The sequence below is a fragment of the Xiphias gladius genome, chromosome 13, assembly GCF_016859285.1.
Source record: "Xiphias gladius isolate SHS-SW01 ecotype Sanya breed wild chromosome 13, ASM1685928v1, whole genome shotgun sequence".
Taxonomy (NCBI): domain Eukaryota; kingdom Metazoa; phylum Chordata; class Actinopteri; order Istiophoriformes; family Xiphiidae; genus Xiphias; species Xiphias gladius.
The window spans coordinates 2,808,723-2,880,611 of record NC_053412.1 but is presented as its reverse complement, the minus strand read 5'-3'; the positions used below and the strand labels follow the sequence as shown (position 1 = coordinate 2,880,611).

At 41.8% G+C, this 71,889-nt stretch overlaps 2 protein-coding genes across 4 annotated transcripts; one reads left to right on the top strand and one right to left on the bottom strand.

Moving 5' to 3' along the window:
- The first annotated feature begins 3,647 nt into the window (after positions 1 to 3,647).
- orc4 (origin recognition complex, subunit 4) lies at positions 3,648 to 8,852 on the top strand. Of its 3 annotated transcripts, none has more exons than XM_040142479.1 (14): positions 3,648 to 3,755; positions 4,649 to 4,718; positions 4,822 to 4,898; positions 5,729 to 5,819; positions 5,955 to 6,030; positions 6,251 to 6,336; positions 6,423 to 6,471; positions 6,579 to 6,730; positions 6,823 to 6,996; positions 7,201 to 7,287; positions 7,415 to 7,523; positions 7,610 to 7,705; positions 8,182 to 8,249; positions 8,401 to 8,852. In XM_040142479.1, exons 2-14 carry the CDS (start codon positions 4,662 to 4,664, stop codon positions 8,581 to 8,583), a joined length of 1,305 nt encoding a protein of 434 aa, XP_039998413.1. In that variant the 5' UTR covers positions 3,648 to 3,755; positions 4,649 to 4,661; the 3' UTR covers positions 8,584 to 8,852. The 3 variants fall into 3 exon arrangements, with proteins under 3 accessions (XP_039998413.1, XP_039998414.1, XP_039998412.1); XM_040142480.1 differs by having other exon boundaries at positions 3,666 to 3,729; XM_040142478.1 differs by having other exon boundaries at positions 3,689 to 3,958.
- Positions 8,853 to 17,986: 9,134 nt separating this feature from the next.
- Positions 17,987 to 59,227, bottom strand: LOC120798097 (activin receptor type-2A). Its single transcript, XM_040142129.1, has 11 exons — positions 58,276 to 59,227; positions 40,110 to 40,317; positions 38,319 to 38,452; positions 36,183 to 36,337; positions 23,333 to 23,476; positions 23,066 to 23,209; positions 20,127 to 20,272; positions 19,894 to 20,008; positions 18,974 to 19,112; positions 18,732 to 18,862; positions 17,987 to 18,264 (listed from the first exon to the last, which is right to left on the bottom strand). Exons 1-11 carry the CDS (start codon positions 58,328 to 58,330, stop codon positions 18,070 to 18,072), a joined length of 1,566 nt encoding a protein of 521 aa, XP_039998063.1. The 5' UTR covers positions 58,331 to 59,227; the 3' UTR covers positions 17,987 to 18,069.
- Positions 59,228 to 71,889: the final 12,662 nt, after the last annotated feature.

Genomic DNA, 71,889 nt, shown 5'->3' with positions numbered 1-71,889 from the left:
AAGTGTCATAAAGTGTAAATTTTCAAGTAAAGTACAGTTACCTTTAATTTGTACATAGTTACTTTCCACCACTGGATATGCGGGTGGGGTGACCCACACACAGCCGCAGTCTTCGGTTACGGTTGCTGGTGAACGGCGCTAAACATGGTGCAGAATTAAGGATGTTTTGTGGGCAGCATTATGTCTGACGAGCCGAAACAGCCTTGAGAAGCCACATTTAAATGAGGGAAATTTCAGACTAATACTGTAAGTCATGACGGGCTCAAGGGACCGTGGCAAATAAAAGCAGAGACACAAAAGAAAGGCCCCTAAATGAACTGATTTATTTACAGAAAATAAATTAAAATGTAAAGTGAGATGAGATGTGGATGTCGGTAAGGTCAGCGTGAACGTTGGTAGGAAAATAACAAAAGACCCAAACGAAACACATGGATGGAGTTTCTCCGCAAGGTGGAAGCTTTTATAGTGGCCGGGAGCACTGGAGCCCGTGTGGACGGCCCCGCCTGCCAATGACCTGTACCTGCCAGAGACAGGGAAATAAGGCACAACCAAGAGAGGCCGTCACATGTAGCACCGCATTCATGCTAGACCTTCTGAATAATTTAAAGTGTAAGTTAAAGGCTTCGCACAAAAATCCACTGAAGAAGTAATTCATTATGTAGTAAATATGCAGGCACATAAATTGCAGCATTGCTGTTGTATCAGTGGTTAGGGGACTGGGATTCGACGTTTTGGAATCAACAGACAATAGCCCAGACTATTTCGGTGTTGTCTTTGCTGGTTTTGCAACATCTGCCCTTTGTCTGAACGTTTACTTTTTCATTTAACATCTTTTCAACCTGTAAAGTGAGTCACACTTATATTTAAAATATAAATTTTTTTTTCTGGGGTCTGTATAACAGAAGGATACAGGCTGAACAAGATAGGGGATCATTAAACAAGGGGGAAAAAAAGGGGAATTGTTTGGAAAATGGTCAGTACAAACTGTATCTAAAACCTGCAGTACGTGTGGTTCTTCAAAACACAACACATACACCTCAGTACTAAATACAATAGAGAGCAGTGAACAGAAATTTTACCAGATAATACAACATTCAAAGTAAGAACACATTCATTGTCACCCCGTCATTAATGTAATAAAACTCACTAATAATAATCCCATTAACAGGAAAAGAGGTATTTCGCTAATAGCTCGGAGGTATTATGGAGGTATTATGTCACATTTAATGAGGCATATTGCGTTAACAAGATTATTACACTATTAGCTGCAAATTGTTGTAATGTTAATAATTAATTACATTAATTGGAAGGTTTCACGTGAAAACTTTGATCACCGGCTGTATCACCTCGAGTCATCATCAACCATCATGAAACAATGCTAAAATATTCAAAATGTATTAACAGGATAACCTGGAAAAACCACAGTTCTTCACAGGAGCATCCTAGTGATATTATTGGAGATTAAAAAACAAACAAAAACAAAAAAACCCAAACAAATACTCTATAATACCCAAAAGACAACCAACAAAAAACAGCAGTGACTAACAGTAAGGTGCTCTTGTGCAGCCCACTGTTGTATTGTGGTCATTTCCCGGTTGAGACTGTATTTAAGTGCATGAAAATCTGAAAATATAAAACGTAGCGGCACTGGAGTGAAAACAAACCCTCAGCAATATAATTTCCCTGTATAAATAAAGGTCATAAAAGCTAAAAAAAAAAAATTAAAAAAAAAGCAAGATGCTCAGTGATCTGAAGTGAAAGGGAGATGAGGCTCAGGGTGCAAATGCTTGAATTTTGTCTGAAGGTCAAACCTGAGGAGATGTTCAATTAATTCAGTGTATGGCTGCTGTAAAAGGGCCGCTTCATGTATTTTTAAGGGCAAACACAGAGCTGAATGGGTGAGCAGAGGGTCGTATTTTAGAATAATGTGACAGGCTAAACGTGAGCGGAGACTGGGAGACGATATGCGAGATATCTGGCGGTTTATTGCGTTTTGGTTTTTTTTTTTTAATCAGTCTACCAAAAGCCACAGGAAGCGTCTTAGTATCGCCAGGGCTTCGCCGTCACTGCGAATGAGTAGAAGATGTTGTTATGCAGGCAACCCTCAAGCCATTCGGATGAACCATGCCTCCTAATTTTATCAAAATCTGAGAGTTGGTGGAAATGATGGCCTTACAGATTTAAAAAAAAAATAATCAATTTGTAATTACATATAATTGGCACCATTAGGGCAATTAGTTTCATTTTCTGAAATTCTATGCATCACATCTCCAAATTTACTCAGAATTACACAGCTGTTTTCCAAAAAGTTATTATTTTTCTGCTCTCTTATGTAAACTTATTAGTAAAACAGAAGCATATATCTGCTAAAATCAAACAATAAAAGAAAATGTCTAATGTAGGTTTGTATGACGTTGAACATTTGAACCAGGAACCTTGGTGTTATTGAAATTATTTACATGGGGTATTTGCTAATCATTTGTAAAATACTACTTCTCCAGGCTTAGGCTTACTTGCTGGGACTCTTTGGACGGTCTACTGCCTGAAAATGCCTGAAGATGTGACCATTTCAGAGATGTTTTAAAGACAAATAAATTGTCCAAAAATTTCAAATCTCAACCACTGAAGAAGACGGTGAGGTCGGGCTGAAAGCTCCGTAAAAAGACAGTAAGTGTAAGATTTTAAGTTGACCTTGGGTTAAAATTTTTCTTAACAAAATGTTAAAATTCTAAACTTTGGCTCCATAAATCTCTCACGGATGAACAGTTGAACTATAAATGTATGTGCTGTTGAAATGATTTAATCCTGTATATGCTAATTATTTGTTAAACAGTTAACTCTTGAATGGTCACTATTTGTCCAAACAATTAGGTTTACTTGTAAAAGCCGAAAGATATGTCAAGTTTAAAGATGTTTTTAAAGGCAGATAGAAAAATAAAATAGATGTTTTGGGGTTTTTTTGGCGAAAATATTTCGCGAAACAGCAGGACGGTAGGACGGTGTATATGGGATTGCGTCAGAATAAACGCAGTGTAAAGTAAAAATATGTCACCCGGTGTAACGGTGTGTCTCACTGGTGTGTTTTCAACAGTTTTAAGGACAATGGCGGGGATCTACGGCACAGAGGAAAAAGATTTCTCAGACTTTGGGTGCACACACAAATACCTTTTAGCAGGATACTGTCATTCTTGGTTTTCATGGGACTTGCTGACAGTAAGCAAATGATAAAGCGGGCTTGTACGTTGAGGGGGAGGGACATAATGGTGTTCAGTGGCGTACCTTGAAACACTGCAAAAAAAACCAGCTGCAACATAAAACTAAGAAAAAAAACACTGCAGCAATATCCACTGCCTGTAGGTGGCGCAAGTGTTAAAAACACAGCAGCTACTACTTTTCATTGCCTGTGGGTGGCGACATTTACACTCCTACTTCTGCAAGTCTAATTTACAGCTAAAGCTTCCCCCTCCTGCTGTTATTATTATTATTATTGTTGTTGTTGTTGTTGTTGTTGTTGTTGTTGTTGTTGTTGTTGTTGTTGTTGTTGTTGTTGTTGTTGTTGTGCAGAGAGGAATCGAGTGACTAGCTGCCACATGCTACATGCGATGCCACCTCTCGACTCTATTGTAGTCTATTCCGAGCCCTCAGCCAATCGGGGCCGGAGATTTTAGTCGCTGCCGGAAGCCGTCATCGCTGGCCGAGCAGTATTCCCGCGAAGCTTGAGACCGTTCGGCAAGTGATCGACTGTTTTTCCCCGGGTGTGTGTACTCCGCGTGTGCACGCTGTCGGACCAGCCGACTTTCATTAGGCTACAGAATCTGAGCAGTCTTACCCCGCTAATCCGAAGCGTGTTGCCGGTTTGCCCCTGCGGCGCCCCGGTGACGTTCGCGTCGGCGTGGAGAGAAAGTGCCGCCGAACTCCGTTCTTAAATTAGGACGCATTAGTGCTTCCTTGCTCGCTGGCAAGTATTAATTCAATCTTGGATACAACTTTTGATCGCTTCTGAATAATTACGAATCGCTTTATAATTCGGCATATATACCATCCGCTGAGGCTTCGGGGGTTTTATTATTGTGGCGATTCCAACTGTATTGTAAGCAAACCTTCGGGGCCGATCGGGGACAGTCTTAGCCAGTCATTAAAGTGGGAATTGCCTTCACATAGATGTTTCTGGTTGCGTGAGGCGTTATGCCGAATTGAGTGGTCGTGTGTGCTAATCGACCAGAGACCTGAACTAATGTCACAGCAGGAGTGCACATCTGTAAAAAGCGAGGGTCGTGTATTGTTTTGACCAATACTGACCCGGGAGTCTGGCGGAAACGTGTCGACGCTCTGGACAGTGTCAGTTAGAGGAGCTGGGGCTGTCGCTGCCACCGTGTTAGTAGATTTACTTGGCACATGACTGCAGTTTTTCTGACGGTTTTCACATCCACTTGAGATGATGTACAGAATTGCAGCCATGTACTGCATGTGAGTAGCAGGGGGTCCAGCTGCTGCGGCTGTATAGACTAAAGTCCACTTGGAGTTAGCCCCAGTTTTCTTTTAACAGTACCGAAGGACCCCCTGGAGGACCCCGTAGCACGGTTTGGGAACCGCCAGGCTCACCGATGTCATGTGTTTTAACCGATGAACGTGTCTTCTCTGTTTTTAGGAGTCACGGCATCATGAGTAAAAGGAAGGTGAAAGACACCCACCTGCCAGTCGGGGAATGCGTCGCACAGGTTGGTATGGACCAGTGTTCATCCCACTCGTGGTGATGTACAGAGCCACGAGATGAGCTCTCGACGTGTGACCCTTATGTCTCCTACACACCTTCACTCACAGGTCCAGGGGATTTTGAGGGAGCGGCTCTGCCATCAGCAGCTGCCCGACAAGCCATGGGGCGTGGAGGCTCAGCACAAGTAGGTTCACGTCATCGCTGCTGGCGGGGGAGTCTGAAACCTTCAGTGTTGCTAATGCAGGACTCCAGCTTGTCATTCAGTGCTTCTTCAGCAGTAACACACGTTTGTCATTATCGATTAACCCTTTGATCATGTCTCAATCAATCCTCTGGTCTACAACGTGTCGGAAAGTAGTGAGAAATACCTGCCGTACACTCCTAAGCACGCAAGCTCCCCATCTTCCTATTGTTTTTTTTTGTTTTTTCTGTGCAACCGACTGTCCAATACCCCAAAGTATCCACTTTACTGTTACCGAAGACAACAGTAAAGTAGAAAAGCAGCAAATCCTCACAAGTAAGAAACCGGAACCGTAGAGGTTTTGGCATCTTTGCTAAAAAAAAAAAAGATTATTAGAATAGTTGCAGATAAAGATTGTTTATTTGCAGATCTTCATTGGTTTGGAAGTGACACACGGTGACAGAGGTTAGAAAACTGCAAATGTGAAGAAAGATCTTCTTTAGAAAAGGACGGCGTATAGTTAACAGAGGCAAGATGGAGGGAGGATTCACACAGTCGAAGAAAAACTCCCGAACTGTCAAACAGAAACCGTGGTAGATCTGTCGATGTGGAGCTGGGAGTGAGTTTCGGTGACCCACTTCGGTCGTACCTGGCTGACAGCTCTGCCCCAGTGCGGAGGTTAGAAAAGCTCCCAGCCGACCCAGACACAACAGGAGCTTCCCCGCTGGCAAAAGAGACCATTTTGACAAACGGAGCTTTCATAGTCATTTCTATTTGTGCGACTGCGGGAGCATTATGGGTCAAAAACCCAGTCAAAAACCGTGTCTTTTCAGACACCTCCTGGAGCTGCTGAGGCGGACGGCCGTCCACGGGGAGAGTAACTCGGTGCTAATCGTCGGTCCCAGAGGAGCGGGAAAAACAATGGTGAGCCCCGGCAGCCAGCGTGGACTGGGCTTCTGGGTAAAAGGGGGCTGAAAAGATGACGAGTTGTGTCGAGGTGTGTTTGAATCCTGGGAGGCCTGTAACATCTGATGGCGTTTTGTGCTCTTGTGCCTGCAGCTGCTCAAGTGTGTGTTGAGAGACCTGCTGGAGGAAAAAGAAGCGCATAAAAACCTGCTACAGGTTCATCTCAACGGTACAAGCTCCACTTCCTCACCATGCCTCTCCTTTTTATTCACTCAGAGTCTCAGCACCTAAATACTTTGAAATTTGGTAGGATCTCTCGTCGCTGGATTTGTTCTCTGGTTTCCACCAGGGCTCATGCAGGAACTTCCATCTTTCCATTTAAGCTACTGAAGTGATTTATTGACACAGGTACAGATTATCTGGTACATTTTCTTGCCCGTCCGCTGTAGGTCTCCTGCAGACCGACGACAGAATAGCGCTCAAAGAAATAACGCGGCAACTCCGCCTGGAAAACGTCGTCGGTGACAAAGTGTTTGTGAGTAAGACAGAGTTTTCTCAGCAGTTTTGTCCTGAATAACACAATAAGTCTGCCACAAAATCCTGTTTCTGTTTCATTCTCAGGGAAGTTTTGCAGAAAATCTGGCTTTCCTGTTGGAGGCGCTAAAGAAAGGTTAGAACGTGCTGATTTTTTTTGCGTTGTTTTAAGCTAAATTACCCAAATTCAGCAGGGTTTCATGTTTGAGTATGACATGCGGCTGCTTTTTCCGTCCCGTCCAGGTGACCGCAGCAGCAGTCGCTCGGTGCTCTTCGTCCTGGATGAGTTCGACCTGTTCGCCCACCATAAGAACCAGACTCTGCTCTACAACCTGTTCGACGTCTCCCAGTCTGCCCAGGCGCCCATCGCTGTGGTCGGCATGACCTGCAGACTGGTGGGCCTCAGAATTTGCTTTCATTTTCCATCCGCTCGGAAAAATCTCTCCATTTTTGACGTTTCTCTGTTTGGCGGCTCGCTTCCACTCAGGATGTTCTGGAGCTGCTGGAGAAGCGGGTAAAGTCGCGGTTTTCCCACCGTCAGATCCACCTGCTGAGCAGCCTGACATTCCCTCAGTACCTGGAGCGGGTCCAAACCCAGCTCGGCCTGCCGGAGGATTTCCCCGACACCAAGTTCGCGCAGGACTGGAACGACAGTATCAAGGTGAACCCGGGACTAACTGAAAATTCGGCTCTGTGGATGCATTTTGCATTAAAAAAACATTACACAATCCCAGTTTCTAATGGCGGCAGCTCCGTTGAACGTTAGACGTCTCTTCGTTGCGAGCTGCTACACCAGCAGCGGCTGGACTCGTCGCAGCAGTCGCTCGGCGTGTTCAACGCGTGTCTCCCCTCTTTGTTTCCCCAGACTTTGTGCGCAGACAAATCGGTGGAGGAGGTTTTACAGAGACACTTCAACTCCAGCAAAGACTTCCGCTCAATGCACATGCTGCTGGTGAGAGCTACACGCACCTTGTGAATGTCACCTGCCATTTGCGTTTCATTCTTACATATGTACATTGCAGGCGTATTCACTTTTATTTCCGGCGCCCATTTGCCTTTTCTCCCTCTCGTTCTCGCAGACGTTGTGCCTGAGTCGCGTCTCCGTGGCCAAACCTGCCATCAAACCTGCCGACCTGCTGGAGGCCAGCAGACTGTGCTTTGCCGACGCCAAGGCGAACATGCTCCATGGTAAAATCCAAAAGAGAAGAGAAATGTCTTGGGAGACAGACTTTACACCTGTCATTTTATTTTTTTCTTTTCTTTCCTCTCTTTAGGACTGTCCATCTTGGAGCTGTGCCTGATCATCGCCATGAAGCACCTCAACGACGTCTACGAAGGAGAGCCGTTCAATCTCCAAATGGTGACCAACGGTGCGGCGAGTTACTTGACCTTAGCTGTCGGTCCGTCACAAAACACGGCGGAGGAAACTGGAGATTAAAAAGGAAAAACATATAAAAATCCTGAGTGAGCTGTGAAAAGCGACAGAAAAAAAAGTGAGATTTCCGAGACGGGAAGGAAAAGATGTCAAAACCAACGGCACAGTGACACAGGAGAGCTGTTCAACCCTCGAACGGCTCAAGAAAATTCACTCTCGGCCTCTAGTACTCGCAAGTACAAGAAGAGCAGGGAAATAGGGGAGTTTATGTGCGTGTAATAAACAAAAAACAGCAGCATGTAAAGGAGGATACAGGAGACAAATGAATCAGCAAGGGAAATAATAGAGATTCAGCCGTGATGCTGAAAATTCTGAAATAGTCCGGTTGAGAGTTAAAACAATCAAATCTCAGCTCTTTCTCACTTGTATAAGATTATTTGACCTTTCTACTGTCTGTGTCCTGTTATTCAGAGTTTAAGAAGTTCCTGCAGAGGAAGTCAAACTCCATGTACAACTTCGACCAGCCTGTCGTCATGAAGGTCGGTATAAAGCCCTTATCCAAACACCAGAACGTTAGTCAATATTCAGATATTTTCGATGTGAAAATGGACAAATTCAAAGACATTTACCGACACCAACGCTTTCCCAAGCAGCCCCTCGCTCAGTCCTCCCGTTTCCTGTCATCCTCAGGCCTTCGAGCACCTGCAGCAGCTGGAGCTGGTCCGAGCCGTCGACGGTTCCTCGGCCAAAACTCAGAGGGAATACCAGCTGGTGAGACTCATGCTGGACCACAGTCAGATCATGGAGGCCCTGCAGAAGTATCCGCAGTGCCCCACCGATGTCAAGCAGTGGGCCATGTCGGCGTTCGGCTAGGACTCCACGGACGTTTGGACGTCGTGGGCACGTTTATTTTGCTGTGCGGGAGAAAATGCGAAATTAAGCCTGAGAAGTTTGGAGATGTAGTCGGGAAGAAGGAAGTCGGTGAGGTCCCTGTGGTTTGTCTTCCATGCGGATGCTGAAATGGACTGAAGACCAGGCGCCTGAGCGTCTTTATCAAATCAAATCAAAATCAATCAAGCCCCACAGCTTGGACCAGGGAACCGGGGACAGGTCTAAATGGTGGATCGGACATTTCAATCTACACCGTTAGTGCATATGTTACCTGTCAGGATGACTATTTTTTTTCATGTATTCAGGAGTCGTGACAACTCGTCACTGTAAACGGTCATTTACCAGCAAATAAAAAGGTGAATCAGAATATTCATGTGTTCACTTCTTAAGAGCTTTGAAAATTTTTTTAAAAATGTGTGGACTTGATAAAATACAGATTCAGGATGTGGACATTCTTTTAAAATGACCAGACTTATAATTTCGTCCCTCCTCTGGGACTTGACCTCCAAAAACCAGGGGAGAGAGTCTGGAGCTGCTGCCGAAGGCTGCCATCTAGCGGTGGACTTGTGCAGTCGATGCCAGCCGGGGCAGGGAGCGGGAAGACCCTCGTTTCCATTTCTGACACTAGAAGCTCGTCATCCTGCAAAAGTAGAACATTTCATCCTCGTGAATCTGCGTTCAGTCGTATGATGGGTAGTCCTCAAAAAAAAAAAACAAAGGAAAAAACTGACAACGGCAATAACTTTTTTTCCTTTCTTTCTTCCGCCCTAGAAAATGCTGAACATACTGTACATATATGCAATAAACAGGTCTATTAATAACGTACAGTTCATTGGGCCACTTATAGTATAGAGTTTGTAGAGTGGAAACGTGCTTCAGTTAGAAAAAGACTGCGCAGTTAGAAACTCCATTAACTTAGTGTCAGTCACAATAGTATCCGTCTCTCTTACTTGTCCTACCACGTGTCCTGGTAGATATTTAGAGATTTTAGCTTGAGGACATTTTACGCTCTTCTCCTGTGCAAACAAAGTCTCTGACCTCAGATGGACTTACCTTTGGTAATGAAGGATAAATTCAAGTAAAAACTGGAACGGCGCTCAGGAGAGCGCAGGCCTCCGCCAAGGCCAATGTCAAACAACAGGCGCCAGACTTCAGAGAGAAAGGGATTCAGATCGATAGTAAGTGATCCGGATCTGCCCCGGAACGTAAACGGCTCCCTCCCGGGCCCACGGCCCATCCCTCCACCAAGTGAACCAAACCAACAAGCAGTCGCGGGTGAAAACATAACCTCCTTGGCAGAGGTAAAAAAAAAAAAAAAAAAAAACCTCAATCGAAATGTCCTGTACTGGACCTTCCTGCATTTTTAGGAATGTTCACCCCTTTTTTAAAGTATTGATTATTGAGTACTTGAGTACTCAAACTCCAATGTCTGACATTTAACGAAGTCATTGTGTGTTTTTACGTAAAACCTTATTCTTCCTACTCCTAATTGTTAAGGTTTGTTTATTTGTTTTTTTTGTTAAATATCTCCGTAAATTTCAAACGATTTCCAAACAATTTAGTAGAAGTTTCCTGGAAAGGAAGGTGTAATTTGGTATTGATTATGGGGAAAATAGAGACACTTTGCGATTGGTATAGTTTGATTAATTAATAAAAATGAATACTGAAACAGTGTCTTTCAATCACTGCACGTGAGCTTGACATGAAAAAAATGTGAAATTTGTCTACAGATAAGCATACAACATACAGTATATATTTAATAGTTTAAATAACAGACGAGTAGCAAATGTTTACTTGGGCTTAAGCTGATTTCTTTTAAGGAAATTTCAATTTTGTTCCAAATTATGTAAGACTTTTTTTTTAGGAAAATCCCAAACAAATTATAACAAAATGACAAACCAGTCAAATTAAGGACTTCTAACTTTTAACTGCAGGGTTCAGATAAATAGGAATGAAGAAAATCTCAGTCACACTATGTGATTCTATCAGAGAAAAAAAGAAAAACACCAGCATTCACAATCTAAAAACACATTTATTTACATCACGTGGATCTCTTCAGCTGATAAAAACCATGGCCGGCTAACATTAGCCGTGAGTCACAGCGCTGATCAAGGATCAATTTAGTCTCCTCTGTGATAATGTATCCGGGGTTTCTGAAGGTTTTCTTCTGACACTTTGCAAAGGGAATTCTCTTTTCTCTAAACCTCCGTTGTCCCTTCACGGGGAGGTCAAAGGTCAGGGCGAGAACCCCGGAGCTGGTAAAAACTCACTCTTGCTCAAGAATGCCAAGTAGGATTCTTTTGTTGTACTTCCTACCCATTTTCCAGTTTCAAATTCCAGGCCTCAGTTTCTTGTCCTGTTTTCACATTTTGTCAGTAACATAAAACTTACAGTCACATATATCAGGAGTAAAGAAACAAGACATTTTCGTCATTTTAGAGACTTTTTTGTTTTTAAACACAACCCCCGGAAGTTTCATGACCAAAAAATGATCAGATTTATCAGTTTCTTCCAGTCTTGAAAACCAGAAACCCTTTGAGCATCATTACCATTAGAGGCTGCGTTGGCAGATCCTGGATCAGCGATGCAACTCGAGAGCCTCGAGAAATGTGGGGTCAAAAATGCTTGTAGTGTTTTTGTTTTTTTTGTAGAAATTTCAGGCCTGGCAACCAGACTTATCTTGCTGCCAAGACAGTCTTGTCGGCGAGGTCCTTGGAGTTCAATGTTTCCTCTAAAATTCTTACCAACATTGGGAAAAAGAAGGAGATTGAGGTGCGGGAATGAAATACCTGTAGCGGACGATTGTATTATCACAATTGACGTATTGCAACTGCTCTTCAAGAGCTTCAGGGGTTCTTCAAAATGCAGCCATTAGGGGACCCCAATGGGTTCCTTGAGGAACGCCCTCGGCTAAACGTTTGTCATTCATTACATTTTTTTTAATGCTGATGAACCCTTAAGTGCTTTCTTGCAATTCCTAAAGTACATCGATGAGCCTCTTGCTTTTAGCTTACACAAAGCTCAACTTTAAGTTATTTTTCGCATAGTGAAGGACAATTTTTATGCAGCCAGGCCAGACCCCGCTGCTGACTCAAAACACAAGATAAGTATAAATGAATGTAGAGGAAACACTGAAGTTCAACACACACTTATAAAGATTCAGCTCAGAGTATATAGTTGATACAGGTATTTATGTTCTCATGTCTGTACAGGTCCTAGACTGCTTAAAATAGTGGGGGCAACAAGACACAAATGTTTCACTGGTAGTTTATATGCACAGAAATGTGAGGTGCTGGGCTGGAGGAAGTCGAGATAGAGAAACGTAAAGCCTGCACGCTGAGAAACCCATTCATACACCTTTAAATGACAAAGCTCAGATCTAACATTTAGTTGAGTCAGAAAAGGTCTGTTAAGATAGTCCAGTCCTGAGAGGAACCAAAGAGATTAAGCTCTTCGACTGGTTTGACGAAAGGGCAGACAAGATCGTCCCGGATCGCCTCGACCAAGCGTTTGAGATGTTGAGATGTTCACATTTGGATGCAGGTAAAAGGTTTGATTCTTCTCGGGAGCTTTACAAAATTTGCCTAAATGGTTCTTTTCCTTTCTCTCTGGTTGGACTGGATGGTCGGCCTGCTAGTTCATTGGCCATAGAGCAGGTACTGGTTCACATCACGAGCAGGTAACCGTACAAAACGAGAGGTGTATGAACGGATCTCAGAGTGTGTCGGTTTTACTGGTTCCTACCGCGACAGGGCACAATCACACGAAACCAGCCAAACGCAAAGCCCTCTAAAGTTACACAGGGCCGGGCTCAATCCATCAAAGTACACACAATACTGGAATCCAGGAGTCTGAAGAACATTCATTCTCGGTCGTTTGTCCAAAGACTGAATAGAAAGAAGCACGTTACAGTTTATATCTTTTCTTTTTGAATTAATGAAAGTATTTCCTGAATTACAACCAAACGCCCACCCCCAACCCCCCAACAACAACCATAAATCGTGCCAACTCTTAAAACTTTATTCTGAGTTGCACCTGAGCTCTGATCCCCAAAACCTCAGGCCTGTAAATTAAAAAATAAATACAACATATCAATATGCAAGGTCACGGATTAAAAAAAAAAATTAAAATGCTACAAGTTATTTGTGTGTGTATATTGAAAGTCACTCCTGCAGCTGATCCTACAGAAGTGTAGGGTAGTTTGCGGCACTGGTTGCATATAACTCGCTAGAACTTAGAAAAGCATAGTACTGAATCCCTGAATGGTATTTGTCTGTTTGGGTCGGCTTCTCAGGCGCAGTTTAAACTCAAACGTTGGGCCGGCTGACCGCCAACCAAACGCTGGCACGGGTTTTTTCTTTTCTTTTTTTTTGTTTTTTTCTTTTTTTCTTTTTTTTGCTGTGGCTGATAGGTCTGTCAACTCTTATCAGCCACTTTGGCAGATAACTAACCAACATTTGGCGGCTGTTTTTAAAATCCACTTGGTTGCTAAAATACTGTTGAGTAAGTTTTGCATTTGAGGACACAAACCTTGGGGGTAATACTGGTGTTTTTCCTTTACAGTTGTGCCAGACATCGCATGTTAAGGTGTCAAGGATCTTTTTCCTTTTTCAATACGACGCCTTCTGCTGTTGGTCAGCCTTGTACAGTGATGTAAATCTTTCACAGAATGAGATAATACATCACAGTAAAAATGAGGAAACTTCTTTTTAGCCTTAATTTGCCTTTTGCCAGTCATCTCAAAGTTATGAGAGGAAACTGGAACTTTACCCCAATTCAAGAACTTGGGAATTTAAATCCCTTTTCAACTGGAGGAACCTGGTTATGATTTTGGTTTATTTGCCATACTTTCTACCCCAAAGAAATCCCTGTGAGTGAGGTAGTACTTATTGAAGGGCTGCTGGGGTTTGCAGTACTGATCGTCCCTGACTGTTCAAGCTTCATAAGGACCTTAGATATTGGCTGTTTTTTAATAGCAGATAATTGAAAAAACAGCAGCAGCAAAAGGAAGCGATATCGATGCAAATATCGTACTCGTGCTACAGTAAGTAAATAACAAGATGATGGCTTCAACTTCCTTCAGGTTTGCTGTGTTGTTGCAATAGTCTTATCATGTGCTGAAATAATATCTCACACCTGTCTTACTTCTGTCCAGTTCTCCTGATTTACAGAATATTCACTATTTTAGAGGTGTAGCAGGAATCAGATACACTCTCAAGGAAATTTTAAAGTTTCTGAACTCTGAAGATACTTTGCTTTTTATTTCTTCTAGTTCCTGGGTTGGTTTTTTTTTTTTTTTTTTGTTTTTTTGTTTTTTTCTTTTTTTTGCTGTGGCTGATAGGTCTGTCAACTCTTATCAGCCACTTTGGCAGATAACTAACCAACATTTGGCGGCTGTTTTTAAAATCCACTTGGTTGCTAAAATACTGTTGAGTAAGTTTTGCATTTGAGGACACAAACCTTGGGGGGGGGGGGGGGTAATACTGTTGTTTTTCCTTTACAGTTGTGCCAGACATCGCATGTTAAGGTGTCAAGGATCTTTTTCCTTTTTCAATACGACGCCTCCTGCTGTTGGTCAGCCTTGTACAGTGATGTAAATCTTTCACAGAATGAGATAATACATCACAGTAAAAATGAGGAAACTTCTTTTTAGCCTTAATTTGCCTTTTGCCAGTCATCTCAAAGTTATGAGAGGAAACTGGAACTTTACCCCAATTCAAGAACTTGGGAATTTAAATCCCTTTTCAACTGGAGGAACCTGGTTATGATTTTGGTTTATTTGCCATACTTTCTACCCCAAAGAAATCCCTGTGAGTGAGGTAGTACTTATTGAAGGGCTGCTGGGGTTTGCAGTACTGATCGTCCCTGACTGTTCAAGCTTCATAAGGACCTTAGATATTGGCTGTTTTTTAATAGCAGATAATTGAAAAAACAGCAGCAGCAAAAGGAAGCGATATCGATGCAAATATCGTACTCGTGCTACAGTAAGTAAATAACAAGATGATGGCTTCAACTTCCTTCAGGTTTGCTGTGTTGTTGCAATAGTCTTATCATGTGCTGAAATAATATCTCACACCTGTCTTACTTCTGTCCAGTTCTCCTGATTTACAGAATATTCACTATTTTAGAGGTGTAGCAGGAATCAAATACACTCTCAAGGAAATTTTAAAGTTTCTGAACTCTGAAGATACTTTGCTTTTTATTTCTTCTAGTTCCTGGGTTGGTTTTTTTTTTTTTTTTTTTTGGTGGAAAATGGTCTGTTGTTAGTCAGGACAACTGTTAATATTAAGCTAGTTTGGCCCTTTAAAGTCCGTATTTTAGAAAAATGACAATAAATCTGTTATTACAAAACTGACATGAATACAGCATGTATCACAGAATAGATGGGGTACAAGCAAGCACTCAAAACAAATATACCTCAATTATAGACTTGATTTTTTTGCTGTGCAGAATGGGAGGATTTACTTTGACTCGCGTATCCAGAATTTGTACAAATGATCATTAATAAATTTCAGTTTTTAGTGTTTTACTTGGCTCTTTATTTCCTCCAGCACTACAGTACAGTGTTTGCTTAAAATGCAAAATGCGTTATAAAGAAAGCACAACTACGTATTGTCCTGAATATGAAATGGTTTGGTAGAAAGAAGTTTCTTCATGTTTTAAGTATTTCCAACCGCACCACTTGATTTTAAAACGCTTGATTTTAAACCGCATGCTGTGAAACCGTCCCAAAGCTTGAGGAGAGACTGCAGGTCTGCCGGCACCAGTGTTCAATGTCCCTCAGAGGAAATAAAGACTCAAAAATGTCATTGCTACCTTCACAACAATGACAGATACATCCGTTTTGCCTGACATCTACAAGAGTAACTAATATGGATACGTAGAAATGGCACCAGGATGAGAGAGAGAAAGAGAGCTTCCTCGTGTAACTGTGGCAAGCCGTGCAATTGTTTGGTTAGTGTCAGCAGGATTTCAAAACCATTCATTTCAACCCTGTGTGAGGAACATAAAACTGCACCTTACTAGCAGTTTCTTTTTTCTTTTCTTTTTTTTCTCTTAAAAAAAAAAAAAAAAAAAAATCACATAAGTATTTTGTGAAAACTGTCTAATCCGTTAGAGCAGGTTGTGTCTAAATCCGAAGAAAGACATGAGACATGTTGTCTATCCAGCTATTTGTCCAGGGCTAAAAAGGTCTGATCAGTTTCTCAAGAACTTCAGGGAAACGAATAACCCCAGATGTCCACCACCCGTCTCAAAAGAAAACATCGGCACTGGCAAATTAATCTCAAAAAGGTTGGTGTTAACACTGAAAACAACAGAAAGACTGGTTATATACTTGACCAGTGTCAGAGTTAGACCTTGTTTGGTTTGCTTGTGGAGCTGGTGAACACATGGGGCAACATCTAGGCTGTGTGGGGTAATGTTTGGGTAACATCTGACCAAACAAAAGTGGAGACACTGGCAAACTAACTAGTTCTCAGGGTTAAGTCCAGACCAGATGTTTGAGCCACTGTTCTTCAGACTTAGGACGAACTAAACACCCAAATAGGGATGGGTGAGATTTACCTAGATTTTAGAGACAGATAAGAGGAAAGTTCACAATTTAACCGTCTGATTCGTGATTACATTTGGACTGGTCCTAATGAACGCACGGCTAAACCCTTACAAGTACGGACGAGGCAAGAAGGTGACAGAAGAAGCGTAAGATTCAGCGAGAGAGGAAGTACTCCAGTCCAAGACAGATGAGGATGAGGAGGAAGAGGTGGAGGATGTGTGGAGGCGGTGAGTAGCAAAGATTCCTGAGGTGTATCAAAAGAGAGCAGAAACTCTTGATAGTAATCCGAAAAAGATGTGTGCAATCAAATCAAAAGCAAGCTGGCTCAGCTAAATACAGGTACAATTCCAAAGTAGGGCTGGGTACCTCTGGAAACTTCCTCAAAACTGCACTTCAAATCGGATACCTTTCCAAAATTAAACATATTGGATGATTTCATTTGTTAATCGGCTTTTTCTAAGTAGAATCAGACCACACACAACTGATTTCACAAAATGTAAAGAACACGAAGAATAAGCTCCAAGAATCTGACAATCTTGAAGCGTTTTAAAACCTTCCGATTTGGTACTGATACCAAACATCAAAGGTATCAGTAGTTGGTACCCAGCACTAATCCAGAGATATATAAATACATATACTGTGTATCCAGATCTCATGGCCAAAATTAGGCTTGTCAGCGATAGATATCAGTACTCCGTTGACAGTTGACACGGCAAACCAAAACGGAAAAATCACTTTATACGACAACTTCATCATGGGTTTTTTTTCCCCCCATTATAAGAACAAAATCTCAAAGAGAAAAAAAAAAACAAACTAACAGAAGGAGAAAGTTATTATTCAGTCAAAAATCAAAGTGGAGCAAAACTAAACATGAGACTTAGAAAGGGGAAGAAAAAGGGAGCAACACTTGTGTTTACGGTGTGTATGGCCATGTGTATCGAGGCTTTGCTGACTACATTACCCATGAGTGTCATGGCTGACAGCAGATAGTTTGGATGTCACGAGGAGCCAAGGTTGTGGAAAGTGTGAGCTATGACTGTGAAAAGGGAGAGGGACTAATTTAAACTGTATCCATCTGAACTGAGGTATACCTGGTTGAAGGAGGTTTATGGTTTTTATCGTCGTAATGCTTGAAAATGGACCCCCCTCCCCCCTTCCCCCTCACCCCTTTAAAATAAGCTTGATTACCAAGTTGTCTGGGTCCATAATACACTATGTACAGCAGCATTACACTATAAACATTCAGAAGCCGTTGCTTATTGGCAGAACGATAGTCGTTTCATCAAAAAAACGCACACAAGAAAACAGCAAATGTATCGAGAGCCGGGTACGTGTCTTTTTTTCTTTTTCTTTTCTTTTCTTTTTTTTTTTTACACTAAAATGCACTGAGAGTTCTGTGAAATTCCTCCGCAAGATCTTCTCTCTCTGTAGAAAACCGAGCAGAACAGGTTGCCCTCCTATGTGTATGTATGTATATAAAAACAAGACATGATAAAAGTGTTGAGTGTCGTCGTCCCAGCATGTCAGCACTGTCACTCGGTGACGTCGTTTGTCGTAAGTATCCTGAATCGTTTGCTCGGGATGAGAGAGCTTCGACCGTTAAATCGTTAAAATCCTTAGGCACACATATCAAAATGAGGTGGATATAAACTGATGTGGTGAAGTGGGCGCAGGGTGTTTCCTGAACGTGAGTAGCGGCCCGCACTTAGAGGAACAAAAACCAAAAAAAAAAAAATCAAACAAACAAACAAAAAAAACAAAACAAAAAAAAAAACGAAAACGGAAAATGTAAAGAAAGAAAGAAAGAAAGAAAAAAAAAAAAACCACCACGCCAACCAACCAGGGTCGGCTGTTCATCCCCTCGTGTTGATCCGTGTTTCTGCAAGCTCATCCGGTGTCATCTGATTGGCCGATCATAAGCTGGACTCCTTGGGCGGGAGGTCCACATTGGTCACCATGGTGACAACAGTGACAATCTCCTCGGGGCCGATGATGGGGGCTTGGCGCTGCATTTGCCCGATGCGCTCCTCCACGCAGCCGGCGGACAGGCGAGCCTCGGCCTCGTGGTCCCAGCAGTCCTCGATGGTTTCGCAGAGCATGGCCAGACCCTGAGGGGGAGAAGCGGATCAGTGTTACGGCCTGATACAGCTTCTCTGACGAGTTTATGGTCCTATTTGTTCGGTTTGGGCTTTAATAAGGTACAGTTTTCCGGAGATCCTCAGAACCGAAAAGCAAAGTGACGCTCCTTCCATTTTTTGTTCTGTCATACTACATGACTCATCGCATATCTGACTACAATTGATTACTTTCCCCAAAATGAAATTGAAAGTCATAAACAACTTACCAAACCTACAAAAATGTAATAATCATTAAGGTTTTCTTCTATATTTTAGATGTTAGATGATATTAAGTCTTTTTTAGACTTGTTTTTGCAACCCTGGTGTCTTTATTGAGTATATTTTTGCACCAAATATGGCAAAGGTTCTTATGTTAAATAAAACCTATGACCATTCAGTTACAGGACAGACTCTTAACAACTAAACAGCGACAACCAAAGGGTCTTCTCACTGCTCACCGTGTGTTTCTGCCAGCAGTCTCGCAGGCAGGGCCGCAGTTTCTTATGCACGACGACCTCCTGCATGTCCTCCAGAGATGGATGCTGACCCACCTCCTCCTCAAACGGGAGCATGTACTCATCCACTGGGCCTGTCAACAGAAGCACATGTCCAAAATTGATATTAATCTGGAGTGACAGAACGCAGGACGAACAACCTGATTGCAGCATTTTCTCTCGGATGCATCGGTCTCAAGTCTCACCGTCAGCGGCTGTGCAGCGCGACGCGAGCTCCCAGAGGACGAGGCCAAAGGCGTACATGTCGATGCGCAGGAAGGAGTCGCGCTGGAAGTTGATGGCACCCTCCAGGACTTCAGGGGCCATGTAGCGCCGCGTTCCCACCTACAGGTTCAAAGGGAACAGATGAACAGAAAATCAAACATAAGCAGCGGGGAAGGACAAAGTCATGACACAGCTCACAGATGGGCCAAGACGGCAAAAGGTGTTGCTTTTAATCGAGGGGGGTTTTTCGCTTCGTTGGCAGATCGACATCAAACCGAAAGAGTACAACCAATCCGTTCAAATGACAAGATTTCAGCCTGGTTTTTTAAAACCAATTAAAAATCCTCAAACTAAAGCAAAGTCATTTGGAGTGACTTTCCGACTCTCTGACAAAAAAAAAAAAAATCAGCCAATTAACCAGTACAAAACTGATGAGTTGAAAAACTGAAGGAAACATTTCTGTGTCATACAGGGGTCTGATAATAAACTTGGAGGTAAATACTGTGAGCAGTTGTGTTTTAACTACATTATCATGGTTTTAACCAACTTCCAAACCAAAGAACAATTAACATCTAATCCCAAATCTAATCTTCTAAAGACGTTTTAAACAACCTTCCAATATTTTTCAGTCTTTCCGTGCTTGCGTGAGAACATAAAAAGTCCCCACCACTAGATTTTTGGCCCCCACTGCCACTCATAGACGCCATCAGATAATGGTGACACAGTACCATTACCTACGATACACAGGTCTCCAAGGGGTTCCAGTCAAAACCACTAGAACATTTGAACCACTTTCATTTACTCGCCGGTTTGAGAAACCAGTGCCAACCTAAAAAGGCAGGAAACGCGGTGAAGAGCTGGATGAGCGGTTAATATTTTAACCTTTAACTGTAAACTGTACCTGTCCATGTGTGTCTCCTGCTGACTTCCCAGCCTCAAACTTCAGGGCAAGGCCAAAGTCAGCTATGCAGGCTGTCAGGTTACTCTTCAACAGCACATTCTTACTCTTAATGTCCCTGAGATGCAAAACGAAACAAGGAAAGTACCTTCAGTCTAACAGATCACTCGGTGTAGGACTCCTGTGATCCCAATGTCAGATAAAAGCTGATAAATTCCTAGATATTTACAGCGTACCTGTGAGCAATGGAGGGTTTGTGTCCATCTTTGTGTCCCGGTATGTCTTCATGGAGGTAGGCCAGGCCGCGGGCCGCCGTCTGGGCGATGTGGCAGAGCTCGTTCCAGGATACCACGTTGGCCTTCAGGTAGTCTGTCAGCGACCCCTTGAGAGGGAAAGAGTGAGGAGAGGCACATTCAGTGTGTGGAAAAAGCAAAAGACGTCTAACGTGCAAGCTTTCTGTTCTTTTTCACGGCAGATGTTTTAGATAATCCTGGGGCGCTTTAAACCAACCCAACCAGATAATGACCAGTTCATAGCAGGTGCGCAAACAGAGAATCAAAAACATCACCTGTGCAAAAAAAAATAAAATTTGCTTTCTAAATTATATTTGTCAGTAACAAGCAAGACTATGTAGCTTTTGAGTAAACAAGTAACACATTCGTCCTTTTGCAAATTAAAGGCGTAATTCTTCACCAGTAAAACGCACCATTGCTCAGTTTAAAAACACTCAGGGGTTTTGCTGCTACAGCTTTATTTGGTAAAAGGATAAAACAAATTAATAAAGATGCCAAGGCAGAGGTCCCTAAATATATTTAAATACTCAATACATTTTCATGCTGAAATCACAGACTCAACACGTCTAGAAATGTGGGTGATGTCTAGAAAGTGATTCAATGGTAATACAAAGCATAAAATAGTACAAGAATTATTCAGTGCCAAATAATAATATAGTGATGGCTATGCTTGTAATGATTCCCACCTTTAACCTGTATTTATCAAGGAAAGGTTTGCTGTGCGCACAGGTTCTGTATGAGCAAATAGCTGCTTGAATTTATGGATAGTTCTGGTACCATTTTGCTTTGCAGAGATACATCTTTTACTGGTTCTTTGTATGTACAGTTGCTGAGCTTCTTCAGATAATGGTCACATCTGAAGACATACATTTATGTAAAAGTATTACAGTAGAGAAAAACAGAATTGGAGATTTGTTTCCAACTAAACCCCTCATACACCGTCTCTGTTCTTACATAATGTATGTCAATAGGATACAAGGTCACACAGATGTAGTTTAACTGTGTGACCACTAGAGGACAGGCAGCTCCAACAGATGTAGAAAATCAGTTCAGTTGTCCTGTTTTTGGATAAATATTCCAGTGCGTGTGTTTATACCTGTGTACATTCGGTATTTTCAGTGCTTTGTCGTGTGCTTTAATTTCCCTTGAAGTGTGAAAATGCAAGCCGCAAATGAGACCACATCCCTTTGAAAGACAACCACTGACGGCTATTAATATCTACGTATCGTCTGAAGTATGACAAGAGCCAAATACAGGTAGTGTTGGAGGGGCTGGAAGGGCTGGAGGGGATGGAGGGGCGAGCCACTGCATGCTACGGATACCTTGAATCCTAACACACCGAGCTGCTTAGATGTATCAAAAATTGAGGCATAAATTAGCTGTCAAGGAAACGCTGAACACTGCAATCACCGTTCCAGCTGTTTTACGCAGGCTAAGACTCGGTCCGCATTTTGACATCTGGAAGGTGAAGCTCTTTGCAGGTCAAAGATTACGTTATGACTCCTCTAAACACTTACAGAGTAATTACAGTCGACGGTTGACAGGGCACTTAGCATGTTTCCGATACATTCCCGGTCGTATAACCCTTTTGTAAAACTCCTTTACAACAAGTTTCTTCAATGTTATTTCCACTTGGAGTGCTCCTACGAATCTGTGCAGTACTTTTAGACCTGCTCCAGGGTTAAGTGGGTTAGTGTAAGAGTTGTATTGCTGGGTTAAAGCCTCCCGCCACGCCCACAACCTTTAATTTTTCAACCAGAGGGAAGGTTACTTAAGCACGCACTTTCAAATTCTTGGCCTGCCTGGGAAATTCTAGCAAGTGATGCGTACGAGAATCGCTCTCCACTTCTTCGGTAATGACCCTCAAAACACAGAGGCACTTAAAGCCCCAAATGCTACAAAGACTGTGGTTGACAGGGTGGGTGAAGCGCGACTGGGCTGACAAAGCTCAAGTCTACCTTCTCTGGGTAAACAAAAAACACCCAGCATGTTTTTTCATGCATGTTTCTGTTTTTTTTTTTTTTCAACTTTGTTAGCTGCCTGCCCTGGAAATTTTTTAAATCTGTGCACAAAAAGCACGAGACGATATACACTAAGACCACTGTATCTCACAAACATGTAAACAGAGTGATATGATCACAAACAACGTGGTTAGTGGAGGAAATCAGGCAGGAAATCAGAGGATTTGTTTACATGTGCTGTAGTAAACAGTTACAGGAAAACACGTGTTTACATGCCGCTGGTCAGTAATGAGATTTCTCTGCTAAGATGTTTTGGAATCAATGCAGGCATTTTTATTTTCTAGTTGGTTTTTTTGGGACCTGTGGCAGTTTCTTCTCACTATTTAAATTTGTGTGAATCTTACGAGTAACCCACTAATCAGTTGGGGAAACTTGTGTACTTGTCTGTCTTTCATTTTTGGTTTTGGTTAGACTTTGTTGTTAGATGCACCACTACCAGCTTTCCTTTCATCCTCTCACATCTCTGCGTTGCTGTTACAGCGGTATTTTCCCTGTCTAATGTCTCTGTCGGTTGCAGGAAGTGTTGACTTAAAGCTTGGCTTAGCTTAGCTTAAGTTTGTCGGGTTTAAAATGAAGCTCAGAACTTGATTTAAAAGAATATTTCGGAATTTTCCCCCTATTTAATTAGTTTCACTCGCATGTAGCGTTCAGGTGAAAAGGTTGGAAGCAAAACCTACAACACTCAAAGTCAATTGTGAGAAAAGCCTTTACCAGTGTTGATATTCCTCAATATTAGCTACTGCCTAAGTCTCATGCTGTGGCAGCTAAATCTATTAATGTAAAATGAAAAAAAAAAGAAAATTAAAAATTCAACAAAATAAGCGGTTTGCTGGTGGTACATCTCCATCCCTGACAACGTACCTTGTCATGGTAGGCGGTGATGAGCCACAGCTCCAGGTCCAGGTTGTTGTTCCTCTTCTCTACGCCGATAAAGTGGAGGATGTTTTCGTGCTTCATGCCGCTCACGCTGTAGATCTCATACTCGTTCTGCCAGGACAGCTTGTCCTACACAAGAGCAGCGAGACGGATACAGATGTTGTCTGTCTGTTATCGAGCAGCCTGATTAACAAAAGTAACTTGGCTCGTAGGAGTCAGAAGTAAACAAAGCTACAGAGTTGGGTTTCACACCTGAATCGGGAAGATCTTAACGGCCACATATTCGTTCAGCAGCTGGGCCTTCCACACGCAACCAAAGCGCCCCCTGGCTTTCACTTCGATCAGCTGCAGTGGTTTGTGTCCCAAAACGGGGGATGGGGGCGAGGGCCCGGGATCCTGCAGAGAGAAAGAAGGTGAACAAAATAAGAGAGAAAAAATTCAGAGGACCGCGTTACTCTTTATTCTTTTTTTGTAGGGCATTAAAATAGCAGTGGCTTACACCGAAGGTGACCGGGCTTTTGGCTCAGCGACAACGTGCCTGAGGAGCTCAGGCCAGCAGAATCAATATCTTCACATCTTAAATCACATCTTACAACTTACATTTATAGATTTGCTTTTATGTGATGATGCTCTCTTGTTATTTTTCGCCAACGTACTTTTTTTAGCCTCTTTTGTTATCTTTTATGCTGTGGTGCATTTTTTTTTTTTTTTTTTTTTAAACTTGCTTTATTTATTTTATGGGTCTGTTGTTTGATTTATTTGCGTGTTAAAGCACTTTGGAAAGACTGGTTTAGGAAGTGCTACATGTTTGGGTTTAGTATTGTTACTGTTGTGAAGTTTTTCTGCAGTGAGGAAACAGCATACCAAAAAGGGTTTGGATTCATTCATTTTACATTTTCTTAAACCCCTCAGGGCTACATTTGCTTGAGTTTACAAAAGCAGTATTCTTACTGCAAGGTTTCCAGTTTGAATCAAATGAGTCACTGAGGAAAAGTGGGTGGGGAAAGATTTGAAACCTTGACTACCTGTGAGCAAGGCACATGTAGAGCGGACAAGGCTTGATCATGAATGAATATGAAACAGGGCAGGCTTAGTTACAAATGGTTGAATAAAAACGTTTAGGAGCCATCGCGTGTAACCCTGGTAGGTCAAACCTCACGCGCGCGCTGCGTGTTCATCCTAATCCCGCATAAACGAAAGCAAGAGCAAGGAAGCCAAGTGTTCAAAATCTGAAGTATGTTAAACACAGCTGGTGATCGGGATAAGCTGATCACTTTCCCATGTGACTTCACAGAGAAGGACAGAGGGCGAGTGAGGACAGAGACACAGAGAGAGAGAGAGAGAGGGAGAGAGGGAGAGGGGAAGGTTAAAAAGAAGCATGCAGTGAGGGAGTCACATTACCAAAGGATAAAAGGTAGAGGAGAAAGACTAGCACATGACTAATGGCCTTGATGAAACCAGATATGCTGCTGTAAAATCTTGACGTTACTTCCGTAAAGTCAGCAGTGTTCAGGTTTTTACGGCAATGTTCATTGCAATGTTCATGTTTTTACTTGAACCGAAGGCTTACAAAGTGCCAGATAAGCTGGAGCAAGTTTCAAGACCCTGAGGCCCACAGGATCCACTCAAACACCGTGACAATAAATCAAAAGTGCACACTTGTCAATCCGAGCCTGTTTTTCTAACTTCCTGTAAACTGCCCCCTTTCTGGTTACAAGGTTTGCTACTGAGATGAGTGACAGATAAGATTTAACAGATGGACACACCACTCACGCCAATGAGATTTCTTTGGCTGTGTGAGGAATAAAAGGTACATTTCACCACGCAGAGGTTACCTCTGCTTTCATTCCCTATTTCGGCACCCAACTTTTACTAAAGACAGACTCTGGTGACATCCAAGTCTTCCCCCGTTGAAAAATTAGCTAAAGCGCTGCAAGGAAAAGCCAAAAACCATTTAACTGCATGAGTAGTAAAACAGGGAGAACTGGCTTCAGCTTTTACCACCTGTTCTGACAAGATTATCGTGGCTACAGAAGCATACTGTATATCATTCAGTAGTAATAATGGGTTTGTTTTTTATCTAGTGGAAATTTTATGCCTGGTCATAGAAGATTATACTTCTGAAAAGAGAAAAGTGTCTAATATGCGCAGAGATTTTGCCATTTTACATTTCTTTTAGTCTCATTTTCCTTATGATCATTTTATCATTATATTAAAAAAAAAAAAAATCAATATGTTCAACAAGTCCTTGAATTCTGAATTATGCCTAATGATACACTGTTGTCCAGGAAAGAAAAAAAAAAAAGAATAAGGATTCTGATATAAAAACATGGGAATATAAACAAATCGAACCTTGTTTGGGATTTATATCTGGAGAGGTGAAGTAAAAAAAGGTTTTAAAGGCCAGGCTTTTGCAGGCTTGATGGATTTTGCAGAAATAACGCCGTTCAAATGCTTCGGAAAAATAATTTATTGTAACTCTTGTGAAATAAAACAAATATATAACAGGAAAAATAAACAGACAAAAACATTAAGCACAGACAAATGAAACTGAACCTTTGTGGACTGCTCTCATGATACAAGCCATTTAAATAAATAAATTATGCAGTCTTTTACCAAAAACCTGCATATTATTAGTTCTATTCAAACCCAATAAGGACTTCTAATTTTGCTAAACTTTAAACTCTGTACCGCTGACTACAACATTGCCTTCTGTTGGATTATTATCAGTTTATTCTTTTATAACTGTTTATGACAATATATTCTTGTTCTTTAGTCTGAAATATTCATGCTTTTGTTTTTAATACCCAATTTATATATTATTGCTTTGTCCAGGATGGACCAAATAGCTCGTAAGAAATCATAATAATTTATAACTGAGGCTGTAGTAGTACACATTACTATAATAGCACTTGCAGATGTATTGCACGAGTATTTTTTGTTTTCCTGGTATAAATATGGAGTAGGCTATCCATCTGGGCAGTGGAGGGGGGAATGGAGGCTTTAAGTGGGAACTGGTGTGTTTACTTAAAGCCTTTTCCCTCTAACAGAGAGCTGTGAGGCAGACCTGCTGTCTCTACACTCGGCTTTCACACCGAATGCCAGCCAAATGATGGGGAAAATTACCCACGATGGTGCTGAGGCTGGATTACAGAGCGGCCCAAAACCTTCCCCAGTTGGCACCGTGAAAAATATTTTTCAAGAACACATTGTGCTAACCAAAAATAATGAAATTATAGTACACTTTCACCTACACCTGTTTTCAGTGCTGTTCTATTTATATGAGAATGTAGAGTGTGGAAGCTTCAATGAAGAGTAGAGGGGAAGTCAAGTTTAAATACTTATTAACTCTTGCTGGCACTTTAAAATAGATTTTCTTGTTTTTTCTGGCCTGATATTTTCTTAATATTACAACTATCCTTTTGGTAGTTAACCATTCAGACAGCAAAGGACTAGAAGTTACTACGTTTGGCTTGGATATGATTGGCTCGTGACCAGAAAGAGTGCACTCTATTTAAGTTTTATTGACTTCATCATATCAGAAACTTACTGTCCAGCTTGATGAGTGGCCCTTATTGATTTATCCACTAAAGTTGAAGAATTTGGTGCTTGGCAGGCTGTAATTTTTAGACCTTGTGTATGGTGCATTTGGCAGCACTGTTTGAGCTTGATGAATAACTGACAATAAACGAACTGAGATCTGGTTTCTCTCAGTTTGGACTTTAAGACTAAGCTGCAGCAGTAGACGGGATTAAAAGTGAAAATATATGGTTTCATAGTTTGTATTTATGTTACGACAAATTGAGGAATATACATTAAACGAGGGTACATGAACTGTAGTTGGTGACATAGTTGGTAACAGCACAGTGCTGCACGGTGCTGCGTGTAGTTACAAGAATACTGCATGTACAGAACAAACAGGTCTGTCTTGAACTGAAGGTATTTGTTAAATAGGGGACTGGTGCTTTAACTTGTAAAAAAAGTGAAAGACTGTATTCAGTAAGATCTTCAAAATACTAAACTCACTCAAAAGTACGTAGGAAAAAGTTTGTAATAGTGTGAAGTTTGTACAACTATTTAGCCAATCACTAGTCCACGATACATTAGGGAAACAAGCCTTTGCTCCTGGTCTCTCTCCCTACTCCTCACGTGATTCTCCATCTCTCCAATATAAGAAATAATCAAATCCAGGGATGGTGAAATGAAAATTTGAACATTTTAGGCCTTTGTTCCCCAATCTGCTTCAACCGTGACAGTAAAAATGAAAATTCTTAATTACCAACACTATAAGTGACAAATACAAAGGAGTGCACAACAATGAAGCAACTCTGACCTGACAACAGATATAAAGAGAATGTTTACGTCCCAAGAGCAATTCAATGTGACAAGGAAGTGCAAGGGAAAGAATAAGCAGAATAGTACCTGCAATCTGTAAATGTGGATACTTATCAATGACAATGGGGCCGCACATGTTACTGAAGGACTCCATTTGTGCCATTACTGTCCCATAAATCCCAGCTGACATTGGGCGGGAAGCAGGGTACGCTCTGGACAGGTCGCCAGTCTCTCACAGGGCTGACACATAGAGACAAACAACCATTCATGCTCAAATTAACACCTATGGGCAATTTAGAGGTACCAATTATCCTACATGTCCTTTGACTGTGGGGGGAGCTGGAGTAACCAGAGGAAACCCAAGCAGACACGGGGGAGAACGTGCAAACTCCACACAGAAACCAGGTTTCGAAGCCAGACCCTCCTAGCTGTGAGGCGACAGTACTAACCACTGCACCACTGTGCCGCCTGCATCTGTTATTAATGTAATAATTACGGTTCCATTCATGATTTAGATCAGAAATTTATCATCCGAGGACAATTTTACCATGCACGCTGTTAGTAAATTACAGACTTGTCACAAAGACAAATTCCTGTAAATTTTGACAGGAAATAATAAAAAGATACGCACATCTTCATAAAACATACCGAGACAAGTTTCTGATTTTAATGTCCTTAATGATTAAAGCCATTCTGGTAACGATGTGGTTAAGAAATCACTAATGGCTGCACTGTGTTATCTTTTCCTGTTCCATCTGTCTGTCTCCACTGCTTCATGTTACAATGAAAGTTATCAGTATGTCTGCATAAATGTCACCAAGACAAATTCCTGTGCATCCATTGAGCTTGGCGAAATATGGGATACTGCCTCTGATCATGATTTGAATGAGAATATGATCATTGAAGGACTGTGGCGTGCTCAAAATACCAGAGTTGTTCAAGGGTACAATGCAAGTCTAAGATCAAGATGAATTCCAGCACAGTTACCATGCCTGGAAACAGACATGATTGATTTTAACTGTAACTTTTATGTGAATATTCTGAATGATGACTGACGGGTTTGTGGGTGATGGCCTAATCCTCAATACCAGAACGGCTCATTGCTACATTGCAATTCATCATACTTCTGTTGGCATTTGAGATAATTCTGATGATGATGTGGTCTAAAAACTCTTATCTTTCTTTGTGCCCGAATTGTCTCTGGCAACTCGTCTGTTTTATGGGCTTTGGCCTCACGAGGGAGCTCGGATCGGCCCAGCCAGGCCAGGCCTCCCTCGAGAGTAACTGGATCCCTTGTCCGATCACAGGGCGCCGTGGCCTCAAACAGGGGCGCGTTACACTTAGTCAGCAGATGACAGGAAACAGGAAAACAGAATCTGCTGCTTCATGCCGTTCTTCCCAACCCTCAACCATCTCCCATGGCCCAATCGGGTTACACCGTCATCTACTGCATCCGAACAGGTCCTTTAGGCCTGGTTTGGTTTGTCCTGGGTTTAGGTTCAGATAGGTATACAGAGATAAAACAGAATCCTTAACCAAGTTAGATTTTTAGACGTAAAAGTACAGCAGGCAGGTATTCTGGACTTAGGCCTCAAAAACTCCTGTCTTAAGGCAATATCTTGTTGATATGACCATTAAAACTTGAGGTCATATCAAACACAACAAGACTAGGTCAAAACCTAGTATACGGCTGGACCACATATGGTCAATGTGCGCTCCCCCAATGTGTGGGGACTTCACTGAAAACTGTTGTGGAACTGCTGTAAACAACTACTTTCAGTGGAAAGTAGCTTAAGCCTGCTCGAAAAGTTGCTAAATGTCGTTAGATGACATAATACGGCAATTAGCATACTCATGACATCATTGCTTCGTAATTGCATTCTGCCTAGTGTCAGCTGGTTTCCGCCCTTTATCTGCTTGCTTCTCTCCTACTCTCCGTGCTCACATAGAAAGTATTTTAATACAGCCGCATTGCCAATTAAGCTGCTCTAAATTAAATGTTTTTCTGTTTCTGTTGTCAGAAAAAGGAACAAGAATGAAATGAGTGACTGAAATGCGGGCCATTAAGACGACATGTTAACCAGCAGTCATTTCCAAGCCATTTCCAAGCTGCTACTCTGCAATGCTAAAATCTGGGTTTCAGCTATATTTACCTGTAAAATGATCACTTAGAGAGAACGTTAGAAGCTCCTTCATGTTTACGTAAGCTGCCGTGCAGCTAATTGAATGAGACCAGAGAGGTGTGCCTGCAGAGGGAAAGAGCGACCTCGCGTTCACGGGGCAATACCGGTGACTCTCATCTACGGAGAGTAGAAGTTGGCAATACTGCCTGTAAACTCCAACCCCTTGATGACGTAACAGAAACTGTCCACTCCAGTTCATTTTTGAAAGAGCCAGCCGACCAATGGTGTAACTTCATCAGTCAGTCAGTCAGTCAGTCAATCAGTCATTTACGGACAGACATTCGCATTTCTAGGGCTGGCTCTGCTGTTGCAGTAAAGCCAAAAGCTGTTGACATGATCTTAATAAGAAATAACCTGAAATCCTGAATTCACAATAGGAAAGAGTCTAAACTCTCTCAGAGAGTCTGGGTTTTATTTTGTGATCTACCTATTCTTTTTTTTATACGAGCATTTTCAGTGATGTCTGCAGGCACACTTCTATTCCAATTTGATCAATTTTGAGCCAAAGTACATTTGCTAAGGCATATGCTCCTCTTGTACTTAAGTAATTTACACTCTTTGACTTGAAAAATGTTCTAGGTAAGTGGCAACGCTCCTACTTATGCAAAATGTATCTGCACTCCTTCTCAGTCTGCATGGGAAATGAAAAAAGCTTGCTAGAATTTCAGTTTCAAACACCTCATGCTTTGTCTCTCTGCACGGGAGACATGGTGAGCCATAGGTCTAGCAGATATCATTCTGCAAACTGGGTCACATCACACACAATAAGTTACATAAACATCACAGATGGACATTCATACAAAAAAGTGGGCTGCATTCGGAGCCATGTTGGGCACTTTTCACCATGCACAATACATTTTCAGCAGGGAACACAAGACATCCACCCATGCAATACACCCAGGCAGAACCCCCCCCCCACCCACAACAGACAGAAACTGAATAAACAAGATGCCGTCATAAAAGCAAAGATAAGAACAAAATGGTGGTCTGAGATTGAGGTGGAGAATTCATACCAAGCTCTGAACCCAAAAAAGGGGGGAAAAACTAATAGTGTTTCAACTTCAGTTAAACTGCTCTTACCTCCACCATAATGTGAAAGGCGTGCTTGTTGAAAAGGAACATAAGAAGCAAAACAGAGAAATTATTGCTATTTTCTGTCGGTTAGTGGATGACACAGATTAGAATAAAGACGATGGGCCATCCCTGAACAACTTTTTGTTGCCCCTCATACTCCAGACTAGAGCCTCTAAAGCTATGGTTTGGGACACATCACAAACAAGGGCCACAAGTCTGCCTTTTAATAAACATGGCACCAAAGGTCAAGATGGTTCAGACTATGAATTTAAAGGATGCTCTTGAGCAAAGCAATTGAAAATTGGCTGAATGATGAGTAAAAGGAACAAAAAAAGATCACAGTAAAACTGAATACACATAAATGCAAAGTTCGCGACAACGGATGCATGAAACTGTCCCAATGTACCCACAAAAACCTTGTAAGACAGAGAAAGGTTGGGTTAATAAAGCGAATAAAGGCCCCTCAGCTGAGGAGATTAACACAGAGGTCAGACTGTATAAACTCAGACACAGAAAATGTCTCTCTCAACTAAGGCTAATGTTATGTCTTTCTTGTTTTTGCTAGTGCTGATACATTTTTGATACCTTACTTTGAGAAATATAAAAATGTTTTTTCCACAAATTATTTTACATATGACCAAAGATGCTAAATGCCCAAATTTTAAAAAACACCTTAACAGACCTCTGTCTAATGAAGGACCTAAAATAGTGAATATTTCAATCTAAATCAGAAACTAAGTGTTCAAAGAATAACTGGTATAGACATATTTCTGCTAATATCCCAAAAAGTTTTTCGATACCCAGCCATATGCAAGACAAACAAATGTTAGGGGAAGAAATGAAATTAGAGTCCCTTGCCGATGAGATTTAAAGAATAGCTCCGGATGGGAAAAGCACAATCCTGACAAAAAAAAAAAGTACATCTTTCTGTACCTGCTCATAGTTTGCGCTGTAATGTATCGATTTCATTGGCATTTCATGTGGCAGCACGTGCATAACAGCTGCAGTTGCCCAGCATAGAGAAAATAAGAGGCAGTGAAGCAACAATCAAGTCACAACCACAACTGTTAAAAAAAAAAAGGAAAAAAATGGTAAAGAAATTAAAATTACATATATGACAACATGTGACAAAATAATTTGCAAACATTCAAAGTTTTGAAAAATGGCACTGTTTTGGGGGCTCTTGATGATATCTGGAGTCTTTCTGCCCCCGAGAGCTTCTTTGGAAAGCTGCATCCACACAAACAAAATGTAAGTAGCTTCATAATTAAGCAATTGATGCGACTTTGGTCGGAATCAATTGGTAAGATGGATAAAGAACAGAAAATAGGGCCCAGGTCTAAAAAATGGCCAGACTTATGTTTAATTGCTCCAGAGCTCTCCGTGTGAAAGCTGTGGGTCTGAGTACTCAGAGAGAATCAATTACAGTTTGCCTCCACTTCGCACTGTGGTGTGAATAATGGAGGCTTGGTGGCAAATATGCAGTCCACGATTGACCGCAATCATAATGACATAATGAAAGTGTGCAATAAAGTTACTTTGCCGCTGATAATTTTCCGCACAGCACACTGGATTTGATCTTTTTAAGGATGGTACAGTCTATCAAGCGAGTATGTGTGCCACAAAATCGAACATGCTTATTTGACGTGATACACCGGCCTTCCTCTTGGTCAACTTCACCCAGTAACCCCACCTGCAGCCTGGCCCAATGTAAAGCTCACACCTACATGAGAGAGTACAGCATGAGATCTTTTCACTAGGTTCCATTTTTCTCTTTCTTCGGTGACTTTCCATCATAAAATTAGAGAGCCGCGATAATGGATCCATTAATGATCATTAAGTGGTAACAATTACTTTTGCATCATAAAGACCGCATTTTTCATTACCTTGCAAACAGAACTCATTCGCTACAGATAAAGGTGCGTCTAAATTTGGAGTGGAAATTGCAGAAAATGCAGACACTCATAGTCATGGAGCGTGAGAAACTTTGGGGTGATAATTTTTCTATGAATGTGTGCTTCTAAATCTAAATTTGTAATTACAGTACGTACCTGTTTATCTTTATGCTGTTTGAACTTCAGTCCTTCAGCTTATCTTATCCTATTGCTGATTTCCACTTTGTGCAACAATAGTTTCAGTTGCTGGATTATAAACATGAAAAGCAACTGGTTTTAAGAAGCTGAAGCTTCAGCGCCATAGTGTTCTGAGGCAAAGGACGTGGTTTTACTCAAAAGCAGAATTCAGTACTGCGTATATGTTAAGTATTTCTCTCTGGCTCTGTTCTGACTGCTGCTTGTTGTTTATGACATAATCACATTCCTACTCCTTTTAATTAGAGATTTAGATTAAATGTGTGATGCAGAGCTCTGCCATTTTAGAAAGACCCAGCACTGTAGCTGGCTCGTGGATGTTGTTTGGTAACAGGGGAAAAAAGTAATCCGTAACTACCAACACCTATTATGAATAATTACATTATAATGACTTCCCATACACGCAGGGCGCTTTAAAATCTAACTAGCAACAGGTGTGGGCAATTTGTTATTGTCAAATTAAAAATACATGACTACGTATAGAGCATTATGCTCTGATGAATGCAGTAAAAAAACAAGCATGATAAAGCATAAATGAAATCCAGTCTACCGGCAATTTCTTTTTTTTTTTTTTTTGGACTAAAGCTTTTTTTGAAGTTTCACAGAGTTGTTGAAAGTTGATATGAAACATAACAACAGAAGTTTTCGGGCTGAATATATAGAGAAGTTATTCAAATTTCAGTGTTTTAATGGCACTGACACAGTGAATTGCAAGAAGCTGTCCACAATTTGTTAAGTGCCTTTGGACAACAGTTGCACAGAGAGTGGCTTTAAGGAATAGTTCAACATGTTGGGAAATATGTGTTTTCTAGCTGAGTGTTGGATGAGAAGATTGATATCACTCTTATATGAATGTGTTTAGCGTGGGATTAGTTTTGAATTCAAGTCATTTTTAATATTAGGTTGTTGAATGTCATTTCAAGTTTCTGAAACGCCGCGATATATGTTATGATTTAATCAGACAGGTGGCTCGACGGCCTAAAACAGTAACCTGTGGTAAAACAGAAGGCGTTTGTGTTGCTTTTTTAATCTCAGCGGTCTAAGATTTGCTAGAAGCTGTCTTCGATGACTTTGCAGGATTGAGCTGTTTGAGTGATTGTTACAGTCACCTCTGCTGTTTTTAATACAGCCGGGGGTGCAACACATTCTTCTTCTTCTCTCTCTCAAAAAAAAAAAAAACCCTCTACATCTCCTCTCCCGCTGCATCCATCTATCTCCTCTCGATGGCTTTCTCCATCTTCTGTATTGAAAAACCAGGTTTAATCAATTACAAAACAAGTTATGGATGCCAGAACAACTGTGTGTGTATCAAGTACTGCTTTAAGTAGCAGGCGGGTGGGGTTTACTGCATCGCCTGTTTCCAGAAAAGCGTATGAGCTGACTTTTAAATATATTCCCGTATAAATGACCACCTTTTCCTCTCCCGTCCTTGTACACCTACTCATTCATGCACTAATACACTTCTGCAGAGACACACATGCGATTATACACATCTGGCATGACTTCATTTGTTTCAACCTGGCTATTTTATTCCATTTTATTCCCCTTGTGATTTTATCAGTCTTTTAGCTGTTCTTTTTTTCCACTGTATCATCATTTGGTATCTGATCCACTGTTTGTTGGCCATGATCTTGTTTTGTTTTATGTTGTTTATTTCATGTTTACTCATTTATGTGTTTCCAGGTAAGATGTTTCATAAGCCTCTTAGCAGTGTTGTTTTTCCAATGCACATTAGTATTTGTTTCCTGATTGTAATGTGTCAGTGTCTTTTTATCTCTTCCCTACAATGCTTTAGCACTGTGCAAATACAACACCTAAGTTGAGAGAATTGCATGTCTCTCCTCAATCTCTCCCCCGCACTCACCACCCACCCACCCACCCACCCACCACCACCATCCTCTGAGGCAGAGCTGCAAGCATCTCTGTGTTTAGTTTTGTTTGCCTATATAAAGGCTCATCAATAATGCAGAGGCCCCTTACTCCTCTTCCATACGGTGCAAGCTTTGCATGGGCTTTCTTTTTCCCCTTCTGCTGAGCAGCAGAGAATACTGTTACACTTGTGCCGGGTTAAAACCGCCCCAGAATCCTAAAAACGAAATTAATCAGGAATTTGGAAAACAGCCTTACTACCACTCCGACACGAATGGAGATTTGAGAAATATTTAAAATTTTTACAAAGGTGATTAAACTGGCTGATTCAAATGATGGCGTGAAAAAACTAAGCAGAGATGGAAAAAGCACGGCAGAAAATGACAAGAAGAAATGATTGTGTGAATAAGCGAAGTAATAAAAGGTGAACGATTGCAAGATCAGATGTGGCTCAAAGTTCTATTTAGCCAACAAGTATTTTAACCTGAACGGCACCATATGCAAATACAATGTATGTCGGATTAAAAACCTCTGTGACACAGTATGAAATATCCCAATTAAATTCATCTCCCGACACTCTAGTCTGGCGCATTACAAGCGAGTCTGAGATGTGTTTCCCCTAAAAGAGACTCATGGAAAAGGAAAAAGACAGAACCAAGCCTCCTCTTATCCTTCTATACAACTTTGAAGGAAGAAACTGAAAAAGCAATTATCTCAACGAAAAACTCTCAGTACAGTGTGTCCGTTCTAGTCGACTGTAGCCCTGTCCTTTTGCTGCACAGGGCAGGAAAGGCCAAGGCTGTTTCTGCCCACTGAGATACTAGATCAGCGGTGGAGTTGAGGGTTGGTTAAATAGAGAGGGCAGAACAGTGTTTTTAATGCAACACACTGCAAACGTCAAACAACGCAAGCGTTTCTTTACGGGACCAACTAATGGGCATTGACTCATGTAGGAAACAAGTATATATATAAATTTTAAAAAATAAATATATGAAATAAATAAATAAGAAAAATCAACCAGAGCTGAGTCACACATTTCCTGCAAAAAATGATCTTATATTTTTTTAACGTGCTTGCTGTATGCAGCATCCCTTTCATGGCAATATACATTCTGGATTTTATGTAGGTAACTATTATGTGACTATTATGGTTATTTCTTATGTTTATCTCAGAGCTTCTGTGTTTGCACTTGTGTTTGCAGAAAAGAAATCATTTGCTACGCAGGGACCAATGAGTTTTACGCTTCCCCTTTGTTTGCAATAAACAAATGAAGTGGGAAGCAACGGTCATTATGGCTGAACAGACAAAAATAGAAACAATCTGCATCAACAGCAACTTCAAAGAAGGAGGACATCAAAGTCCGCCCCACAATGTTTGACTGACGTCTGGAAACCCACTACATTCATGAGTGTTGTGGACCGAAGATGAAGACAAGAGGTCATGGATTGGACTATAGGACTACAGAGTATAGGACTCTGTTTTTCATTTTACTTGAAGGGTTTGAGAGATTGTTTTATCTGATTTTCATTTTCTCACCCTGCTAAGACTTACATGTGTGGGGACGAGGGCAGCTGGGTAGGCCAGTTTGTGATGTCTCCACATCCAGAAAGAGAAGAGGACGACGGCAGCCAGGCCTATGATGGGAACCAGGGAGTAAAGGAGAGTGCTGAAGAGCTGGGGCTTCTGGGAAAATGGGTTGGAGGTGGCTGTGGGGAGAGAAAACAGAGAGGGCAGTGGAAAGAAGAGGAAAAGTTCAGAAGAAAGGACTTAGAACTGGCTTATTTGATCTGCATGGCAACAAAAGTAAAGCAATGAAATATCAAAAATGATGGACACTGACAGGGAGAAAACAGAAAGAAAAAAAGAAAGTAAAAAGGAAGATGGAGAGAAACTAAAGATAGCAAGTAGCATGCCTGATTGGCCTGACATTGTGCTACATCATCTCTAAGTGCAGCACTAACCCTGCTTACAGCTTACTGCCACTGTGCTTAGGGATCATATCAATGCACGCACAAACAAACACACTTGCACACATACACACACTCACGCAGTAGGATTAGCAAATCCATCTCGTGACATAACGTAATCCGCCTGCCAAAAATAACAGAGCTCTGAACTGTGTCTGACCCCTGCAGGAGTCACTTGGTGACGCCTGCTGGCTCAGCCTGTCCTCCCATCACAAGGTGTGACAGTCTGATTCGGCAGCGCTGTCAAAGCGCCGGCGCTCGGACGCCCAACATCGCTGCCGTCCTCGGGGTGGGGGTTGAAAAGAGGAAGTCAGGGCCGATGGGGCTGCACCAGCTGCATCATGGGACTCTCAGGGCGTTTGTCAGAGGCATTGTAAAAAGTTTTTCTCTACAGGGTGTCTGCAGGTTTCAGAAAGTCAAATTTAAAAGGAATAAAAAGAGACAGACTGGCCCGTTGGACAATTTAGCGGTAAAGTGATGACTGCAAGGACACCAGAATCGCCACTGGTGGGTCAATCCAAGCCAAATATTAAGTGCTGGTCAAGACAGTTAGGTATTCTTGCCAAAGAAATCCAAATACGTAAGGACACCCTCATCAAACCTGTGCCCCCTGAGTAACAACGCAAGGGTCCCATTATTTTAAATTCTGCGATGATTTATTTATATGCTAATTATCTTTGTAGACTCATTTAAGTCTTCTCAGTGCTGTTATCTGTCTTTCAATTTTGTTTTATCTGTTGGCTGATTTTGTTGTGTTCCGTCTGCAACTTCTAATGCGGCCGTCTTGTCAGGATTCCTCTTCAAAAAGAGGCTTCCAACCTTTTTTGGGACTTACCCGCTTTAATCAAGGTTAAATAAAGCTGGGCTACACTATACGGAGTGATAGCGAGCTCCATGCCAACTCTTCAGCACAGACTACCTGGAGTGGTTTTGGATTATACCAGAGTAAGTGAAGGTACACTGCATGTTAACACTTTGGTTTACGCTATATTATGTAACTGCGAGCTTCAAGTGAACACTTAAGAAAAATCTATATTAAGCAATAGTAGGCTTCATGCTTACATTTCTGAGCAGTGGTAAAAGACAAAAAGGTCCTAATCTGAATAGACAACATTTGACTGGAGTTCACACAATCAGACAAAACAGTTTCTACTGGTAAGATACATTTTTATCAAACCGCAACATGTTGCTCTTCAGGTGAGAACATTTGAACTCTGGCAGAACAAAATAAAGCAGACAAGTCTTTGTCAAACCTGGATTTTGTTACTCTTGTTGTCTTTCCTAAAATTCTTAAACATTTTTCAAGACCTGAACACCTCAAGGTTCAGTAGCTGGCAGCTGCCCAGAGCACGAGTATCTTACATCACACACTTTGCACAGGACTGTGTCTTCTACGTAAAAGTCTGCATGTTCTATCAATGGTAGGAAATACAGTTAAATACACATCTAAGTTTAGAAATATTTGACTAAACATATGTACAAGTACTGAGGTAAAAAGTTACTTGGCTACAGTTACCTGTAATTGAGTGGTACAAACCTTTATACACAAATAATAATATAAGAAAGGTGAGTTTTTAACTCTAAGACCACAAAAACAAGAAAAGAAAGAGAAAGAAAATCAACTCAAGGTGCGGCTGCAATACAAACCTGTTGTGAACCCTTAATGCTTGAAATTATTAGTGGAATGCTGCTGTGTGTGTGCATGTCGAACTGTACTCACTGTAGGCAGTTGAATGGTGCGGGTCGCTCTGTGGGGGTGCTTCAGGGGCGTAAAGGAACCTCTCGTTGCACATGTTGCCTTCACAGCAGCAGAAGAAAACGTCGGGACTCTCCTTCCTCTCCACACACTCGTTACTGCAGAGGACATGGATGTGGAAATTAAAACAAACAAACAAACAAACAAACAAACAAACAAACAAACCAAACCAAAAAAAACACAGACACACACACACACACACACACTCACAAACCAATCCTCTCTTTCCTCTACTCACACCGCAAAGGATACGAAAGCAATTTATTATTTTTTATAGTGTGAGTGCAAACACACGAACAAACACATCATCTGCATCTGAACAATGACAAATCACACTCAATGCACAAATGAAGCGGCGTGTGCTCACACACTTCTCCATGCACTCACTGCAGAAGACACTTTTTGTAAAAAAGCAGGAACACACACCAACACACTTTGAACATACACACAACTACACACGAGCATACACTCCTCTCCTTCCTCTCCATTCCCTCGCCGCTGCAGAAGACATGAAAGAAAAACATTTACAAAATAACTCCTACACATGCCAATATACAGACATGCAAACAAACACACATGTACGCTAACAATCTCACACACACACAAACACACATACACACACACACACGCACTCTCTCACTCACTCTCCCTTTCACACTAACACAGTCATCAGATAAAAGCCAAAGGAAGTGGCAGCCGCCCTCGACTTGCTCTGGACTCTCCAGGGAGGCGAGGCGGCGCCGTCTGAGCAGAGGTACCCAAACTATGCGGGCTCCAGCATCTACAGCATCTACAGCAACTTCATCGCTCAGGAATTAAAGGAAAACAGAGGCAGGATCGGCTCAGACCAGCATCTGATGCCAGGTTGATGTTCTACCAAGGAAGAAACTATAATAACACCCTCTATGAATATCTGCCTGCTGCTCTGGGTTTGGACATTTGGTTGCGATCGACGCATCAGACTGAGTCCATTTTCAGTGGAGATTCGCACAGCAATTTAAATTTCATCTGTCAGTGGTAATTAAAAATGTAGCCTTGTGCAAGTCATTCAGATGGGGAAGCACACAGAGGGACAAAAACTGTGCTCAAGGTGATTTTAAAGGTATTTAAGGTCGAGCCTTCCTCATGATGTGCTCGCATTGTCCCGTTTGAGAGACCTTGGCTGCTGCTTTGTGCCCAAAATCAATGTTCAGGTTTTTGGGAAGGACGTGAGCTAGGATTAAAAATAAAGAGCCAAGATGTTAATTTGCTCGTACCTGAGAAATTGATGAATACATTGGTCGTCTTTCGATATGCTTTAAGTTTGATTTTTTTGTTTTTTTTTGTTTTGTTTCCTGATGATGGTCTTTCCTCTCCCAAAGAGGGGTTTTAGGCCAGGATTTAGTTTGTTTAACTGGTTCCCAGTTACAAATTTTAACCGTCAGTATGTTAAAATTACACCAAAGACCTCTCATAAAATAATCAGCAGGAGTTAAGGATTTTTTTAAATGGTGGAACTGAAATAAAAAAGAAACTTAGAAATATACAAAAAAAATAAAATTAAATAAATAAATTAAAAAAACAACAAAACTATAAAAACTGACTGTGTATTTCTGACTGAAAACTGGTCAGGAAGGTTTTTAAACGTTTGAAGGTGTAAAACTTAATTTGTTTTAAAACCTCACCTGACTAAAGACCTGTTGATACCCTGACTTTGATTTGGTGATGTTGAACTCTTTTTTCGGGTATTACTTGCGGGATGCGTTAGCCGCGTACCTGTCGTAGCAGTTGACGTCGTCCAGCCAGCAGCCTTGCTTGACGACCTCCACGGTGCCGGAGACGTTCTTCCATGTGGCAAAGCAGTGCCGTCGCTTGTCTTTCTCGCCATAGCAGGGTTCGATGCCGCTGCGGTTGGTGCGCTCCTTCTCCCAGCTGGAGTTGTAGTACACGCACTCCTGAGTCTCCGAGCGTCCTAGGATGGCACCTGGAGAGGACGAAGGGGACATTCTTTAAATGTCTTTGAATTTGAAGGAGAGTGTCATTATTTAAAAAAAGCATCAATCCGTGTGACTTTTCCTAGGGGAGATCAAGGTTAAAAAATTCAGTTTCTCTATCATCATTTTTGTCAGGTAAAACCCTCAAACACTTGTGAAAGCAGCTTTTGAGTTTGGGGATTTACATGCTACTGTGGCTGGGAGATGAAAATTATGACTTGTTATTTTCCTGCTCTGTCACTGACAAAGAAGATAATTTAGTTTTGTATCGCAAGGACCTCTCTTTACAGCCTCAAAGTACGAGATATAGTGTGGTCGTAAAACATTAAGCAATAATAAAATCAAATTTCTGATTTTGTGGTACTTTTTTCGTTTTATCAGAGCTCCCCAGTGCTATAGAGTCAACATCTAAAGTGAAAGCCTTTTTGAGATGAACAATAAAAACCAGACAGGCATGACTGACAAAAATAATGTTGTAGGGGAACACACAGGCAAGGCAGAGAAACCTGAATCCTCTTCACAAAACACAGCTGAAGCAAGCCAATCGACTTCCCTCCCCGCCAAAATAAACTAGACTCTGATTTCCTGCAGGTGAACGCAGGGAGCGGGTTTTCACAAACCGATGTCCTGGGAAATGACTGTATGACAACTTGTCAGTTTGGCGTCGCTGCTGCCACTTCGCATCACCTGTCAGAGAGTTAGTCCAGTTTAGAGTGCTGACAAAGACTGAAGATAGTCAGCCTCTGATTGCTTCCTGGTGCTACAAACCAAACTGCTCGGACACACGGCAAACAAGGGTTGCTTCCAAAGCATCATTTTGTTTGTGTTCTAAAGGGGCAATAAGTAAGTGTTCCAAGATGTCGTTGTTGCATGTGTAGGTCAAATTATGAACTTCCTCAGGCTGTTGACATACGTGAAAAAAAAAGCAATATCACGCACTGTTCTCAATGCCTGTAGCCCTAATCAAAAAACATGTAAAAAGTACATGATTCCTGAGTTTATGGTTTATAATATCTGTCCAGTTAAATTCCATAATGAATATCATGTTCTTTTTAGGATCTGAAGTGTTAAAATGTGTTCTTTTGGAGTTAAATGTTGTATTTTATGTTCTAAAGTGTGATTACTAAGGGTCTATTGTACATCTATTTAGAGCTTGTCAGATGAAAAAACATTTGATAAAAACCTCCTGGGCAGAGCTATCGGAGCTGTTAGAGGACAATTTTTTATTTGTTTATTCTGGTTAGCTTTGTATACCTGTTTTATTCACTTTAAATTCCCATTTTTTGATTTGTCCACCCCGCTAGGATTTGCACTATTTACCAGCTTACCAGCTTTTATCTACTGTTGCTTTTAACGTCTCGAAAGTGCTCCCTAATTTAACGTAAAAGTGCAGCAAATAAAGAATAATGCTCCAATCTGTGTGATCATTACCCACTCTCCTCTGCCAGTGAAATAATACTACAGAAGAGAAGTGTCCTGTCCGCCCAGACTATGCCTCCAATCACAGTAACTTCCATATATTAGGGCTTAACTTAAGCAAGAACATGTATTTTTCAATAAAATGGCTGCTTAAGTTAGTCCAGTTTATGCCAACTCCCGGCCCTGGAATTGTGCAGGTCTCTTTTCATCGATATTAACAGCTGCAGATGGAAGCAAGAGGAGTGCAGCTACTTAACTGGCAGGCGAGGTCACCGTGCCTCTTAGCAGCACCGACGGCATTTTCTGTCGTCAAATCAATTTCCCATGAAGCCCCAAACTATTTCACAGCAACAGGTGCAACCGCGAACTGTCGCCCGTGTGATCGAGGGCAAATGGCTGAAGCAAAGGGATAGGAGAGGAAAAATAGCTTGGGCTGATGAACGAGTGGCGGCCAGGAAAGTCGTAGTATGTTGAAAATGCCGAAATAATTGGTCTAAAAAGCAAAGCAATCGTATTTATATAGTAACACATGTGAACACAGAAAAAAAAAAAGAAAAAAAAAGTATGGACCAGCTGCGAGTACATATGGAAGCAAAGGCAAAACACAAGTAAACAGACCCACAAAGCTATATTATACTGCAAAAAAATGTGCAAAAAAAATTTGGGTCTGCCCAAACGTGCACATGAGCATAAATGATGCCACGAGGAAGATTACATCATTTGACATGTGGTGCACGTGGTCTTGATTTCACTGCCTCCTACAGATGCTGTACATTTTTCATATTTGAATACTGACTGCACCAAACTTAGGTGCAAGCAAAGTATGCGAGTTCCCCTCGCTGCTTGCAAAATCAAGCCAAGGAAAAAGGAAAGTTAATTTCCTCTTTTTTCTCTCAGCAGAAACTACTGCCAAGGTGCCCTTGAGCAAGACACTCAAATCCGCAGAGACCCTGAAGAGTTGGTCTTCCTGTTGGAACCTTGAATTGTCTGCATGAAATACAGCAAGAAATAACACCCTTAAGAAAATAACACAAACAATACACACTGTATTGAATGCAAGTGCGTGGTGTGAACCTTACTATATCCCATTTTGCCTTTAGGGTGTTGTTTGCCTCCCGCAGAGTACCAACCACATCTGGAGGTTGAGTAAATAAAGATGTTTTGCCCTGATGATTGCCGGTGATGAAGGATGGATAATAAAAAAGATGGGTAGATAAATCACCTTAATGCAACAAAAGATATGGAAAAAGATTTGATGTTTTCCTCGAAAGACCCTGTCCTCAAGTAACTTACTGCAGTCAAATATTGCCGCATAGTGATGTACTGTACACTATGAATTAGTCTAAAAATGAGGTGCAAAATCCCTGGCTGTGTTCAGTGTGTTTATCCACTCCATCGGGTCCTTTAGCAGTTTAAATGTTCGTTGTATGGTGCCTGGTTTCTATTCTTTCTATTGTTCCTGGATGAATGCATCATTCCCTTCACTAGCCCTCGTGGGAGCTGAAGGCGCGAATGATAGAGAGGTATGCGGAGGTAAAATGGAAGGTTAGCTCATTAGCCACTTCTGGTGTAACAGCATCAGACATGCTAGCGCTGATCCCCACAGACGTTACATCGAGGTGCTTGGCATACACATTTCCATTTTATTCGGAGTGATTTACAATGAATGCAGAGGCACAATAAGCTCGAGTTCCTGGATCAACTTCATCACAAGCAACTCGTGATAATGAGTGCGCAGTAAACAGAAAACAGGTGAAACAAATATTTCTGTTGCCAGAGACCTGGTGAAAGATAAAACAAAGATGACATAACAGACGACAAGCCATAGTTGCTAGATATCTAGATTTTAGTTTTGAGAAGATGGGACCAACAGATTACAATGATTAATCTATTATTAAAACGGGTGCAGTTTAATTTTTTGTCCATCGACTAAATGTTTAAGGGACTAATTGTTACTTTAGCTTTGAGATGAGTTAGTTTCTGCTATCACATTTATGATACCATCTGTCCCCTGAGCAAAGCACTGAATCAGCCTGTTGTTTTAAGTGCTTCAGTGGCTGAAACTGAGATCCTCCCTCTAAATCAAAGGCTTAGACATAAAGTATATGCACTAAGACAAACTAAACTTTATGTAAATTGACAGTGAACTGATGTATTTCTAAATATGACAGTGTTCAATTTTAAAAACAGGACAAAGAGTCTGTCTTCTTTGTTCTTCAACCAAGGCGAGCTGCAACACCTCAAGAGCTCCATTGATAACGCCCCCGTTCAGGTATTACCCTGTGTGAGAAAGAGCTGAGAGCCATGTGAAGTGCAAATACAGTGCTCCGTTGTAAATGCAGCTGTTAAGAGCTCAAATCAATCACTTCTCTGAAATTAGTTGACAGTATAGGCCGGCTGCCTACAGCGTCATGTGCCAAAGGTGGGCAAGAGCTGGCTGGCACTATGGCGGATATGAAGGATGTAAAGCAGAGAAATCAATCTTCTGACTAAGTCGCAGCTCAGAGTTCACTAAAGCGGATAATGTCACCGTGTACAGAGCCTACACAAGTGATTGTGCAAGGACATACAATAGGGCTTCCACCCACAAGCACACATCCAGGCAATAAAGAGAACCGTATTTGTCTCCAAAAGATATTTCACGCATGGAAATGTCAAACATAAGTGGCACTTTGTTTGCTGTAATAAGGTTTGTTGGAGAGACACATCGAGAAGGAAAAACATCACTAAATGACTATAGACACATGCTGTAAATGCAAGGTCATTTTGTTAGTAATAATGATAGTAACATTTTTAATTCAACACACACTAAAGGAAAATGTCACAGAGTGTGAAAAGTGAAACAAAAGAGGAAAAGCAAAGTAACAATGGAAGGTCTTAATCAACATGTCCAATTACCACGGTGGAAGGTCGGTTCATGCAGGGGTAAATGGGCAAAGAAAAAATATCTATTTAAACTTCATATAGAGTGCACACAGACCGGTGTTACTGTGAGGCCACTTTTGAGAAACTCCCAACAATGGACCAAAGAGTTTTTGCAATGTATCATCTCCCACAAAAGGAAATGATTATCTGTCTTTTACCTCATAAAGATGAATATTTGCTCACAAGTCTCCCAAAAGAAATACAATCACTCGAATCACTGCAACACGTTACAGAATGCATGTTTTCGCCCTGCACAATTTCCTTTCCTCTCGTGAAAAGAAATGACCACACAGAATTTCATAGAAGCTCCCTTCTCTCTTCCAGTCATACAAGAGATCTATCAAGGTTAACTGCGACCTACTTTAGCTGCGGATATTTAAGCAATGCCTCCCCTGCACAACGTCTACACTCCCGACCCACTTCTCAATCCACTGGGGCTTTTTGAAAAACTGCTTCTCACCCCTCGCTAGCTGCCTGGTGGCTCTGAAAATTCGCTCTGACATTTTGAATTTTACATTTTGGGCACTTGGCTGATGCTCTTAAACACAGTGATTAAGCTCCCAATTCCTATAGCACCAAACTTACAAGAAGTAAACTCTAAGGGTGCAAGATATTCCTGCGACCACAGAATGATCAGATAAGGCTATCGGACAGGATTTTTTTTAAAGAACAATTATACTGTGAACAGGGGATGTGATTCACTTGAGAGTGTGTAATCTGAAGATGGAAAAGATGGTGAACTTGGCAGAGATGCTGCGACTGGTAGAGGTTACGGATTATCTGATGGTTCTGAGAATTCAATCTTTTGTCTTGCGGCCAAGAGGTCACATTAGGTAGAGGCAATTCAGAGAATCAGAACCTGAGAGTTACCGTGGAGGCCCTGACACCGAGAGCAGGAAGGCTGACAAACAGCCTGCTTGCTGTTGGCTGGAGTTTACCTGAAGCTTCAAAAGAAAACCATAAACACAAAATTGATTCATTGCTCTCAAAGCTTAAATGTTCAATCACGATGTGCTTTGAGTATATTTGCAGCGATGCCATGTACAACTAAAAAAAACAATAATGAAAGAAGCTACACAGGTTGCTGTAAAGCTACATTCATACTGGCAGAATATGTCAGCATTAAGAAGTCGTTCAAATAGTTTTCTTTTATATTTAGGTCTTTCGATAAAATGAAACCACTACAAAGATTTGAAATACCCCAAGCTGTCAGGCTGTCAGTTGCAAACCTGGAAAAATATTGGCAAGTTTTCAGACTGAAAATAGCACTGCATTAAAAAAACGATCAGAAGACGAGATACGATCGACAAAGTCTGGTTTAATTTATAAATCCATGAGTTTGAGGGTTTATCAGCAATTTACAGAACCACGAGACAGGATTTTATAAATCTGGAAGGTTTACACAGTGACAATCACCTTTATTCTCCATTTCAACAATAGGAAGGTAAAGGCACTTCACACTGTAAAGTGTTCTACCAGAAATGTAAACTTTTTTGCTGTGTAAACACTGCATTGATATTTAAATGAATTAAGATGCTATGTGTCTGACAAAGTTCTAATGTCTATCTGAACAGGGCCTTAGTACCAGAAGTTGCAAACATTATGTAATACAGCAAAAGATACAGGTTTGAATCATCTCCTAGAACATTTTCACTTTGTATGCCTCTCAAAGAATAGAAAGCTTTCCCTCACAAAAGCCCAAGATACAAAGTTTGGTTTTCGGAAAACCAAACCTTTTCTGCGCACAGATGGGCACGGCAATGAGATACTGAATTATTGGTTGTTTCCATTATTTCTCTGACCCACCATATTTCTCCAATGGTGAAGTATGACCATAAGCAATTTCTTCTCTAAGCATTTCCTTTTATGAGACAGTAAGTAGCCTGAGCTGAGGAATAGCACAAATTCATTTTCTTACTCAGATGACATACACTCTCTAAACCATCACTTCTATCTAGAATACAAGCCAGACTTCCAAAGGGGAAACAAAAATTGCAAAGGAGAAACTACATCAGATCCTGTGCGTTGGCACACTTGTAGCCCTCTCCTTTAGCCAAGAGAGAGGGCTACAAGGTAGGAGCCGCACAGCAGAGACAGTTCTGGTCTGATCTGGGGCCAGGCTAGTGAGGTGCGTGCTGGGTGGGAAATGACCACCAACCACCTGCCAAATGTTGGAGAAATTTCGACTAAGCCACTTTGGCAGGTAGCCAGCCAACGCGCAAGAGTTTTGTTCTCCTACTAAAGCTGGCTGGTGAAACAGATAAAGTGTGTGATTAATTTAGGAGTCCTTGAGCAAGAACAGTTTTGTTCCTCTGAGTTTTAACAGCAACACTAACTGTAAGGAGAGAAACAACAATATCTGCCAATCAGGCTGTCTTTATATAACCAAAAGTATACTAGGCTCCTCTCTTTCATCAGCTGTGTTAAAAAACGAGTCAGCCTACATCGTGTTCAAGAAAGCTTTGCTATGAGCTTTTTCCTTTTTCTTTATGTCACATGGGAAGTAATGCCTTCACGTTTCTGGTTTGTGTGCGTCATGCAGTAAAGAAACACCAAAGCAGTAAGTGCTTAGCTCCAAAGATGCAGAAAAAATTAGAGAAATTAAAAAAGAAACATAAATAGCACAGGTGGGTTTATTATCGGTCAATAATCGCATTAAAATGCGACATTTCAGACTCAAGAACTGTCCATCAGGCATGTTTTGCCTGACAACTGCCCAGGAATACAGGAACTATTATCCAATTTCCTCTCTATGGCTGGTCACAGGGGCAGGCTGTGCTGCACTCTGCTCTGTAGCCTCATAATGAAGTGGCATTTTGGCGGGCCAGGCCTGCACTCGGCACTGCGTGCACCAAAGTAGGTAAACAACTCATTCATCAAGGCTTTTTTTGTGTGCCTGCCAGGAGTGGGGATTGTTCGTTATGATGGAATTTGTTCTAAGGATCAACTTATCATCTGCGTCCGGGCAGAGATGAAATAGATTTGAGGTGATGTATGGGTGTTTGGGGCACTGGTTTGTGTGGGACTAAGTGCGACCAGCGCTAAAAACAAACGTGAGTGATGACTTTTGAATAGTGTTGAATAAAGAAGTTAGGCTGAGGCCAGGGGTCAAAATGCTGTCTGCAGAGCTGGCCTCTTGGCTTGCCTGCAATGCTTCTTGTTGCTGCTGATGCAATTTGACACTCCTCCCACACATATCTGGCTCAAGTTACAACTAAATACAGCTTTTGCATGTATAAATAACCGCATACGTTTAGTAGAAAACTTCTAACCCTAGTAGTGTTAACACCTTGCTGCACCCATTGAAAAAAATCAGTGGTAACGTCTTAAAAAAAAAAAAAATCTTCCATCCTATATACATTATAATCTGCACTAGTTCTCTCAAATGTTGTGCAGCAGAGCAGTGGAGGATTCTGAGTGTGTATCACAGAGACATGGAAGGAAGGAAAGAGAAAGATTTAATGTGGCTGCAAGGTGAAGTTGGGTTCAGTCAACAAAATTTTGTAAGCTGTCAGGCCTGGATTGGGTTACAGCCCTCAACAAATCGGGCTGAAATTTCAGGCCTATGTTTTCCTCTTCTTCTAAAGGTATTTGGTTAAATAGGTAACTCATATTTCTGTAAATATAAATACATAAAACTTACATGTTATTTTCCTGCAGGATTCGGGAAACAAATTTTTTAAAAGGCTATAGTGTTGAGGGACAAGAGTGATCAAGCACATCAACGGGAGCAAGAAATAATGTTCGAAAATTCTGTGAGAGTGGATGTTGATCTGCTCAGCCATGGGAGATCACATAAAAAAAATAAAAAAAAATTTAATGAACTAAATGTAGCTGTAACTCTCCACATCCGACCTCTTTTTTTGCACTACCACCATCAATCCTTTCTCCCTGACTCGAAAACGTGGGCACTGCTGGTTAGAGATGCAACCCACCACTTGCCTTTAGGGCAGCTCCTGGCCGGCTTGGATAAAGATTTTTTTACACCATTTATAGCTTTTTGACTATCACAGGCATTAGGCACCAGAGGCAGCATGGGAGATCACTGACCCACGGCAAGGTTATCACCTGAGTGTATACTGTGCACTATTTTAGAGCCCGGTGATGGATTCCCAAGTTCCACTGCACAACGTTTATTACGCAGTCAGCCTTGGTGCTTAATCAGTATTTCTGTGATGTGAAAGAACCTAATCATCCCCAAGTATCTCATGGTAATAATCATGCAAATGATTATAGAAAAGATGCTGGGAAAAAGATAAGAGTATAGATGAACCCGGAAACAATGAGTTTGGCTTTTCAATTAAATTATATATTTTAGAGGAAAATGTGGCTAAGTTTAATAATTATATTAATTCTGTATTTTTTCAAGCAGCTGTGGCAATCTTGTTGCTGTAGCTGAATGAATAAAGAGGTAGCAGTCTAGTCTGCGTATAGAGACACTCACAGTCAGACACTATTTTACAGTAGACTGTAATTTTACAGAGCAGGCTGGGTCTCGCTGGAGTGCTACATTAATGCTCAATCAGATGTTGTCGTGACATGGCAGGGGTGGTCGGGTTGGCTCGGGTGAGCTGGTCACAAAGACTGCACTCTTTCCACGGCCGGGAGGAGGGGACACGGTGAGGGGGGGGGCATTAAAAACCACCGCACTCAGCAACTGAATCCAATCCCTTTAATCCTCACTGGTATGCCCGAGCAACAAACGCCCATTGGTCTCCGCCTCAATTAGCATTGATGGGGCCGGTTGCTGAACAGGTAAGGAGAGTGCCTGGGTCTCTCGCCATGAATCGCCGCCAACTGTACCATTTGCACAAGGAGCACATACCAGCGTAGCCCCGTGTCCCTTGTGCGATGGGCGGCAGTCGGCCATTGCATACCGTACATTCTTTACAGGACGGGCAATTTAAAACGCCTCGTTATCTCTTGCAGGGTACTGTAGAAGGATCTGCAAAACCCCCTCTGGCTCCGCCATCCCACTCCCCCGTCCCCTCTGCGCTTAAATTGTTTGGATTTATTTGAAGGGTGTGTTAAGTGCCACTTGGGTTTAAAGCTGAACTGTGTATTGAATTTGCAGTGATATTGCAATATCACAAAGCCTGCAGCATGGGCATTTCAATTCATTTTTATAAAACAAGCAATCAATGAGTGAAGAACACAGGGGGAAGGAGGGAGGGAAACAGAGAGAGGGATACAAGCCATTGTATATATGAGGAGATTGGTCCTTTGAGAGTCCAGTCCAGTTCAGTGGGAGAGATTTTTCCATAAGCCACTGGTGTACAGCTACTGAATGTGTTACAAGCACACGTTGCAAGGTATTGCAGACACTGAAATGCCGTATGACCATTCGTATTGCAAATACCATTCCTGTCAAGGTAATCTAAATATGATATTGTGTTCACCTTCTGCAGCTTTGCTTACACAACAACTCAAAAGAGGAGAGACAGTCTTTGGGAAATAAAAGTATACAGAAAAACACTCTGTGGTCAAGGTTAGCCCACACTAGATCACAGGCTGCTGCTGATGTGTGTAACTAATGCACCGCCCCGTTCTGAGTCATCTCACATGGCCCGAGACATGTTGTCTGCTGTTAAATTATGTTCACTGTTGGCACTCGCCAGCTTCTCATTTGTACAAGACAAACCAATAAACGTTGGGAGTCAATAAATCCCCCTTTCATCCATCCAGCCATCCGACGACCTCGCTGACTCCCGGCTCATCTTTATATTTAGTGTAAACTAATGACACATACTGGTCACAAGGCACCATGGCCAAAATAAAGCACAAACACTTGTGTATTTTTAATTGAGATTATATTACAGGTGCAGTAAGCTAAGAATTTGACTCCGCTGATGTAGAGAATAACCCTAATGTTTCTGCAGGGTTTATAGCTGTGTTTATCAATACCAATGATGATGACTCAGTGATTACCAGGCACAGCTGAGATTTCAAAACTCTCTTTCCCGTTAATACTGTTCGGGAAGAAAAACATGTCGACCATTAAGTGTTTCAAGACTGAACAAATCCCCTCTCCACATCACTGGCATTTCAAATGGAGGCTGGTGCTACAAGTGAGCCACCAGTGTCAAAAGACAAGTAAGCTACAAGAGCTAAAAAGCCTCATAGTGAAGGCTTTGGCGAAAAAAAGCAGCGAGGGGCAGTTTTATTCTCGTCTAAGCAGACATTCCTGCTGGATTTCTGTTCTGATCTGCTAGCTTGTTCCTCTTTCAATTTCTGTAAATGTATTATTTCTGTTGATTACAGGACAATAAATGTCGGCCGAAAGACCTGTTGATGTTTTTACAGTTCACATTATTGCTACTCACTGCATCCTAAATGACATTTGAGGTTTATTAGATCGCAACACAAAGTGACAGCAACAATAGTTGCAGGATGACGAACCCACAATATCATGAGCGAACAGTGTTCACCCCGGCCTGCAGAGTCCCCGAGACACCGTTACCCTTTAGTGTTTTTGGTGATAAGAGGTCAGAGCGACCTACATGACATGGAGGAATTTTGGCAAGATTCGGATGAAGACGAAGAGGAGGAGGAGGCAGGAGGAGGGAGCGTAAAGCAGGCGAGGACCCTTGAGAGAGCCTGAAACAAGAGCATGATGAATGTACAGTTCGCAGTTTTTAATCAAGGATCAAAGCAGGGCCTCTCCGTCTGAGCAGCCAGTCTGTCTAGACTGAATCTCTCCCAAGCACATAAAGCAACATCTGCAGGATGCATTAATTACAGTAAAGGACCATTCAGGGCTGTTCTCTGGGGTACCGACACATCAAGCGGCGTAGATTAAGATAAAATACTCCTGTTTATGTGAATAGTTTTATCCAAAAAGTTACTTAGGTATATCTACAATTTGAGACTGAAGTTAATTACCAAATAGCTCAAACAATACAGGCTCCACACTAAAGGTGATGTTTTTTTTCAAGCCTAGACTTATCATCTTCCCTATCATTTGTTTTAATTTGAGTCAGTAATGGTTGCAGGGGCAATTCTTTGACTTCCCATTATAGAGGTACGCACGGTCTGCATTTACATTTTAGGCTTTTAGCTGATGCTCTTATCCAGCATGACTTACATTAAGCTGAGCAAGTAGGGTTTCGCTCGAGGACGTGCTGACAGGATGAATACCTGTAGTGGATTTCAAACATGTGACCTTTTGGTTACGGGGTGGACTCTGTGGCCTCTTGTCGGTCCTGATGACCTACCTGTCTCCTACAACTACACGATTAATCAAGTAAAGCCAAAGACCACAAGTATAAAATTACTGATCACAGTAACCGAATATTCTGTTCCATTAAAGCACATGGTAAGCCATACTCTCTAAGCCTCCATTTGTTTAATTTATGCTCACTGGATCCACAATAAACAAGACTATTCAGGTATGCAAAGATTAAAAGAATTATGCTCTGAGAATAATGGAGTCTGATTATCACGGGATTAATAACAAAAATTACAATATCAACCAGAATAATCACAATCGCCATTGTAGCCAGGGACAGTACCGCTCAAACCGTCTTCCTCAGTTTTCTTCCACCCTTGCTTCCTCTAAGGAGGTAAAAGCTGAATTAAATATGTATGTTATTTTAGTCCCTTCACTGCTTCTACACTGCAGTTATAAAAAGACTCAGAGCCTTACAGCATTTGCAAATAATCCTTTGCATTTGCTTTTACCTGCTTGCAGTATCTAAGATTTACCACATCAGATGGTATCAGCCTCAATAAAGTACTTTAAACTGGCTTTCAAACGATTTCCTCTAATCACCTCTTTGGTGCTTTTTCAGTGTATTGCCCTGTGTGGCAATACTCAGCCCAATGATACCAAGAACAGGTCGAAACAAATCACTGCTGCTGAAGAAAATCCCATCAATAGCAATAATGATGTCTTGAAAATTTTAAATTGTAGTGAAAGTTTACATAGTCATTTATGTGGTGGGTGTGTTGTAAGAAGCTTTAGGCCTTTGAAACCAACTGTCTTATTTTTAAATGGCTTCCTGCCATGTCTGCCATACATGATAAATAATCAATTATGAAGCTAGGAATTGATTTATTTTCAATGGAATTCGGTTACCAGAGAAACTTACCCAACATGTACACAAGTTGAGTTGAGTAATCAACTTTCTAAAGGTCCCCTGCACTTCTTTTTTCCTTTCTACTGTCATTTCATTTGATCTACGACTGTTTCATGCAAAATAATGGACAGTAAGTTGAAAGCAGTTGGTCAACATTTACCAGTCCACCACAATTTCCTTTTGCAAGAGAAAGCTTTGGCCCATTGTTGGGGTCAATGGTAAGCTTCAAAGTCCTTTTTTGGAGATTAACATTGGCATCCACCTTAAAAACACTACTTTAACTCATCAACACTGCAAATTCATCAAAGTCAATGCCAAAACTGTGTCCATGAACAATTACAAATGTAACAATTCCTGATTCTTCGCTTCGATTTGTCCCCAAAACGCAGACAAAAAAAGCATTCCTGTTGCACGCAGTGTGTTCACAGCACAAAACACCTGGCCATGGTCTAAATTTAACCAGTGCTCCAACTGGTGGAGTGTCATAATCTCCCCAGCTGGACCCAGCAACATGCTGCCTTTGGTCACCATTTTACCTCCATGAACACAAACTGGTACGGGGCTTTGTTTATCTGATGTTGAAGCACAGAAGGATACATGGCCCCGTAAGGAAGCAGTCTGGCTAGTTGGACCCGATGGGAAGTCGAGGCTACATCTGGCCTTAGCAAATACACCTGTGCTTTTGGAGCCTAATGCATAATGCAAGAGAACATATTAGAAATAGATAGGGGGGGAAAAAAAATGGGACAGAGCTGGTAGCCGCCCTCTGACCGCAAAACACCCAAAAACACTGCAGCAGAAGGGTATGGTGATAGTGGTTTAGTGACAGTTCAAAGTGTTTAAATATAGCTACAAATTACTAACCTTGCATACATTAAAAAAAATGGTTTTCTGTGATTTTGGCTACACTTCCTACAGATTTTACACTTCCGAGTTAATTTAAATAGTCCTCTTTGAAATAAATTATATGTATTTATACGTTTAACCAGCCACAAGGACAGAAATATTGAAAATACAGCATTTATTTATTTATTTTTAAATCGACTGTTAAATATTTCACAAAGGGGAGTCATTTCTTGTGCTATTCTGTTTGATTTAACTGTCAAACTGTCAGTGCATTTGTCATAATTTCTGATTACTTACAGTGCAAATAATCTGCTCAGCCTGCCGGAGTGAACATTAGTTTGTCTTTATTTAAGGTTCAGATTTTAATAATTGAATTTTATATTTTTAATTATTAAAAGTATAATCTCTTAATATCTTGCACTTGCTCACATTTTAACATTGATCTGATATTTAATGTTTCGTGGCGAGGGGCCTTCTAAAGCAGAGCTCCATCATTATGTGTTCAAATGATAAAACCGACACAATATCAGGAAATTAATCAGATAATTAAATGCACACTGGAGGGAAAAGACTCTTATCTCTTTAAATCCTCTATAGGAGGGTCAGAGGTCATGGTCAACTACAAAACATTGAGCTTGGAGCTATGAGAGATTTAGCATTTTGCTAAAAAGCACTTCCATAGTGGGGAGCGCTCCATGGCAGGGAGGCTTAATCTGGATGCAGATAAATTAAGCAATTCACCCAGTTAATGCAAGTGGTAAATGTTAGTTTTCCCGTTTAATGGGACAGAACACAGAGACAACGGACTAATTGTCCACTGAGTTCAGTTACCGTTTCAAGTTGAGTTTGATGTGTAGCAGAGCTGAAACTGAATCATCAGATCTGTTGTGCTGCTGAGGATTTTTTTTAAAACCAGAGCCGCTTCATCCTCGCCATATTGATGTAACCTTACACTGGCACGCAAGAGGATCAATGTCTGTGTGAAACTGCTGCAGTGTACAAAACAGGAGGCCAAATGCGAAGGCAGAGCACGAGACTCGACTTATCCAGCCAGGATATCAGGCTCAGTGGTGGAAACTTGCAGAAAACCTAAATGGACATTTTCCCGAAATTATCTGCCAAACATGACTTTTACATCAGAGTATGACCTGTAGAGCCGGTGACTGATTACTTGAGTTGCATTCACATCATGCCAGAAGAAGAGAGAGTCTTGTTGCTTCAACTTAGACCCATTTATACCCATTAACCCATTAGAGAAAATTTCATGGTCATAGGGTCAAATTGTTATATGACAGGCAAATATAGCTGTTATCAACCATATAAAAAAATACAGCAGATATCGCTTGCTGTAAGTATGCATAACTGACTATGTTAGCACACACATAATTGATCATTTGGGTTAGTATTTGAAGCATGTGTCGACACACTTTCAAAGTTTCTGACACTGAACAGGAACCATCGGGGCTACAAAAAAAATTCCCCACGTCTAATCACTACTAAGTTTCTCTCAGGCTTCTCGGGCTCATATTCACAGTAAATCTGACAGGATCTGAACATGCCATAGGGCAGCACAGTAAATATTTACCAATTTGCAGTTGAAGCTCACATGGGATCTAAGGCAGAGGTCACCTTTCAAACAGATGACCTGGGGCCAACATGCGCCTGCTGCAGCGTCACATTATCAGGTCCTTGGAAGTAAAATGTCACTTTCCAGTTCAGCACAGAGGTGTTTTCAAACTCAACCCAAAGTAGAAAAACTAACAAAAGAACTCCATTTACTATCCTGTCACATCAGCACTTTGGCAGACAACCTTGACCCACCATGTGTTACAGCAGCATTTATACATACAAGTATGGATCGAAAACACTGGGCAGCTGCTGAATGCAACATTAAACCGGGTCAAATTTCACATTCATGCCTCTTTTTTAGTGAGCACGGACACCTCCTCTTATATCAATATCAATAATGAAAGCAAGTTATGTCTGCTTTTAGGGCTTTGTTATGCAACTTTGAATATTCATAAACATCCAAAAATCCTGTTACGGAAATCTAATGAACTGCATATAGCACGCTAATAATAATGCCATTCATTACCAAAAACACTTGACATTGGCTGGGCACAATTTCTTAGAACATATGAATATTCAGGGCTGCAACTAATAATTAATTTTCTCACTGATTAATTTGCAAAATACTTTGTAAAGTAACTGATTGCTTGGTCTCTAAAATGTCAGAAAATGGTGAAAAATAGCGATCGCAAGTTCCCAGAGCCTATCATGATATCTTCTAATTGCATGTTTTGTCCAAGAAACAGTTAAAAATGCAATGATATGTGAATATGCAGAGTTGGTGACCGCTGGACAAAGCCCTCACCCCTTACCGTTAAGGAATTGTATCATTTCAGTTTGAACAAAACTAAAACACAGTGTCACTTAAATTGTCAGTTGCCGAACAACTGCAGTTTTTACAGACATGATCCTCTGCACTTTGAGGTCTTCGAATAGAAATCTCAATGTTAACTTTTTGGCATGTTGCAATAAGCCTCATCAAATAAAATCACTCTGGCCTAAGTGCCGTGTCCATATCTGAGGTTTCCCGTGTCGCCTTGAGACGTGCCAATTCAACTTGGATTTCATAGAGGATTATTATTCCTCAAGTAGGAACCGTTCGTTTCCCCACTTCAGACAGTAATGAGCTAGCGGAATAATCATCTGCTGCACTGTGCAATACAGACAGCACCTGGCTCACACTCTAACCCACCCCAACTATTACCGTATTTGAGAAGCCTTTTAATTTCTACTCAAACTCTCAAAGACAGCCCAGGGGTTTCTGTTAAAGGACAATTCCGCTGTGGCTTGAGATTTAATTTTACCCTTGCCATTTCTAAAGTCTTAACTGCTTTTATAAAAAGGTACATGGGATATTTCATAAGCCAGGTCATTCACTACCATTCACCTCCAAACGGCACAGAAAATCCGGTTTTGTTAAGTTGCACAAGCAAGCAAACAATTGGCAATAACATTTTCACTTTTGAGAGAAGCCTGTAAACAACAGGAAAAATCCTGCCTCGGGGTCCGATTTTTGTTTTCCTTTACCAATTATTCTTTCCACCCATAAAAATTTCTGTGGTTATGCTAAGCTCTGCATCCTGTCATCACAACAAAGTCAAACCAACAGATAAAGTGATTAACAAAGCGAAACTCTTGCTGCGTGCAAGGTCGTTTGTGTTAGCAGCATGGACATGTTGGTATGTGGGTCCAAAAGGAAGTTAAATGCACTGCGTAACTATCTGAAACCTTTCTGCCTTGTGATGAAGTGCATTACAACAAATGCAGGTATCACAATACCTGTCTCAGTTTCCCAAAGGCATTTACACTTGGTTTGACTCATTTCACAAACTGCCTGGTCATAAATGTGGAATATTTGTTTTTATGTGACTGTCTCTTTTGAGAGGTAGAACAGGTTCACTGAGGCCTTGAGGTCCTCTGTAGCCTTAATTCCCATGGGCTGGATCCTTTTGAACATCGAGCCCATAAACTATGAAAAAATCTCTATAATTAAATCCAAAACAAACAGTGATCTTAACATTACAAGCTTCAAACTGCTGCTCTCTTTTTTTTTTTTTTTTATTTTACACTGCTGTTTACATGAAATTTCTTTCCAAATATTTAGTCTAGTAAAAACATCAAATATGTACTGGCGTGAAGAAAGCAGGATGAAAATGCCTCTTGATGTTATAAACCAGTATGAGAAGATCTCCCAACCACAGAGAAATTGACGTTTAAGTCCACCCACATCCATGAAACCAGTATGCTCTGCGAAAAAAAAAAAAAAACAGCACTCCCGGGTTGACCCTTTTCTCTTTACTATCACCTCACTGACCCCACTGACATTCATTATGCATCCACCCTTGGGAAAAGAAAACATATAATGAATGTTCACCCTCCATTTTACCATTCCAATGTTATAATACGGGCCGAATGTGCTGAAAAGAGGGTTAAACACACCTAAAATGAATCAAACTTTCAATGACCTTTTGAACCGACATCCCCTTTTTATCAATGACCTACATTTCCAGTAGCAATAACATGACTAAATAAAAGCTTTTCAATGGACTTTGGCTGCAGATTTTTTTAAATAATTGTTTTGTAAACACAAAGTCCTGTTGTGCTCCTGTTGGGTTTTGGACATTAACCTGTATATTTACACTCCACAAGTGTTTACCCACAGTACTCCATGTCAACCACTTCTGATGTTAGATTTGACTCGGTAATTAATTACACTACTGTATACACTGCAAGCTGGGAGGTTAACACTGACGACAAAACAGTAATCCTCCTCTTATAGTGTCCCTTCTAATCTCCAAATGAAATTAAGCTTAAAAAAAAAAAAATTGCACTGGTATATCCCACTAGGAGCTCCTCAAGGGCCCCTTGAGGTCCCCAGGCCTCATCTTGGGCACACTACTGACATCTGCAACATGCACAATACACATCCACACATGGAGGATAGAAGGATGCACAGAAAGGACACCAATAATGATCCCACAGCATTTCATTGCACTGCATACTCCACAAATAACAACAAGCTATGCATTGCATTCTGCAGAGGTAACAATAAGCATTGCACTGAATTCTCCACAGCTGACAATAAGCCATGCATAACCCCTCCACACCCACCTGAAGAGCAGGAGATGAGGAAAACGGCGAAGGCCAGTTTGGTGGCGTCTCCCATTTTCCATCCGAATCTGATCCTCTGACTAGAAAGAGAATTACAAAAAAAAAATAAAAAATAAAAAAAAAATCTCAAAAAGACTGAGTCAAATTAAATGTCTTGTTGCTCCAAGGAGCACTGTCTTTGCAAAAAGGACATCTTTCAAATGTCGAAATCGAGCCTAAATCCAAGATATCTCAGGTAAAGCAAGCCTCACTAGTCCAAAAAAAGAAGAGGAGAGGAAGAGGAAGAGGAGAAGGATGAAGAAGAGGAGGGGATGGTTGGTGGTGTTTCCAGTTTTACAGACAAGCAACGGAGGGCGACTTGTTGGCATTCAAGCCGAGGCTGTCATGTACTCGCCAGGTCTGCAGCATTGTTATGAACAGAAGTGTTCACCTGTGCCTGTTGGGTTTTAACTTGTTATTTTCAGACCAGCGGAGCAGAGAGCCGAGCCACAGCCGGACAGGGCTAACATCCATCGGACTGGAAATCAAGCGCACTCCGCTCTCCAATCAAACTTCTCCACGGAGAGCTCCGTCGCATAGCTATAAAACGTCAAAACGGCGTTGAAATGAGCATTTCCTCCCTCCTATCACCAAAACAGCAGGTCTACAACGTGTATTGCCGTTGTTATATTCCGTGTCGAAGTCTCAGTTTCGTCCGACAGTCCGGCGGGGCTGCCCGGCCACAACCAGAGCCCCGTCCGCTCCAGCAGGGAAACAACCTATTACGAGGCTCCCTCCAGTGGGTTAGTCCTCTCCGAAGTGGGCCAAACAGCCTTCCCCGTCGAGATAAATTGAATAAACAAGTGGAAACACTGTCATACGATCGCAATAACCGCCAAGGCTGCCGTTAATCCGCGTAGCTAGGGCAGCTATCGAGTTTAGGACGAGCTGGTTTTCCCAAGTCCGTCTCCTCCTCGCCTCCTCTGTCGGGACAATTTCAAGATGGCGTCACTGTCCCACGTCAAGTCAGCCAAACTGATACATAGTGCTTCCGGTGAAGCATTTCAAAATAAAATAAAAAGGTACGATGGAACATAGGATGAGGCGTTTAAGTTATTGTAGAAAGAAAACAATAGAGTACACTTGTTTGTCTTGTCTATCTATTTGACTGTATTATTTAGATTTACATATGCATACTGTATATATATATATATATATATATATATATATATATGTATGTACAGTACAGATGTAACAGATGATGCTGATGTTGAGAGATTGATAAAGATGGATTACCGTCCCGGCCTTGCTTTTTTGAAGACGGAGGGTGTAAGTCATCTATTCCGTGGAGACTGGTGGTAGTTGCCTATAAAGTCCGTGGCGGGAGAGTTTTTTTTCTGAAGCCATCATTTAGTAACAGCTTTTTTTTACTTGCAGCCTTAAGAATCTTCAGGGTGCAGATATCACATTTGAGGAACAAAACCTTCGGGAATAACTCCAAGACACAGAGATGCTGAGATTCAGAGCCCAGGGTTCACTTGATAGTAAACGTCCCATTTTCTCCCATACAAGCTGAATATCGTCGGGCCCTGTGTCAGACTCCTCTGTTATTTTAGTTTACAGTATAGTTATATTTTAGTCTATAATAAGGCCTTGGCAGCTAATTTCGGCCTGGAGTTCCTGACATGATATAATCAGCAAATTAATCTTGCCATGGTACTAGGTATCTTACCTTGTATTCATTTTTTGGGGGTTTTTTTGTTACTAATTTGCTGAACCATAATTAACCACCCATGTCAGCCTTTTTGCAGGACTAAAACAAACCGATCTTAGTTAAATATGTTGTAGTTTGTGTTTGGTATTTCCAGTTTTCTACTGCCAACGTTTCGGTTTACTCTAATTTTGAAGGCAGACCTGTTCAACTTCCCCCACCGATCTGGCTCACTCTAGCCAACTTGACGAAACTGCTTGACGAGCTGGGGATTGTTTTTGTTAGGGAGGGGTGCCCGTTTTGCTTGCCAGCGTGTGCCGACGCAGAGAAAAAAGAGGGGCGGCCACCTTCAAACACTCTTCTTTCCAAAATAAGAAATAACCAGAAACATTTTGACCATGTACAGTTTTTCACATGTACCCGCAGATAAAATGCTATTGCAGGCTACAATTCGCGCACTCCTGTTTACAGCATCATGCATCATTATGCATATGTGCACGTTTCCGTCCAAACTATACAGCAAGTGAAAAGTAAAAAATATATCTGGGGAGATCCAAACAGCATCCATGGCCAATTATAGCGAGGTTCAAGAGGTTTAAACCACAAAACCTTTCTTATTTTAAAATCAGCTGTATGTTCATAACATATAGCCCACCACTCCATGTAGGTCAACACATATTGCAACTACTTATAGCCTCACGCTGTGGTATGTGCTACTATATGGTCACATATCAGATTTCAACATGGTTTGAGCGTTCAGTAATAAATGCTGAGAATACCATGAAGTACAGATATAGGCTTGGCCGTTTCCCAAATCTGTGTGACACTAATCTCTCTAATAGCCTGGAGCAGATCTCCAACCATAAGCGCTGCTAAACGATTAGGAGGTCAAAGGTCTCAGGGGATTTCTCTGCCAAGCTGGAAGCTGAGTCACCTGTTATATATTGGAGTGTTGGCTTTCATCTTCGGCAAAACACACAGTCCTGTACATAGCTTAATGGCTAGAGCTCGGGGCACGAACACGGGGCAGGTGAGGAGTTCAGTTCCTGTAGATGTTATTCCCCTGGCAGCGATTTTGAATTTTCATCACGGATGAACTCTCTCCAGAAAGGGAGCGAGTGCAGCCCGGCTCTGACCAGGAAATGTGTGGGATGTTTATCATTTCACAGATTCACGACCGAAAAATATTAGAAACACACCTAAAAAAAAACACTGGTTTCTGGTTATACATCAGGACACTGTAAACATAGTTATGTTCACCAAATCACTGCATAATTAGATTACACTTAGATTCCTTTGTCTTGTGTCACAAACATTCAACTAATTCTATCACTGGTATTTAGGGGGGAGCCCTGCACAAACTGATCGATCACCTGATACTTCACCTGCGGGATTTCTGCCGGTAGATGAATATCAAGTATTATCATGTTGGTGATCAGTGGGGCGGGTTTTTTTTGAAGATAATATTTTAGCATCTGGGTTGAGAAATTTCTTTGTTATTTCTTAGAGAGAAAACGATCGATTAAAAATACAAATAAGGGTTTTAACAGTAACGCAGCAGCATCAACAACTGTTAATCATACATTTGTTTTCAAAGACCTTCCTTTCCAGATATTGGAACGCAAGGAGACCTTAGTGAATCTCATCAGATATGGGTGTGTGTTATCTCGGACGTTATACAGGGGACTGTTCTGGTTTATTTGGAATAAACAAAAAAAATGGCTAGTTGGCATGAAAAGCAACAGCCGAACGTGTAAAAACTAACACACAATGTACTAAATTATAATTATTATTTCCAACATGTTGCTGAGATGTTAACACAAGACATGTGACATATAAATGGAACCACGAAATCTTGAAAAACAAAACGATATCAGTACCAACAAAAGTGAAAACCAACTACCCACACTAGAGCAGTTACATGAGGTAAAACAAGCTGATGGCTGAAGTACAATTTCATTAATGACCTGTCACTTCACTCAATTAAATCCGCCCTAAAAATCCCTCTTGTTTCTGACAACTTCATATTTAATCAAGGGCTGCTCCACAGAGCGACACCTGTGTATCATTATCCTTGTTATTATTTATTATTTACTTTGCTTTGAGTCCTCGGTGTTATATTGAATAGACCCCCCCCCCCCAACTCCAATATACTGTATGTATCACGATATGGCAAATGTATGCAAAAGTGCAAGCGGTCAAAATGATGTTCAGAGCAACTTGATTGTGTCTGCCAGTATGCATCAGACAAGACTGAGCCACGCAATATACCTTTTTTATTTTTTCCAAACTGTTCTAATCCTCCGGCCTAAATTAAACACGAGCTTGGTCCCAGGAACCCTCCTGTGGTGGAAAAGAAATACATTCGCCCTCTTAGCAAAGCCGTCTCGGGTCTTTGGCGCTTGCTGGCGACGCAGATGTTGAACGATTCAACGGTGGCTTTGGTGAGCTGCAGTAAATCGCTTCCACGTGGCCATTCAGTTCCGTTCGTCCGTTTGTACGTTTTCTCCAAAGCCACCGACGCGCTCCCAGCGACGATGTCGCAGGTAGATACAGGAAATATGCAAAAACGAGACGAGACACGAAAATCAGGCAACCTACACGAGAGATGCGCGATAAGTGTCTTGCACTGCGCATACAGGTGCCAGATTGAATGGCAATCCATCCAATAGTTGATGAGATACCACAAACGTGAGGGAAAGCCATCGGATCAACACAGTCAGTTGAACAGATTGTCTGGGAACCATGAAGGTCGGTGTAGAATTTCATGGCCATCCATGAGATATTTCATTCTGGGTCAAAGCGACGGAGCAACCGACAGACCGACACCGCCATCTCTAGGGTCACGCCCCTGGCGCGGCTGAAAGGAACAGAAGTGGGGCCTAGAGATATAAAAGTAAGGCCAGCACTTTTACTATTCAACTGCATTGGTTGAAAAGTCGAACCAAAGTTCTCACAGACACTAACGTGAAAAGGAAGGTCTGCAATGATGCAAAAAACGCAGGTCAATTCTTCTACACTGACAATAAACGCGTAGCTTCCTCAGAAAAGGAGCAACGTGCCTTCGAATAAAAGGGACACACACGTTAGTGAGCATTCAGCCGTGACAAAGGGATGACTTGCATTATGCGCCTGTGGAAAAGGCAGGTTGGGTTGTGTGTCTATCTGTCTTCGTTTGAGTGGGGAAGACCTAAAGTTCTGGTCCCGGAGATTTACCGCCCAGTTAATCCCATTACTCAACTATCAGATGCCAAATCCCCTCTAATGGCATTACACGTGCCAGAATTACGTATGACGCTTGCTAATGAGAGTTCAGCAGATATACCTTACTGGAACCAGTGGCCTTTGCACACAGAGCAGCCCCGTGGCTCTGCGGCTTAATGGACTCAGTATTGAGTGTCGAGGGGAGTAAAATTTATCGACAAAGTGCTTTTAACAAAAAGCAGGTTGCTCGCAAAGTGCATCGCAGAGCGCAAAAGGATGTAAATACATCTAAAAGTGCGAGCAAGCATGTCGAAATTTTAATAGCCGGGGGTAGAGATGGTGTGTGTTTGTAATGTGTGGGTGTACATGTGACAATTAGAGCTGCAGGGCAACACCGAGGGCAACTGGAGGCTTTAAGCTGCAAGCGGGAATGGTGAATGGAAGGATGGAGTTTCCACAGCACCAACCTCAAATCCGGCTGTTGCTGCCGTGTCCTCCAAAAAGGTCCTTTTCAAAAGGCGATATGTCCACTTTGTGGAAAAATAAAGTTTTTTTTTTCTTTTAGAAACTTATGCACCAGAACAATTAGTGCTGTCTTTGGCTCTGTCCGTACCGTCTTCAAAAACAGGTATTAACTTTAACGCAGCGGCGGAAGAAGCATTCAGGCCCTTTATTTCAGTAACAGGACCAATTCTGCATACAAAAACACTCAATGTAAGGTAAGTCCTGCATTAAAAATGCCCCCTGATCATAGAGCGTGAGTATTATTAGAAAAATGTGCTTGAATAATTCACAAAAAGTTGCCCCTGTGGGTGTTGTCTTATTATAATATTATGATACTGGATTGTTATTACTGATGCAATAATGTGTAAGTAGCATTTTTCTATGTTGTAGCAGGGGGAGTTGGAGCCAGTATGAACTACTTTATATACTGTTGGGTAGCAGTGCACCGCACAGCTTTCAAATGAATGTGGTGCAGTATGAAAGCACAGTTTTCCCCTCTGAAATGCAGTGAAATATAAGCTCGGCATGAAATGAAAACAGACGAGTACAAGTATCTCAAAATTTACACGATGTGGCCAAAAGTATGCGGACAAGCCGAAATTAAACCCATATGTGCTTGTTGAACATGTCATTGCAAAACCACAGTCATTAATCTGCTGCTGTAACAGCCTCCGCTCATCTGGTTTCAGGCTCTCTCCCAGACCTTGGAACCTGGCTTCAGGGGGTTTGCTCCCATTGAGCCAGAAGAGCATTAGCGAGATCCAACACCGAAGCCGGGGCGATAAGGTCCGGCTCACACTCGGCGTTCGGGTTCATCCCAAAAATGTTGGATGGAGGTTGAGGTCTTTGAGGTCAGGGCTCTGTGCGGGCCGGTCAAGTTCGTCCACGCTAAACTGGGAAAGCCACTTCTTTGCTGACCTGGTTTCGTGCATGAGGGCAGTGTCATATTGAAACAGGAAAGGGCCTTCTCCAAACTGTTGACACAAAGTTGGAAGAACACTATTGTTTAAAATATCCCTGTTGCATTGAGATTTACCTTCACTGGAACAAAGTAGCCTAGACCAGGAAAAGTATGTGGACAGACGTCCGCACCTACTTTTGGCCATACAGTGTTATGCTCCAGTTCCTGCACTCTTATAATAACCTGAAATGACGCGCTAAACTTGGCGAGGGCTTAAAATTCACTTGATGGATATTCCTTTTTTTTGTCATTGGAGTACATAATGGACGAGAACCACTGAGATTAAGATGCTGTTTTGCAAACACGAAGACTGCAGGGAAAAACATGCAGCCCAGTGCAGGAGCAAAAATAGAATCAGTCACATTAAAGAGACAGTGAAGTCCCACAGTGTGTGTTGCACCAGGACTCGTAGTCCGGAATCAAACCAGCAGCCTCCTTGCGGGCCGAAACCGTTTGAGTCCCCTTTTTTTTTTGAGATTATCTTCAGCGTCACTTTAAAACTCAGCAAGAGAGCAATTCAGGGCCGTTCCTGCGTTGAGCTCCGCTACGAGCCAGCACCACGTGACCAGCCCCCCTCGTCTAATTTAACGCTTGTGATTAAAAACAAGACGATCATCAGGTAGCTCAGCGGCCGGCCGGCGTGGCGGCCATCTCGGCTCTATCTGTGCAGAGGCTCTCCTGCTGAAATCAAAGCCTGTACTTTTGCTCTTAAAGCGCCCAGGAAAATGATTTATACGCCTGCTTTCGGCCTGTCGCGATGCCGCTCAGGGCGATTTATCTCGTCTTGGCTCTGGCTCTCTGTACCAGGAGCCGTCCAGCCTCCCCCTCCCTCCTTTCTGTTGTTTCAGCATGAATGATCTTTTCCATTGACAGCTCTGTTCATCCCTGCAGGCAGATCTGCACCTGTAACCAAAGCCCGGTGGATACCGGCCTAATTACCGTTCTCATCTGGCACCCAGCTGCCTTCCTTGTCCTCGCATGAACCCACACGGCAAACCGCAGAAGAGGAGGCATTAGCGAGTTAAAAATGAGCCTTCATCGCTGTAGCTGCTGCGCGCAAAACCACGTATCTCCAAAGCAGCACAGAGGAAACTGAAAAGAACGGGGTTTACAGGTTTCAAGGTCACGAGGACACACTGAATCAGCCAAAGGAGAAAAGAACACACTAAATCTACGGTCACGTCATCAATCCTTTCAGTTCACGCTTATGTCATGGAGACAGGTATCGCTGACTTCTTAATCCCCAGCATGCCTGCCTCGATCTGTAACGGCTACTGTTTTTACACCGAGCCACGCAAGAGCTGTCGGTGGCAGAGCCTTGAAAACATCAGGCCGTAAAAAGGCCGACTGCAGAGGGAAAGCGAGCTGCGTGTGCCCCAAAGGTTAACGGGTTCGCAGAGGAAAGCGGTTTTACTGGTCGAACACCGGAATGACGGCATGTAACGGTGCTGTGCGTGAGGCGCGTGAGGCGCTGAAAAATGGGCATGCGACCTTCTCTGCTTCAGTAAAGGTCAAATAAACAATATTTCCTGTCCTGGAGTGAAGACTTCCATTCTGTAAGGTTCTACCGAACCGGACCGGATGATGATGCGTGCAGCAGAGATGCACATTGTACGGTGGAAGCTCAACGAAGGACAAAACGTAATGTGGGGCTTAAAGCTCTGGCATCAAATGCTTTTCATTAATTCTGTTCAGTACTTATATGCCAAATGAAGTCGTATCAAGGCCCGCCGCTGCAGCATTTCTATGCAAATCCTGACCTTTGCCAAGCTGCTGGCTGAATACTATACATCTCCCTGATTTTCCTCATTCTTCTCCACTAAACAGTTGTTTGCCAGCAGGATTTCCTTCCGAATCATGTCTCGGTGTAGTCATTTCAAGTTAGCGAGCAGCGGCAGATCCTCTGAGCCCTGAAAAAGGAGTTAGATGTTTTGAGGTTGAGTTTCGGATCAGTCACCAAGCGGTTGAACTGAACTACCTCTCCTGAAATATGACTTGTTCTCCTCTTTATTTTCCCCTCGGGAGGCATTCGGTGGGTGACGCGGTGCTGACAGCTCTAAATTTAATATGCAGTGGCCCAAAAATACGCGTCGGCATGACCAGGCTAGTTTGAAAATAACACCACATTAAAGCCGAGGCAGCCAATGCTCCAAGCATGACGTGACTCTTATGCAATCGCACAATGAGACCACGATATTTGGAGAATGTAACTCAATACCCCAAAACCTTTATAGACAAGTTGTTGCCAGCGTTCGGGAAGGCAACTGTGCAGGAATCCTGCACGCTTGAAGGGTCATTTCATTTCCAAAACAGCTTTCTTCGAGGGTGAACTCACAGTTTTCAGCTGATTTCGGGATTGAAGTGGAAGTTGGAATCCCACTTTTTGGTTTGGACGAACTCTTCCGGACACTGAGTCAATATTTGTTCCCCTTCATTTAAACCAAGGCTCTTAAGACATCAAAAGTACATTGCTTTTGTATATTAATTGTATCCAGGCAATCAGAGGTAAACAAAGTTTAAGAAATCAAATAGGTTTTAGACTTTTCCCAGAGGCAACAGCATAATAAATGAAGGGATATTAAATTCTGTGCAACTTTTTTTTGGATTTGTCTGACGATTAAATTGCAAAAGTAAAGGTTATCCCTGCTTGCAGCGGTTTACTAATCCATTTACGCTGCTTAACGAAGGGCCTCAAGTTAAGTGTTACCTCTACTTTACAGTCAGTGCTGTTTGGCTGAATTACAGTAAAGCATTATTAACTTGAATATCGATAGCGTTGCTAGTATTAGATTCCTCTTCTTTTGTTATAAAAAAATCCAGTTCATAAACCTTTTTCACAGCAGACGTTTGGACTTGTCATTGCAGGAGAAGGACACGAAGGATCCCTCTGTTCTCGCAGCTAATAACGTTATTGGGGTCGTCTGTGTTTGACAAAACGATTGCGTCGGGTGACACCGCATTAAAGGAAAAAATGTTCCCCTCTTCAAAATATGATCAAATGATGAAAAAGGACAAGGTGTAAAAACTAAAATAGACCGAGTTATTGTTCTATGTGTGCGACTGCTCGGGTCTATAAACTGAGTTTAAGTATTAAGGTGATTTTCTTTATTAGTGATGGGAATTGGTATTATTTTCATTAGGGCTTCCACAAGAGCAAAATACGAAGAAACAAGTATTAAAAGTGACCCGCAAAGGAAAGGAAAGAAAAGATTTTTTTTTTTCTAATGACACAGACAGGTTGGATATCTCCAAATGTTGTTTGTTGAAAGAAGCTCAGATGGATTTACCCGTTGAGATGGAAATTCAGGACTTGAATACATATGGAGAATGTCAACAAACTACATCAGCTGCTCTTCCTCGGAGTCGTGAGTTGTTGACAACAGAAACAAAAGTATTACCGAATGTTTGTGTACCTGACATGGCATCCCGAGGGGATTGGCTTATTTTTGTTCCCTGCCACTGCAGCGTCTTCGAAAAAGCCAGATGATCTGAAGTGACGCCGCCTCGATTTATAGGCCGCGTCGCGTTGGGTTTCCTTTCCGAGGTCAACGTGTCTGTATTAGCGTTTTGTACCTGTTTCTCATTGTTTTAGACATAGATGATAGGAGAAGAGCTTTTGGACGATGTGTTCTTTTTCTCTTTGAACTGTGCGTGTCGGCACGCACAGGAGGGTGGTACAGTAGTTTTTTTTTGTTTCATTGGGTGTGTGTTGGATTAGGTTACAAAATGAAGCTAGGTTACTAACTTTAAAAGTCTAATCTTGCATATCTCTTTTTCCTGCACTTAGGGTGCTACTTCTGCTAATTGCTGTCATGAGCTGGAACCTGAAAAATGAGAAGTAGAAGAAGAAGAAGAAACGCTGAGTCACGTTAACGTGGGTGAGAACGGGACCCATGACACCGGACTAGGGGTTTTTAGAAGTTTGGAAATTCATCTGAAAAGCTTCAAGTCTGAACTATTTCGGGGTAAGATGCTGGTACTTAATGTCAGTGCGGTATTGTAAACAGCGGAACAAGTGGTCTGTCAACCAGAGCACAGCGTGTGTAGTTGTTGTGTTACAGAAAAAGTCGGTTATCAACCTGCACTTCACATCCACTTGTCCTGAGAAACCCAGCGAACACATGTTTGCATGACTAAAGGGGGATGAATTATTGCCTCCTGTTTGTTTCCAATCAGACAGTGTGGAGACCTATTCAAAGTGTTGTCGCTGGCTTAATCCCTGCAGTGTGTGTGTGTGTGTTTGGTCATAGATAATAGTTCTGGCCTTCCTGAACACTGTGACAGCACTTAACAGCTGTACAAGGCTCTGCCAAGGACCTACTCTGTCTCTCTCTCTCTCTCTCCCTCTCTCTGTCTCTGTGTTTATGTCTCTTGCTCTTTTTCTGTCTCCCTGTTCTTCTTCTGTCTTATCTCTCTTTCTCTTTTCCCTTTCCCTCTGAATGACAGGCAGATGTAAAGGAAAAGCGTGAAAAGGAATTAGGTGTGTCTCTGTCGGCTACTTAACCCCCCTAATCTTTATGTGCACTGGAGACCATCCAAAAAAGTAAAAGTCGATCAAAAAAAAAACCCATCCACAACGTCCACAAGAAAAATGCAAAGAATCGGTCCAAAATTCATTACTGCTGGATAATGCAAATGTCGGCTACAATTTAGTGCTTTTACATAAGACGGAAAGAAATGCCAATTAATACTCAGTAGAGTTCTGGGTGCCTCAAACTGAGACTAATACCTGGCCTGCAGACAGGTTTCAAAAGCCAACCCGTCCGATCGCAAGTGGACAAAGACTAGGCAGAGTCAGAGACAGAAAGTGCGAAACTCCGTCAGGGCCTTGTTTTCGGTTTGGATAGATTCAGAGATGGACATACAGTCGTCCCGGAGACTCACATGTATGATCATCTTTGGGAAGCCACAGAGGACGGAAGTGCTACGAGATGTTCAGACTGCAAATGACTGCAAAACACAAATTACTGCATTGTCGGGGACAGACAAAACTTTACAAGGCTGGAAAGTTATCACAGCATCCTTTGTCAGACTGGCCGCGCAGTGAGTTGCCAGATGACGTCGCTTCGCATTGTGGCAAAAGTCATGACAGAGTCAACTTTGTTGCCGGATGATCCCGTGTTTTTATACCGGAGCCCTGCGCGCCAGGACCACGAGTGTGCCAGCACAGTGGTCTCATTGAAATGCTCTGCTTGTGTTCTGGTACAGACAACCTGAATGAGACATAATCTTACAGACCAAAGTTCAAGCCCTCCAAAGCTTTTCAACCCGGAAAATGATGAACAAAATTGTTTTTTCGGCCTGACATATTGTGCCTGAAATTTCAATATGTGTTAAAAAGTTGCACTTTTGATTCTAATTTTCAGATCAACAAAACCTCCCTTACATAAAGTCTGCAGTTTTTTTTTTTTTTTTGAGGTTTTGACGTCTTCCTTCCTGACACTGATGACACGTACTCGCCCTGCCTTTCTCTGTCTTTCCCCTTTATCCTCACTTTCTTCTCTTGCGCCTACCCTCTGTCTCTCCCGCCCTCTCTCCCTTCCTCACTCTCTCTCTCCCTAGATAAAACACTGCTGTTATCCTGCAGCAGATGGCTGTGCTCTGCCACCCCCACACCCACAATCCACTGGGGCCCCATGTGGGAGTTAAACACAGGCAATAACATGGCCTCTGCATACGCATACATCTCACCTGTACTACTATAGTTACATTTGCATACCCACCGTTGCTGTGGTGGACAGTAAATCATAAGAAAAACAATGACTCCACACTGAACTCTTTGTTTTTGTGTCCTAGAGGGAACTTCGGTTCTTTTCGTTCAACAGCATCCAAAAGCGGGAGATGGTTCCATGCTAAGAATGTTAGTAACTTGAACTCGCTGTCAAAGCATTAGTCAGACGTCTCTATCATCCCATCATCCGACTAGAGAACAACCACAATGCATTCATCTTACGTTTTTACGCATTTATGCCTTGTTTTCATCCTAATTTTAACCAGCAAAGTCAGTTGAGTGGGCAAGTAATATGGCTCTCAACGAGGCAAAAGGGTCTCATGATGGAAGATTAAAGTGAAAACAGCCTTAGTTTCCACTCTCAAGTAATTTTGTCCTTCTCAAATGGACTTTTTTTTCAACTATATTTAGTTTTACCTTATGGCGCAAAATCATCCAGTAATTTACTTGAAGAACAATGTGAAAAAACATCATTTGGTGTTGCAGAAACATCTATTTTTGGAGTTCCTATCCAGTTAAGCGTTCGGTAACCCCCTGAGATTTCCCTTCTGACCCTTGTCTGACCCTTGATCCTTTAAGTTGTTTATCAAGCAAAAAACACCAAGCGCTCTCTGGATTCGGCTTCCGACATGCGAAAAGTTGCTGCTTTTTTCTCCCTCCTGTATGACTGTAAACTGAATATTTTTGGCCTGTTGGTCAAACCAAAAGAGAAGTTGAAGATGTCACCTTAAGTTCTTTCTTTTTTTGTCATACAGCTTTAAAGATTAGTCACTTAATCTCAAAAATAGTCGAATGATTAATACAGAAGGAAAACGATCATTATGTCATTATGTGCAGCTCTTCAAATCCTGTGAGAGTAAAATAAAGTAAAAAAGTCAAGTGCTAATGTGAGTCCCCAGCTTCTCATTTGACTGCACGTCAATGAGGACTTTGTTGTGTTAGACGGAGCAGCTTCAGCTTGTTTTGGAACCAAACTCCTCGCTTGGCATTTTTCTGTCAGAGAGGAGGAGGTGAAGGGAGGAAGGGCGGAGACTTCTCAGTCCAGAGCGAGTGACATCAGCGGTGCCTTTGGTGCCACTTATCTCCGCAGGATCTCCCAGCTGCCCTGGCATTTCCTGCAAAGGGCTACACACTGTAAAAGTAAAAGGGTTCGGGGAACCTTTCGGGAGGTTTACACACTGAAATCACGGAGGAACCCCTGGACAGTTCACGAGCCGTGTTGTTTTTTTCTGACATAATTTGTTTCTCAAAAACAGAAACAAAAACAAAAAAAAATAAAGGAAAATGATGGTCATGGATGATCCTCGCATGCAAACGTGGTGTCCAGGAAAGTTTCTGGTTTCAGCAAGAAACCCCCATGGTGTGTATATTAGCTGGTTTTCGGATGTCAATAGATCAACAGTTTTCAGAGTGTGGTTTCCTGCACCGGTTCATTTTTTTCCCCCCACATTTCCACTGGGGTGTACATGTTGTTGTGGTTGGGTGAAAACCTGTTATCTCAGACTTGTCTCCTTGAGTTAAAAA

Excerpts from the sequence above, each read along its gene's own strand:
- orc4 (XM_040142479.1), top strand. The coding sequence starts at position 4,662 with ATGAGTAAAAGGAAGGTGAAAGACACCCACCTGCCAGTCGGGGAATGC. Across the intron at positions 6,472-6,578 it reads GTTGGAGGCGCTAAAGAAAG|GTGACCGCAGCAGCAGTCGC; the intron begins GTTAGAACGTGC and ends CGTCCCGTCCAG. Across the intron at positions 6,731-6,822 it reads TCGGCATGACCTGCAGACTG|GATGTTCTGGAGCTGCTGGA; the intron begins GTGGGCCTCAGA and ends GCTTCCACTCAG.
- LOC120798097 (XM_040142129.1), bottom strand. The coding sequence starts at position 58,330 with ATGGGAGACGCCACCAAACTGGCCTTCGCCGTTTTCCTCATCTCCTGC. Across the intron at positions 38,453-40,109 it reads GACGTCAACTGCTACGACAG|TAACGAGTGTGTGGAGAGGA; the intron begins GTACGCGGCTAA and ends TGTCCTCTGCAG. Across the intron at positions 19,113-19,893 it reads CAGGAGACACACATGGACAG|GTGGGAACGCGGCGCTACAT; the intron begins GTACAGTTTACA and ends TTGAACCTGTAG.